The 51,018-nt window shown below is 33.9% G+C and overlaps 8 protein-coding genes and 3 non-coding genes across 17 annotated transcripts; 5 read left to right on the plus strand and 6 right to left on the minus strand.

Moving 5' to 3' along the window:
- Positions 1 to 6: 6 nt before the first annotated feature.
- On the minus strand, positions 7 to 566 carry LOC105177922 (non-specific lipid-transfer protein 2-like). The gene has a single exon (XM_088884569.1). The coding sequence runs from the start codon at positions 493 to 495 to the stop codon at positions 214 to 216; it is 282 nt and encodes a 93-aa protein (XP_088740695.1). The 5' UTR covers positions 496 to 566; the 3' UTR covers positions 7 to 213.
- Positions 567 to 4,118: 3,552 nt separating this feature from the next.
- On the minus strand, positions 4,119 to 13,704 carry LOC105177921 (HEAT repeat-containing protein). 5 transcript variants are annotated; one of them, XM_088885127.1, is made up of 21 exons: positions 13,335 to 13,704; positions 11,212 to 11,364; positions 10,754 to 10,932; positions 10,091 to 10,198; positions 9,141 to 9,311; positions 8,505 to 9,059; positions 8,328 to 8,402; positions 8,070 to 8,198; positions 7,916 to 7,990; positions 7,616 to 7,825; positions 7,261 to 7,413; positions 6,965 to 7,179; positions 6,724 to 6,841; positions 6,484 to 6,616; positions 6,137 to 6,332; positions 5,947 to 6,052; positions 5,713 to 5,853; positions 5,502 to 5,627; positions 5,206 to 5,320; positions 4,866 to 4,927; positions 4,521 to 4,711 (listed from the first exon to the last, which is right to left on the minus strand). In XM_088885127.1, exons 1-21 carry the CDS (start codon positions 13,531 to 13,533, stop codon positions 4,655 to 4,657), a joined length of 3,276 nt encoding a protein of 1,091 aa, XP_088741253.1. In that variant the 5' UTR covers positions 13,534 to 13,704; the 3' UTR covers positions 4,521 to 4,654. The 5 variants fall into 5 exon arrangements, with proteins under 5 accessions (XP_088741251.1, XP_088741253.1, XP_088741252.1 ...); XM_088885126.1 differs by having other exon boundaries at positions 4,866 to 4,930; XM_088885125.1 differs by lacking the exon at positions 4,866 to 4,927 and having other exon boundaries at positions 4,119 to 4,711; positions 13,335 to 13,702.
- A 1,500-nt stretch (positions 13,705 to 15,204) lies between these two features.
- Positions 15,205 to 17,809, plus strand: PMI2 (PLASTID MOVEMENT IMPAIRED protein (DUF827)). The gene is made up of 3 exons (XM_011101222.3): positions 15,205 to 15,558; positions 15,641 to 15,790; positions 15,879 to 17,809. Exons 2-3 carry the CDS (start codon positions 15,662 to 15,664, stop codon positions 17,616 to 17,618), a joined length of 1,869 nt encoding a protein of 622 aa, XP_011099524.2. The 5' UTR covers positions 15,205 to 15,558; positions 15,641 to 15,661; the 3' UTR covers positions 17,619 to 17,809.
- A 766-nt stretch (positions 17,810 to 18,575) lies between these two features.
- Positions 18,576 to 21,152, minus strand: LOC105177919 (protein PAL OF QUIRKY). The gene is made up of 2 exons (XM_011101221.3): positions 20,359 to 21,152; positions 18,576 to 19,815 (listed from the first exon to the last, which is right to left on the minus strand). The coding sequence occupies exons 1-2, from the start codon at positions 21,102 to 21,104 to the stop codon at positions 19,005 to 19,007; spliced, it is 1,557 nt and encodes a 518-aa protein (XP_011099523.1). The 5' UTR covers positions 21,105 to 21,152; the 3' UTR covers positions 18,576 to 19,004.
- A 6,638-nt stretch (positions 21,153 to 27,790) lies between these two features.
- On the plus strand, positions 27,791 to 28,528 carry LOC105177918 (large ribosomal subunit protein uL24z). The gene has a single exon (XM_011101219.3). The coding sequence runs from the start codon at positions 27,909 to 27,911 to the stop codon at positions 28,374 to 28,376; it is 468 nt and encodes a 155-aa protein (XP_011099521.1). The 5' UTR covers positions 27,791 to 27,908; the 3' UTR covers positions 28,377 to 28,528.
- A 3,156-nt stretch (positions 28,529 to 31,684) lies between these two features.
- TRNAW-CCA (transfer RNA tryptophan (anticodon CCA)) lies at positions 31,685 to 31,756 on the minus strand. The gene has a single exon. It is a non-coding gene; the product is annotated as a tRNA-Trp (tRNA).
- Positions 31,757 to 33,596: 1,840 nt separating this feature from the next.
- On the minus strand, positions 33,597 to 33,668 carry TRNAW-CCA (transfer RNA tryptophan (anticodon CCA)). The gene has a single exon. It is a non-coding gene; the product is annotated as a tRNA-Trp (tRNA).
- Positions 33,669 to 35,064: 1,396 nt separating this feature from the next.
- On the minus strand, positions 35,065 to 35,136 carry TRNAW-CCA (transfer RNA tryptophan (anticodon CCA)). The gene has a single exon. It is a non-coding gene; the product is annotated as a tRNA-Trp (tRNA).
- Positions 35,137 to 36,710: 1,574 nt separating this feature from the next.
- Positions 36,711 to 37,127, plus strand: LOC105178343 (uncharacterized). Its single transcript, XM_011101810.1, has one exon. It carries the CDS (start codon positions 36,711 to 36,713, stop codon positions 37,125 to 37,127), a length of 417 nt encoding a protein of 138 aa, XP_011100112.1.
- A 2,006-nt stretch (positions 37,128 to 39,133) lies between these two features.
- LOC105178342 (Zinc finger C-x8-C-x5-C-x3-H type family protein) lies at positions 39,134 to 40,980 on the plus strand. Its single transcript, XM_011101809.3, has 2 exons — positions 39,134 to 39,947; positions 40,469 to 40,980. The coding sequence occupies exons 1-2, from the start codon at positions 39,309 to 39,311 to the stop codon at positions 40,784 to 40,786; spliced, it is 957 nt and encodes a 318-aa protein (XP_011100111.1). The 5' UTR covers positions 39,134 to 39,308; the 3' UTR covers positions 40,787 to 40,980.
- A 3,872-nt stretch (positions 40,981 to 44,852) lies between these two features.
- On the plus strand, positions 44,853 to 48,075 carry LOC105177917 (nuclear transcription factor Y subunit C-3). 3 transcript variants are annotated; one of them, XM_011101217.3, is made up of 9 exons: positions 44,853 to 44,962; positions 45,039 to 45,172; positions 45,449 to 45,548; positions 46,276 to 46,346; positions 46,476 to 46,670; positions 46,812 to 46,922; positions 47,040 to 47,117; positions 47,257 to 47,370; positions 47,797 to 48,075. In XM_011101217.3, the coding sequence occupies exons 2-9, from the start codon at positions 45,041 to 45,043 to the stop codon at positions 47,809 to 47,811; spliced, it is 816 nt and encodes a 271-aa protein (XP_011099519.1). In that variant the 5' UTR covers positions 44,853 to 44,962; positions 45,039 to 45,040; the 3' UTR covers positions 47,812 to 48,075. The 3 variants fall into 3 exon arrangements, with proteins under 3 accessions (XP_011099519.1, XP_011099518.1, XP_011099520.1); XM_011101216.2 differs by lacking the exon at positions 44,853 to 44,962 and having other exon boundaries at positions 44,974 to 45,172; XM_011101218.3 differs by lacking the exon at positions 44,853 to 44,962 and having other exon boundaries at positions 44,974 to 45,172; positions 47,809 to 48,075.
- Positions 48,076 to 51,018: the final 2,943 nt, after the last annotated feature.

Below are 51,018 nucleotides of genomic sequence, written 5' to 3' on the forward strand. Positions count from 1 at the left end.
TAAGCATAGGAAACATCATTCTCATTCATTCATTATAACATATATGGTACGTAATGATACACCAAAATTCCAACATCACCCTGCACACTCATCCCATCAACTCCTGATTTTTATCATCACAAACACACAATCCTCTCCACATACATACAGCCTTATTTAATAATACTGATAGCTGAAGTTGGTGAGAGAATTCAGGAGGCATTAGAGTCAGGCTCAGCATTTCGGGTAGGGGACGCCACAGCTTTGCGCGACCTTCTCTGCGCCGGGGGAGTTGACGTACACCTTCAGATTCGGGTCCTTAAGGTACCCACACAGACACGGCTTCTGCTCCCTCAGCTTCGCGCAACACGTGCTCGACGGCGGCTGCGACCCGATCACCGCTCCCGCGCATGCACTCAGCTCCAGAGGGCTGCAGGTCACCGTCCCCGCCACGCCAACCTCCGCCCACAGCACAACCACCACCGCCACCACGCACCAGATTCCCACCTTCTTCATCTTTGGATTATTGATGAGCTGTGAGCTCCAGGAAGAATGCTCTAAATGGTTTTGGTGAATTTGGGGTGAGGATGTGGGGTCGAATTTATAGCCCTGGACCTGAATTTGGTGATGAGAGTAGGGGTCCCACTTTCAGTCGGTTTAATACGGCAAAATTCTAATCCAGACAAACTTTGGTCATGTCATAATCCAGCAACTTAGAATACATTTACAATAAATAAATTAATTATATGATAAATATTATATTTATTTTGTTTTTGGTCTTGTTCGATCATATTTGATTTAAGTGAAAAAAATCCGTTAAATACATGCTACATTCAGAGATAATTTTTATTTAAATTAAGTTTGATCAAATCAAACTAATTACAGAACAAATATAATTGATTTAGGTTCGATCAAATCCAATTTGAATTAAAATTTTCCCCACACTCAATATTTTATATATCGACAGAGCAAAGATTGACACGTATTTTAATTTATTTTTAAATAATAAAATATATTTATTTCTATACTATTAATTAAGTGTGAGACATTTATAGTAAATATCATTGGTTGATAAAATATGTAGGAACCAAAATACCCTCATGTACGTTTATTTTTCCATAATATTTTTAACCAATAATTCCTTATTCTTACATATTTAAGACAAATAAAAGAAATTAATTTACTCATATTTATAGGAGTAGTTTTATTCATATTATATTGATGCATAATTGATATGATCTTCTGTTGAAAAATATAAAATAAATTAAAATATAGTGTTTAAATGTGAGGCACATTTTGTTTGTTTCCGTGTATCACACGTTCAAATTCAGCAGCCAGGGAGACGGAGACGGAGACGGAGACTTGGACTGCGCAGACTTGGACTTGAGCACGCTTGCTCTTTGCTTAAATTTGTTTTAAATGTTTATATAAAATTATACATTTTCATAATATATTTTCAAATATATAAGGTGTTAAATTTTAGTTTAAAAATAAGATGTGGATTTAATAAGATGTTGGTAACGATAAAATTATAATTAATATGATTAGGATTGAAAAGATTTTGGTAATATCTTAAAAATAAGGGATAATTACATGCCATCCTCTAAAGTTTGGTGTAATTGTACGTAAATTCTTAATGGTTTGAAAAATTACATCTAGTACTGCTGAAATTTGCTTCCATCTAATAAGTTGGTTCGTTTGTTAGTAAAAATCACTGGGTTTATCGATTATTAATAAAAAAAAATTGATTAACAATTGATATTTAACATCAATCGATTTATTATTAACTTATTACAGGTTAAATAATTTTTTTTCATACCCATATGAACATGAATATAACCTACTCACATACATTAACGTGTTAAGATGTATAAAGGTATTTTGGTTATAAAAAAATTGGCCACGCAATAAATTAGTAATAAATCAGTTGGGGGTAAAATATGAATTTTTATCCATTTTTTTGTTAATATCAGAAAACTCGATATATTTTAACTAATGAAGGGACTTATTTATTAGACAGAAATAAATTTATAGGTACTAGATGTAATTTTTCAAATCAAATTTATATATAACTATACTAAATTTCAGTGGAGAGTAGTGTAATTATTGCATTGGAAAGCCCTTATTTTTTAAATGAGTTTATAAAGCATTATCGAAAAAGAACATTTAACTTTTTTTTACAAGTTAATAATAATAAATAAAATATAATAACTCATCTCGACAATGAGTAATACCTCAACTTTAGAAATAGCAATCGGGTAGGTTTGGAGGGGGGGAGGGGTTGCCAAAACCTAGGACCCACCCCACCAAGAAACTTTTGGATCTAGACCCAAACCCTGGACTCAGGATCCATCATGTTTGATCCGGCGAGTTCGATAGATCCAATCTGAAGGCCCGTTTAAAGATTCAAAACCCACCCTAGTTGTCCAGTTCAGATCCAACTCAAACTCATTCTTATTCCTATTCAATTCAACCAATACATTAATATAACTAACAATAATAAATAAATTGCAACAATTCATATAAAATGAAATAAATATTCACGCATTTAATAAGTATCGAATCAATAGTATTTAGGACATTAGCTATTCTAAATATAATAATATATGAAACAAATATGACCTAAGTCAAGAAATTAATAATATCATTCAAAAGAATGAGGTAACAACGGTCAATCCGGATTAGAAACTTTGTGCTGATTGGGAGTCACGAAGCACAAGACATGACTATACTAAGTTGCAGGTTGAAAAGTCACACTAGTGAAAATGTTCCATTTCTCACATCTATATTCTGTTTGGTAGAAATAACAAATTTAATAATAAAATATAGACACTTACCAATTATTTTTTAAGTCATAATAATACAATAAAATTGAAAATACAAGTATTATTGAATTTGCTATCTTATTAATTTATAATACATCAAGGTACATATATATTGAAAATTAACTAATTATATTTCTTGATTTCTTCTATCTATGTCAGTTAATTTAGGAAAATTAATTAGATAGTGGAGAGTCATGTGGATCATTCATTCCCAACAAGAATTCAACTGTCTTCCACTTATATCATTTCACATTTGAATCGAAATAGGAAAAGGCATTTATCATCAGTTTAGATTAATTTCTTTAAATTATGAAAAAAGAAGTTTAATCAAAAGAATAATTGTTATAGTCTTACATTACATAACAAATTTAGATAGACTGCGATAAATATCCTGATTTTCTATAAAAACTCGTAATAGTGTAAAACGAGAGTAAATACTAATTTAATTCCTTTAGAGAGAATTATGCTCCAAATCTTCTAAATAAAGGGTTTAATGCTACCCTTATGATATTATAAATTAGTAAATTATCTCTAATAAAAAAATATTGATTTTATTTTTATGTATTTTTTAAAATAGAGAAATTTTCCTTCTTATTAAAAAAAATTATTTTATTTTAAAAAATACGAAGTTGCAACAAACGATACAAAAAGTTACATTTGTACCTAAAGCACAGGTTTGACCTGTTCAATAAGACAATACATCACATTGCATAAGATTTTGTGTAGGCCTTCTTTTTCCCTTCCTTAAGACTACCTTATACATTCGGACCACTTTTTTTTAGTAAAGTTTCCCTAGAACCTCCAGAAACCTAAACTCCTATTCTCATTGAGTGTCGGGAGGGAATTCTTGCTATGCTTATCCTGCTGCTATTATAAAATAAATGCAGGAAAGGACTTAAGCTAGCGCGCCTCAGACGAAAGGCTCTGTTCGGTCCGAGAGGTGTAAGGCTCAGAACAAGAGGATAGATACCAGCGGGCACCACATCCAGTGGAGACCTTGGCCGGTTAAGTTAGCCTAACATCTAGCTTAAGAAACCAATAAGCCAAGGCGAGCTAATAATCATTGTGAAAATGGGAGATAAAAGGAGCAATTTTTGAGAAATTGTGACATAAATACAAGAAAAGTAGACGTTTAGGATGGAAATTATAGTGGAAAAAAAGGGATATTTTCTTCATCTTGTTCGTTGGTTTAGGAAACGAGTGATATGGACCGATTACAATAACATAAGATGGAGTTGAACTAATTGCAGTTACATGCTTCCTATAATTACTTCCGCATTCAGTATAGACCAAGTTGAAGGAACTCTACAAATGTACTCTTCACAAACCACGTCCTCCTTTCCAAAATATTGAAACTAATGATGGCGCTGTGGTGCTCAATATATTTGCAGTCTACATAAAAATATTATACGGGGCAAAAAAACAAAATAAATAGAACCTGTCGTGGCTTTTCAAGACAACAAATTTTCTCCTCTTTTCCTTAATATCTTCAATGAAAACACAAGTTGTAAGCAGTTATTCGCCTGGCTGACCTTCCTCGTTGCCCTTACTTCTCCCTCGGAGCATATCTGTGAAACCGCCCCTCATAATCCGTCTAAATCTCGTGTCCTCAGCCGGTGTGTAGGGAACAGCCTTAGGGGTCTCAATTGCCTCTGCTGATGGAGATCCTGGATCTCCACTTTCCCTTTTCCCAAGTAAGCCACTTTCACCAAAGAAACTGCTAACGGAAGAGGCAAGCCCGAGATGAGCACCCATCACCTTACTAATAGCATCAAAGGCTCCACTTGATCTTTCCTTCAATATTATTTCTAGAGCTTCCTTGTGAGCTGGATCAAGTGCATCTGGGTCTTTCAGTAGGTTCTGAATGGCAGGAAGGAGGAAATCCCTAACGGTGGAAGCTGAAAGATCTGCGCCAAAACAAGTTAATGGTAACAAACAATAAGATGCAGATACCATAGGAGGAACAAAACGGGCACTCCAATTTGTATACATTGACATGTTCAATAATGATTTTCAGGCATGCTAAAGAAGACTTAAAAAAGGGTATGTGTGAATAGTTACTTGGAAGCTGGTTTGTAATGCTGTTAAAGTTACCCCCCATATCCTCCCAAAGGGGCTCCAGGCTTCTAAGGACAAGCAGTGGTTATGAATCAATTTAACAATTTCGTAGGACCAACTACGCAGATGTGCTCGTGCAGCAGCAAAATAACTTCAATAGTTGAAATCCTGGAACATGCTAAACTAAAGCTAGTGATGCCTGTTTGACTATTTCCTGTTCCTATCATATGCAGCAGACACAAATAAACATGCCCTTGCTTTTCCTTTTCTTTTTTCCCCTACATTCTTACATGTTGAGAAATTTACCATACAGGGCATAAGAAAGGAACCTTAAGAAGCATACCAGTTGCATCAAGAGCACGAATTGATTCACAGAAGGCATTAGCTCTCTCTCGCCGGCGTATTATGTCACTTGAAGGGGACGGTGATGCCGTGAATTGAAAAATCTTGGACATGAGATGTGAACAAAGTTAAAGAAAAACCATGCATGTTGAGCTCTACTAAAGAAATAGAGTTCATAATCCTTGGAAAAGGAAAGTAGAACTAATATGCCAGAGAAAGCTAGCATTATAAAATAAAAAGTATTCATCATACTGAAAAGGAAAATAGAATGAATATGTCAAAGAGAGTGTTAAGGATATAATCTCGCAGCACATCTGTTGTATGAGGCACAGCCACCAATAATGCACGAACCACAGCAATGGTAGCTTCATGTGATCCATCTTCAAGAAAAGCATCCATCTGAATTCGTATCTTGTCAACAATCTAGAAAGAAACTTTGATCAGTCAATTGCATAAAAAGCAGCTCCATGAAGTCGGCCCAAACATAATGTGAATACAATTAATATACCATGTCATTCTTAAAATGCTGTGCTACAGCACCAAAAGCATTGATGCTTGCATATTTTACAGTCAGGTTTTGGTCAGAACCAAGAGTCACAAGAGCAGGTAAAACATGAGCTGAGGCAACCTTTGCATCAACATATGGTACCTGGAGAACAAAGATATCATACAACTCTTAGCACTATAACAAAATTTGGAGGAAATGTCATTTGATTCAGGAAAAGAAAAAACAGGGCCTCACAATGACTTTTAGAAGATTGGCAGCCCTGATTTTCAAATTAACATCAGAACTTGCAACCATTTCCCACAGGAGGTTAAATATTATACTGTGGTGGTCTTCAAAAGTACTGCACCACAAAAAATTCCATGAATCAGCAAATGAAGAATATATAATGGCTCAACAACCTGAAATGGTCTCCACGGGCACAAACCAGATAAAGCGGACAGAATTGACAATCTCATGATTTGCTGACTGACTATCTTGTACAGAACTTTGAATCAGCAGATTCCTCAAGTACTCTGTCAAGTGATCACGCTTGCTAGGGTGTCCTAGTATGCCTGCCAGGAGAAGTGGTATGACGCACATTCTAGCAAGTCTCTTCGCCATTGCAGATTGAGGCCTCAAATCTGTGAAGAGAAGACACAGATATTTATAGGAGAAACGGCAGCAATTACTTGTAAGGAAAGTAGAAAAGTTTAAAGATCCATTTCCATTTCCTCTTGCTATGAGGAATGGAGTGCTAAAAAATTAAAGTATAAAATTATGAAGATCAATTGCCTCTTAGTTCTGACTGGGCTTTGAATGGGAAGAATTTTAAATCAGCATCATCTCCAACAGATACTAAAAACACCGGCAATATGATGTGTGTTAAATAAGGTTCCCCAAATTGTTCAGCCACCGCTAGTAGAAACTGCATTTGGTTATAGAGAACTTCAAATATTTAAGAAAAGAAAATAGAGAAAAACTACCGACAAGAGGAATCATGCGCATTTAATGAAAAGCAAGCAAGCAAAGTACCTTTGTCACACGGTGTCTTAAATTATCTTCCTTCTGAGGCAACAAACAGGAAAATTGAATCAAAGTGGGAAAGCACTCAATATGCAACCACTCAAAGGTAGGCCACTCCACATGTCCCCTGACCATGTTAGTTCATAAATAGAAAAGCCAACATTCAACATTCTAGAACCATCAGATAATCATTTAATAGAAAAGCTAATAATGGGAGGAGTCACCGGAGAAGGCTGAGTTACAAGCTCACCCTGCATATAGTTCAAACAAGGACGGAGTAAATGATATTTCCGTAAAATCTGAAACTGAGGAAAATGGACAAGTCTCAACAGCTTTCTGGTGCACATATGGAAGCAGTTCGGCCAGCAGCCTCAACAGAACATCAATATTCCAACGTTCCCTTTCACCTAAAACACGAAGATGTGACTCAATCGAACCTTCAACCCCTGAAAGAGGTGGGCAACGCTGGAAGACGCAACATATCAGATAATCATAATAAGCATGACGTCAGTTAAATGGCAAATATTATGCAGAGTACAACTCTACCTGTGCAGACCCCAAGATATGAGAGAGCAAAACTTGTAGAATATGATCCAACTTGTTTCCCCAATTTATTAGAGCAGGAACTAAATCCTTTATTGTAGTTTCAACAACTATACCGGAGGGATCGCATACCAATTGAAACATCATCTCCTCAACCTATCAAAAACAAGAGAAAATATTGGAGAAAATCTTTCTTTCTTTTTCTGTTTCTTTTTTCTTTTTATTTTTTCTTTTAAGGCATCATATAATGACCAGGGGAAAAGCTCCAATCCCTAGATCACGGAGCTTACATTGTAGGCAACTGTCATGTCAGATATCTTCCCCATGATTGCCTCGAAGCAGATTTAGTGGGGCTGACCTTGAAATATTTGTCTGTATTTGGGAACAGTGCAAGCAACAAAGCCAGATTATGAGCAGCAGCCTCCCTGACAACTGTAGCAGAATCTTCAATGAGCTGTTGCACAATGGACAAGATGAGGGAATCACGTGTCTCTGGCGGCACAAATTCTGCAAGCTCACCACACGATTGAGCAACAAGCAGCCTACGCTCCTCGTGCATGTGATTAATCTACAAGCAACAAAGTCAGCAGTCAGACTAATTTCCAGCTCCATAAAACAAAGATGAAGAAGCCAATGCTAGATTTAAGATAGTTATTACTTGTTCCCAACACTGAGGCAGCAATTCTGTTTCTGTTCTCAACTCTCCTACATTCTTGGCCAGAGTAACACAAGCCTGAAAATGATGAACAGATTTATGAGTGCTGAAGTGTAAGACTTTGTAAACTGCAACTGCTTCAATTTCAGAATCTTACATCCATTATAATTCGTCTCTGCTTCTCATCTGGACGCTTTATTAGATTAAATAATGTGTGGGTCAAAGAATCTCGTGTGGCACTGTCTGGATGACGCTCAATTGCACACATGATTAGAGGAAGAAGCTCCTATAAAGGATGAACTCTCCAGTAAAATTCATGACAAGAAATAATTCTAGAAGAATATAACTGGTCTACTAACTTTTGGTCCAGTAAATAAAGCTCTTGAAATAAAATATTGCAATTATATTAGCATACCTCTCGATGGTTGATCAGAACATAAGGGACGATTTTAGGCAATGCATTTGAAAGTATCTGAATAGTTTCCAAACCCTGAGAGTAAACAATGAGTACTGGATGTTAGCCAGATGTAAATTCCTTTTTTACCCCTCAGACCATTAGATCAGCATGTTATAAAGAGGAAGACAAACTTACCATCCTCTCAGCATTTGATTCAGCGTCACGGTTGTCCACCTTTTTAATAAAGTTGTCAGTTTCTGGTGACGGTTTTCCATTGTCCATGCAAAAAGTTTCACTTCTTCCAGTAAACCCACTTTCACCTAAAGACATTAGTAATTGTTCTGGCACTTTCTCAGATATGCTAGTTGCTTCATCAGAACCATGTTTCCCCATCATGTCAGTTCCTGCATTTACTAAACCAGGCAATGAACCAACTGCAGATGATGCATTATCATTTACTTGTGGCTCTTCTACTTTGTCTAACTGCCTTACATTCCCATCCTCTCTCTTTATTGACTCAATAGGGTCCGCATACACAGAAGTGGGCATCAATATCTCTACTTCATTTTGAAGAAGTTCTACTTTGTCAATGTGGTTCTCTAGTAGAGATTGTGTCGGTGCAGAGCCGGTCACCAAAATGCTTTTTCCAGATTGAGCTCCTTCAATATGCATTTTTAGTGAAGTTATTTCAGCTCTACAATCATTTAGTTCTTTTCTTTGACTTTCCAAAATCGTCTTCAGATCTTGGACCTGACAGACATTCTTACATGTAATTTCATAAACATATAGAATAAGAAACAAAGGTCATAGAGATTCAGTTGAAAAAATTACCAGACTTTCTTTCTCCTTGATATCTTTCCGAAGCGACTCCAATGATTTTGTCAATGCCATTACTTGTGCATCTGACATTTCCTTGCTTTTCAACAACGACTGTCCATTACTTTTCAGCGTATCATTTTCTTTCCTCAAAGCCTCATTTTCCCGAAGCATTGCTATTTTCTCCTGCAGCATACAGAGAACTACCAGCATGAGAGATTCAGCGCATGAAAAATTACTGACATAGAAGTAAACATCATATATGAACAAACTGCTTCCAAATAATCCATTGACAAGTTAACAAAACCTCACCTATTACCAGTTTTTTTAGCTACTCCTAAAGGAAATAATCCTCAGAGGTACATCAAACACGTGTGACATATTAAGTGCTCCTATTTCATCAATTTGCTCAAAAATCAAATCTAAGTGAAACCATACCGTCTAGCAACTTTTAAACCCTTTCCCACTGCGATGTGATATTAAATCCAGTATAACCAACAATCCATTAAAACATGCAACTTATATCTTGAAAAAAAACTATATCCAGGATATGAGAGTAGCAGTGCAAACACAAAAGGATAAAAAATGTTTGTTTCATTTCAGAGTTTACTATCTGAAACTGCAACTTACATTTCAGCAGTAAAAGCTACCCAACTTCCATAAACATAACATAAGTGGAAGCAAAAAATCATTAACCAGATAAGGGGGAGTTTTGTGATGTGACTAATGGAAGTATGTTTATAAGCAAGACATTACATTATTTCTGTTTCTTGAAAATGAGAAGAGCGGGATCACAGACCAGCGAGTAGAGTAGATCTTGGCAGAAAATCAAGAAACCAGGACGGACATGTGATATCCAGTCCTGGGACCTGGATACTCAAATAGAAGTTGTTTATTTAGTTCTTTTTCTCTTCATCTTAAGCAAAGCATAATAAGTTCACTCTTCATGAATATTCGGGACGTACCTCAGCAGCCTCTGCAGTAGAACAAAGATACTGGTAATAATAATGTCGCAGTGCATCTGGTACACATGCAGATGAATTTTCCCATACATCCAAGTTTTGGTCAGTGACCTATTGTACAGGTAAACTAGTTTTTATTAGATATGTGTTAACACTCATGCATAAGTACCAGTAGCTAAATGAAAAGACATAAGAGACTATAATCAATGTACAATATTTTCTAAACCTTAATTACAAAGAGGTGGACGAATTAAGGTATGCTGATCTTCCTGCTTGGGGTGAGAAGTTTCTTCAGAAAACAAACTAAAGAAGTACCATGTCATCTACTTTAGGATATAAAACAGGATTGTGACAAAGTGCAGTGTCATGTCCTACTGAATGCTCATGCTTCATGACAAAAGTGAAGTTCAGTGATAACCTTCTCTTCTACTACTTAATAATGGGAAGGTTGAAGGAATTAATCAAAATTATGTTTGAGTTCATTTCTCCTAGAGGAAGAGAGGACTTGTTTTCATTGTTCATTAGCAACACTGATTCACCTTATCAAAATTCGACATGGACATTTAGAGAATCATACAAACCTCTAGAACAAACTGTAGATAGGAGTGATTACAAAGGCACAAAGCACCAATCACAAGGATTTAAACAAGTTTTCGATTAAAGTACCTCCTCATAAAATGTCATTGCCGTCAAACGGTATCCTGCTAATAGTAAATATTCCTTCACTGCACAGTTGAGATCCAATCGTTCATTGTCCTTTAGAGGACCCAAACCAGAGAAAGATATGTCCCGCATTATTGGTTGAACAATTGGTCCATTATTTGCAGTAGTATTAGCATGTGCCCCTGAAAAATAAACATATAATTCATGAGAAACAACAAGAATGCTGCCTGCATTTAACACAAACAAGCACATATTACTCAGATACAACAAAAATATAGGTGTAGGTAAAACCTAAAGGACCTTGACTAAACATCACCTCAGTAAACTAGAATATTGGCACCTCATCTAGCAGAAAAATGGGAAAATCATTTTCTTACGTGCATAAACAACATCAATGTAACATTACAAACAATTGAGAGTATATGTCAAAGACAAAAAAAGAATGCACTTGTAGGATTTACCTCTTGATTCATCCAAGTTCGACTCAGTTTTCTTCAGCACCTCAGCCTTAAGGCTAAGGATGTCTTCTTGAGCTAAACGGAGCTCATATTCACGGACAGCCAACTTTTCTTCCAGTGATTCTTTTTCTTCAAGTAGAGTCTGGGGGTCCAGTACTGTTCCCATAAACAATAGAGATGAGGAAATAAATTCATATCCCATACAGGTGAATTTCTGATAATACATGAATCCAGACCCTCAATGCAAAGTTAATAACAAAGTAAATATTGCAGATGAGCAGCATCAAGCAAACTATCTTAAGTTTTAAGACGTAAAATGGAGACAACGCTGGTTCAGGCTGCAAAATTTTCAGACTCTATTATTTATGTTATTATTTGTTTCACTGAACCAATTACTCTAGTATATTGTTCACAAGGTGCTGTAGCAGTATCCATAAATTAAATTGGCAGTCATTGTATGGAGCCCTTTTTCCTTTTACAATTCAATATTCTAGTTTGGAATTTCTCATGTTCATAGTTATTGAAAGGCCATGATTTTGGGGTTTTACACATTCAGAAGTCATTGCAGCCTCAAGAGAAAGGCTTTTCAGAAAATTTCTTGATATCTAGGTTCCCCTTCTAGGATTGAGGTATGGTAATCATTGCAATTACATAAATAAAATGGTGTTACTTGGTCTGTCTCTTCCCTTTTGGAAACTTACCCATTCAACTCATAATATTGTGCAAGTTTGTGGCACACAAACAAAAATAAGAACTACATGAACGCTGCTGAAATCACCCCATAATTTCACAAAATACGATTTAACTTCAGGTGATTGTCAACCCTCACGCTATGATCTTTCATTTTCATCATTCAAAATTGATGCCATTGGGGATTGCTGATATGTTTCCGTCAGTTTTGCATATCTTCCTCATTAACTTTACACACATGCCACTACTTTGAAAATCTGCTAGGTATAAAAGCTCCAGCGGGATAAAAAGTTGCTGTATAACTCTAGTATAACTCTGTCAGAGCTCATTCTAGGACAAAAGACAAATAATGCTATTTCCAAGATCGAAATTGACTTCTAGCTTATTTCACATGATAACAGAAACAACTAAGTGCTCAGAGGCCAACCGCGACCGGACCTGGGAGAAAGGTTTCCTCCACAGCTGTGTCACCAGAACTTAGAAAAACTTATAGATAATTCAAAGACAATTGCCTTTAAGGTTTACAATTACTTATTTATAGCTTTCTCCTATCATTGAGTAATCTCGACAGTGTGCCAGAATACTTAAGAGAGGTCATCATGTAATTAAAGGGACATTTTCCTCTTTTATCAAGTTTAACTGCTATTTGGAGAATCTGTTCGCAGATTTGTATATATGACAACAAATCCTTTTACATACAATGTGGCAACTGTGGAAATCCCTCAATATTAACTGAACTGAAAAAACAAGAGAATACTATTGGATTATCACGCACTCACAGCACCTTAAAATTGTCACTGCCAACTAGGGAAGACGCTTCAAGCCACAACTATCTCTAAAAATGCGGACAAGTCTCACTACAGATAGTATAAGTTTCATGATTAAATCAAGCATGTACATTCTTAATAATCTTTCAAGTTTTAACAAATAAAAGCTAGTCTAGTTCGCATCTCATCCCCTACGCCAATGATTGTGACACTTGGATATTTGATGGTGTTAAATTTAAACTGCCATCATTTATCACAATAATAGGAACCAAAATATAGTTCATAAGGCACCAAACAACTATTCTTCTGATTGCACGTTACGTGGGTTGTTGTACCACGAATTACAGCTAATAAAGAAAAGTAAAACACTTTTAGTATATTAAGCGAATTAATAAACAGCATGAGGTGGGATTCTGCTTCAAGTTCTTAGATCAATTACAAGTGACAAACTTGAAGAGAACCTCAATGTCACAGCCTAATTCAGAAAAAAAAAAAGAAAAATTGAGACAGCCTACATTAAGAATTCCGAATTAAACTGGAAGGTGATACTACCGTAACTTGTACAAAATCATCCACTAACTCACATAGAAAAGTGCACGCACCAGTTTACTGACAAAACAATCCATTAAACACTCCCACCAGCACAAGTTACGAATGGAAAAGGCGAACCTCGGAGAGAATTGAAGCGGGAGATCTGATCGGGAGGGAAATGAGCGGGATCGGAGAAGAATTGTTTGAGGCGAATAGCCTGATCGTCGCGGCCGTCGTCGAGGAGCTCGTGGAGAAGCTCGAACGCCGACAGCAAGTAATTCTCTTCCAGCAAGAAATTGACCACAGAGTTGCACAGCGACGATCGCTGCACATCCATTTTTCAATTCTGGACCTCAATTACCCTAAGCTGCTACGAAAGACGCCGCATTTTAGAGTTAAGCTCCGGGTGAGATCTACTGAGCGTGGAAATTTGGTGGCAAGAGTTTGAGAAATTTTCAATTTATTTTCTTGGGGAAGGTTTTTGGAGGAGGGGGAGAAGTGATCAGATGCTACGCAAACCGCGGGAGTAATGGGATTCCCGTGAAGACAACGGCATGTGCAGTCTATACATCAAATTAGGTGCATCACGTGATGCTCAACCTAAACGCTTCCATCAAAAAATAAAATAATTTATATAAATAGAAATATAACTAATCTTTTTATTTGTAAAAGCAAAAACAAGAGCTCGTAATTCAATCATATTTTTGCAGTTATCACTTATCACACACAACTCCCTAATGAAAACATCCCAACCCCTTTTTTTGGTAAATAAAGAATTATTATTTAGAAAATCTCATTTCACACTCACTAACTCTACAATGTGCTAAAGGGTATTTTTATTTATGATGGTCCGTATAAAATACAACTTTCACCTCCAATTAATAGTCGGTACGTTTTTTCATCATGGACAATTTAGTAATTTATGTGGTCTTCCTTTTATCTTCTTTCAGGAAGAAAAACCCCACTTTGCCCTTTCTCAACACACTATAAAATTAAATTATGCCCAACCCCCCCACCAATACATTGCCTATTGTAGGAAATTTTTTATTATTATTATTTTACCCTGATTTTATATATTAGTTACTAATGAAATGATTATTACATCACTTGTTCAACCACCGACAACCAACAATCCTTGTTTTCATTAATTTTTGTATTAAATGAAGAACTTGAGCTTCATTATTTTACAATACTGACTAAAGTGTTTGTGGAGTTAAACATGCATTCTAATCTATGTATTAATTTTCACGTAATTAAGCTGGCAACAGTAGGTCAGTTATAAAAACTATGACCAAAGCATGTAGCGCAAAAACAATCTTCCCCACAAATTTATGGGAGTTATCTCTATTTTTTTTAATTTTATAATGGAAAAAAAATTGCAACATGATTCATTTGATAATTCGAAATATAATCACATTAGATGTATTCAAATGCAACAATTTGTATAGGATTTTTTTTCTTTTTTTGAATTTGTAGAATTAATTATTCACACTTTAGAAAATGAATTAGTATTGAAATTGAATGATCAATCCCAAATATTGGGGGGAAAAGCTGATCCTCCCAAATGAAACGAATTTGTGTTGGGAAATGGTTAAGGATTGAGTAACGTGGCAGAGCATTCACCACTGAGTTTGTGGACAGTATGAACTGCAAGTGCAGGTGTCTGTCATTCTCATTTATCATCGGATAAGAGATTTTTCATTATTAATTTTTGGGTTGAAAGAAATATGCTCACTTGTATTTTTTTTTAAAAAAAATAATAAAATTGACTCGATAGTTGCATAATTAATTTTAAATTATTTATATAATATCTTAAAGAGCTTATCTGCCCACCCAATCAACCTCTTACTAAGGGAGTAAAATTGCGTCTTAACCCGACAAAGTATGGTATGTATATACGGAAATAAATTGCCAAAAATGATCAAAGTGATGATATCAAATATAAGACACAAACATAGCCACGTACCGGGAGTCAAATTGGCTGTTAGTATTACAACCTTAATCAGGATTCTGATACGCTAATAGGCGTCATGAGCGACGGGTGAAAGATCCTTAATTCTCAGTTAAGACAGACAGTAAAGATAAAAGCCGGTGATCAAAAAGATGGCGATGAACACTGAAATTCTCATTAGGATAGGTGGAAGGTAACTCTGTTTCCCCCTCCCCAGTACAGAGCATCGGGTTTTCTTGGGGTCCACGGAGGAAAATTCCAATGGCTGGTGATGCAACCAATAACAGCCAATCACCAGCGCTTTCTATCTCTCCCTTCCTGTCTTAAAATCACTTCTTCACATTCATGCTTCTTCCCTAGAGAGCTGGCTGGAATCCGGACAGGTTAAAGCAACATTGGAGGCATTTTCTGGTAATAATTCCAGGTATTTTGTGAGCTTTCTGCTTCTGTTCATGTTGTCAATCTCCTAATGTTTTCTGGGAAACATGGGCAGGGGGTGGGGAGTCTGGAAAAGATGGACGGAGGCGGAGGCTCGTTGCCTGAGAGGAGAACTGGCTCGGTGAGAGCAGCTGTTAGTTCTTACAGAGAGCGGATTGTTGAAAGCAGTCCTACGGTCAAGAAACTACAAACGAATTATACTGAGGTAGCGCGAAATGCTGAATGTTCTTTTGTTACTTCTCCTGCTTTCTAGTGTTATTAGACAATGATTTAGTTCGTCAACTATTGTTCAGAAGCCGTACATGAAAACAAGAGAGCTGCATCAGGCGAAGAGGGATACTAACCAGTTAAAGGTGAGCAGAAAGCTTGCAGAGTCGGTGACAGATGAAGCGATATCCGAGCTATCTGCTGCGAGGAAGACTGTGAAAGATCTGACTCTGAGGATTGAAGAGTCGAACTCAAGAGCTGAAACACAGATGCGGGACGTGGAGAAACTGAAGATGGGCGGAAGAAAGGAAGGAGAATATGAGTCTGGAAATTCTCAGTGCGAGAAAGTGATGAGGGAGTTGGAGAAGATAAAACGGGACTTGAGTAAGCTTAAGCTGGATATGGCTACCGTTTTGGAAGAAAAGAGAAGGGCAGAGAAAGAAACGGAGGCGTCCTTGTTGAAAAGCCAGAGTTACTCGAGTTCAATCGAAGCGCTTAACCAGGAAATCGAGGAAGTCAATGAGGAGCATGTTCTGGTTGAGTTGGCTCGAATTGAAGCCATTAAGGAATGTGAAGAGATTGAAGCTCGGAGGAGGGTAGAGTCTGAGGTGTACCATGCTGCAATAGAGGAAACTCGGAGGAAAAAGCAGAATATGGTTCACGAAATTGAGGATGTTAGAGAGTTAGAAACAAAGCTGGCTATTACAATATCGGATGTGAATATGTTAGATAGTGAACTTAAGCAAGTAAAGGAACTGGAGAAGGGACTAGGAAGAAATGAGTCTGAAGTCCAGGAGGAAGACGAGTCGGGTTCTGTGTCTTTGTTGGAGTCTGTATTGAAAGAGTTGGAGGATACGGCGAAGGAATTGGCTTCAGTTAAAGATGAAAGCTTCCAGTTTATGTCTTCTATGGACGTTGTACGGAATGAGCTCAGGCATGTTGCGGAGGAAACAGCTCGATTGAAGAAGAAAGAAGAGAAATCAGAGATGACTATTCAGAATCTCAATTCAAAGCTTTTGAGAGCTAAAGCCAAGCTGGAATCGACATCAACAGCTGAAGACAGAGCTAAATCAGTACTCTCAAATCTGTCGGCCACACTTGAACAGCTCAACTCGGAAGCTGAAACAGCTGAGAAAGAACGGTCCCTAATCAGTGAAGAAACTGCAGTGGTCAAGGCAGAAATTCAAAGAACAGAGACTGAGATAGACTTGGCTGAGGAAAGATTACAAGCTGCACTGGAAGATCTCAAAGCAGTTAAGTCAGCAGAAGCAATAGCCCTGGAGAATCTTAAAGTGCTTATTGAGAAGACAATGAGAAATAGAGCTTCAGCATCTCGGCCTAGCTCAACAATAACAATTTCAAAGTTTGAATATGAGTACCTGACAGGGCATGCAGCTGGGGCCGAGGAAATAGCAAACAAGAAAGTTGCGGCAGCTCAGGCATGGGTTGAAGCTCTAAAGGCAAGTGAGAAAGAAATCCAGATTAAATCAGAGCTCTTGCGAAGAGAAACTAGAGAGCTAAAAGTGGAGGAAGAAAGCGAGGTTCCCAAACCTGAAGGATCACCAAATGCAACGAAAATGGTTGAGGATGAGTTTGAGAGCTGGAGACAAAGTATGGAACCTGGAAATATGAAGCCCGAAAGTGCATTTCCAAGCAAAGCCACGAGCAGAAGCATTAAGATGACACCTTCAAGACGAGGAAAAGGTCGAAGATCTGCATCTACAATAGTTCGTGCTACTCCTAGATCGACATCTTTTACAGTCGGGAGGAGAAGAAAGGTGATGCCCAATCTAGCCAAAATCTTTACTGGAAAGAGCGTTGACTGAAATCTATAAGCTGTAGAAAAGAAATTCAAAACCAAAAGTTGACATTCATGCAAAACATAATGCTGTCATGTTTTGTTAATTCAGTTCATAAATTTTGCTGATTGTTATTCCGGGTTCGGATTTGTTAGCTCTGTAGCACTGGAATATTTGAACATACCTATTTGCTGGCAGAGTACTGCTATATTCACTCACAGTAAGGAAGTCACAACTACTACCATGCTTTGTTAGCATACCTCCCTCATCCAATAGCAAGACCTACACCATATGCTCTGACGCCCATCTTTAAAGCGATATCTTGGAGACAAATACTATAGTACAATTAAATATTATCATGCCTTTGTATATATGCACCTCATCCAATTGTAAGCTTGCAAGATACAGTTATATCAAACTTCAATTCGCCTGCCTTTGCAAGCAGTGGACTCATAACAACTACAACCATATAGGATTACAAAGAAAACATGCAGATAACTAAACAAAGAAATAGCACTTCTGAAGGTTATACCCACGGAAGTAAGAGAGAGACCATGAAACAAGCTAATCCACTTCCAGTTTCTTAACTTAAAACAGAGAGTAAAAGCATCTCTGCAATAACAAATGCATACAAGAATCAAAAGACTACATGAGAACATAGACTTCACTGAATGCAACGGGAAATTCAATTATATGGCTCAATTTTTCAGTCAGCTTAACCAGAATCTAATCAAATTTTAGTAATATAAGCCCACTTCATGAAGAAACTAGCATCTTCAACTAGCTTTTGGACAAAAGGCTTTTCGAATTTTTCTCTTGTTCGCCCCTTTTTTATTTCGACAACTGTAAACACAGGAGAAGTAAAATTATAACTGAGACAATATTTCTTGTCCAGATATTACTAGAGCTAAATGCAAAGATGCAGGTAGATGGCAGAAAGTTAGATCCATCTGCAGTAGCCAGAGAAACAAAAGTGACTCAGCATTGAGCAAGAATTCTTAACAAATCATTTATAGTTTGTTCTTTCACTTGATACAATATTTTTCCATAACTCAGTACATTCTCATGATAAAGTACATAAACAAATAATGTAGAGAAAAAAACAAACAAATGAACAAATTGTATAAAAAAATCCAGCTGACTTCTACGCCTCGAGTAGGTATGTCTTACCAAATCAAAACCTTTGAATACAAAGAAAATAGGGCTTAATGCTTCAGCAGCATACTCTAATTAACTGATCAAACAATCTCAAGTTCTTCATTACTCCACCATGAAGTGATATCACGCAAAAATACTCATCCACAATGTGATTAACACGACATTGACAGAATAGAGAGACGAGGCAGAGACAGAAAGATGACAACAACCCGGATAATGTTTTCTCTTCATTTGGTTGCACTATTGAGGATGCAATCATGCCTGCTGCTTTGCATGGTTTGGCTGCTGCTGGACAGTAGGTTCCGGAAGCATCATTGTTCCCTTTGTCATTGTTTGGTACTGAGAAGCCAATAGAGGTGCTGAAGGCTGAGTTTTATATATCGGATTGTATGCAATATCTTCATCAAATTCACCACCCTGAGTAGCAGATATCACTGGAGCAGTTGTAGCTTGTTCTGTGGCAATCTGGGCCTCATGAGCCCCAACAACTAGTTGACCTTGATTAGAAGGAATACTCACTACTTGTGTTGCAGCTGGAATACTGCAGTATATTTTTGTGGCTGATTCAGCTATTTGAGCTCCAAATACCTCTTTATGGGCCACAGGTTGAGCGATTGGTGCAGTTTGTGGATGCAATGGCGGTCGACTAGAAGAACTATTAGCATTGGCATCAAAGGTGTTGGACTGCATTGACATATTATGATACTGAGTTGGTCTTACAGGGACCAAATATACGGGATATGGCTGATTCGGTGGACAAGAAATATGCTGCGGATGCATTGGCATTTGATATACAGGATAGTAAGGCGAGAATGGCACTGGACCAGCATATTGAGGCACATATTGAAGACCTCCTTGAATTAACTGAGTTTCATGTGGCAGCTTCTTTCCATCTGGTTGCTGTGACAGAGGATATCCAAGTAGCTGAACTGTTTTTTGTGTTGTAATATTAATCGAAGGGTCATAAACAGGATTTTCTGATGATGCCACTGGACCCACCTGGATTAATGGCGCCTGGAAACTTTCAGCTTTTTGTGGAGCAGCTAAACTTCCGACACCATTTTCACTGTGAAAACCATAAACATCAACTCAGTCATCAGTTTCTTATTTTATTTACAATGCTATGTGGTTTAAGAATCTACTTTGCAACAACACAGAGGGCGAAGATAAGATCAATCTATACGCTATACTATCATACTAAACTGCATAAGGTACTACTCACCATCCAGCAAAATCAAAGGTAATCATTGTTGAGCTGATTAAGAGTATGATGATACTCTTTTCCTTTCTTCATAAATTCCGAAAGCAATAGTAAGTTAATAATTCTAGGTTCTTTAAGCGTCCTATAATCTACCATATCTATTGATATTAATAAGCTTGATTATGAAAGGTATAACCAAATATTTCAAATTTTCCAGATTCCACGGCTATCGAGTCTTCAGCAAGAAATTTTCCAAAGGCCAAGTAAATGTAAATTGTGCAAACAGATTCCAATGAATCACACCAGTATCAACCCCTTTTATTATTAACCACAACTTGCACCACAAATTTAGCAACAGAATTCTTGGAAGCACTTTCAATGTATAGGTATTTGAAATAGATTGATTACCTATCAACAGAGGCTGATGAGTGCAGCATGGTCTTTCTGTCAAGCAAATTCAGCCCCTTTTCATCGCAATTGACAATCCCAATAGAAGGCGAGTTAGACATCGAAAACGAAGAACTGGTCGACCCGAATGACGAACTTGTTTCCAAAACTAAAGACTCAGCCCCGAGCTTAGCTTCGCCGCCGCCACTGTTACTCCCATTCTCCACCGGAGCATCCAAATCCGATCCAATGCCCAACAACAACCCAGCATCCGCAGACTGCCCCTTCTGCAAAATATGCGTGCTCTTCAACGCGTCCGAAAACCAAGAATCTGATTTCGGGTCGACCAGGGCCGAACCCAGGGACTCAGGCTTGACAGGAAAGAGGAATAATCTGATGCGGGCGGGCGGAGAAATTCTGTCGTGCTCGTCGAGCATGTTGGAGAGATCCTCATCAGTGATAACGGAGATTAAGGAATCAAGGTCTTCGTTGGGAAGCTGGTACTTGAGGTGGAAAGGGCGGTTGTGGAAGAGGGTCCGGGAGAAGTGGGCGGAGAGGGCGGACAGAGATGCCGCAGTGGTGCGGCGGTCCACGGCAACGATGCGGGTTTCGCCGCCGGCGTAGAAGAGGGACTTGTCGTGGGGGCGTGGAACTATGTGACCGCCGTAGCTACACATGAGACGGAGTTTGGAGGGGGCTATGGGTGGGCGGGGCGAAGTGGCAGCGGCGGGAGAAGTGGAGGAGGGTGGCAGCTGTGGGGCTTCCATCAGGGCGGTTTAGAGAGAGAGAGAGAGGGAGGGAGGGAGGGAGGGAGAGTGAGGGGGGCAGAGTGAGGTTTAATAATACTCCACACTCCACCACAGTCATAGCTGGAGCGTCATGCGTGGCGCGGTAATTACGCTTACATCATGCCCTCACGCACACCTCAGATTGGGCCAAATAATCATATTCTACTTTTTATTGGGACAATTCTGTAATTATTCGCAACTTAAGAACTGGAAAAGGTAATTACTATATTATAATATTTTCTTGAAATAAACAGACTTATAATATTGATGCAGAAATAACGTAATAAATCTTTTTAGGCCACCTATTTTCTAATTCTACCTTTATTAATAAACATTCTGCTCATTTTGATTTAAATTCTATTTAATAACTAAAAATAACACTAAAATATTCTGAAAACTATTATACATTTGAGTAAATCACAATGGATTCCTCTAAAATTTATCATAATTACAAATATTATCTTATTATAAAAATTACAAATATTCCCTAAAATTAACTATCGTACGATAAATACCTTTACAATAGACTATCACGAAAATGTATGTATTAGACAATCGTCAATTTTATAAAATACTTATAATATTTCAAATAACGAATAAATATTTATAATCTAATTTAACACGGCCAGTTGTAATTTACCTATTAAATTACAGTGTTGCATTTAAGATATTACAAACTAAAATGAATTATATATATAAAATGGGCCAAAAAATAAAAAGGTAGTCACGTGGATAAATCATATCTATGTGCTTGCTTTTCTTTATAAAACCCTATGGATCGAATATTCCAACTCTATATAAACCCTATTTTGATTGTACTATAAAAGTTGTGTTCTTACTCTTCTAACATGCTGCAACTACCTCTACTAAATTTGAATGCACGAATTTAAATTTAAAAATAATAATAATAATTTTGAATTACCTAATATTAAAAAAGTTTAAAATTCATTAATATTTCACAAAATATAATTCTAAATTCGAGTAAGCACAAATTCTTCAAAAAGTAAAAGTCGTCAATATCCAAGCCAAATGCCCACGAATATGTGAGTATCGGTTTACTTTAATAGTAGTTGATTAGTCTAGTGTAATACTAATTATTGATTGATTGTATATATTTGATATTGATAATTGATCGTATCTTGATGATTATGATTAATAATGTAATTGTAACTGATTTACTTCAAAAAAACGAAAAATCAAAACCAATTATTTCTTACATAAAGAAAAGTCTTAATTTTACTTATTATGTAAATAATAAAATTATCTATACTAATTATATAATAAATATAATTTACTATTTATACCTAACCCTCTTTTATAAGTATAATTCAAAAAAAAATTGAGAAAAAATATAATATAGTATTTTTAGAGGATGTCTAAATATAATTAACTCTAAACATAAATAAATATATGACATGCATATTATTTACTCCATGTGTTATTAGAAAAAGTGCAAAAAGATCAAATGGGGTAAATTGCATCATTTTTTAAAATCAAAATCGGGTAAATTATATTTTATTTTTTTTTAAAGAGGCTTTTTTGCAATTTTTTCATTAACATCGTATTTGCCCTATTATTTACTATATCCTGAGTACCTCTGGCAACTTTGATTAGTTAAATATATAAAATAATTGAATTTTGCATCAAGAAACAAAAATGATTCGATATGCCCAATCCCGCCCACCAGAAGTAACATAAATAATTAATGCCAAACTTATTTTTCATATTGTATCAAATATTTTAATTAATATCAAATTAAGTTCAACAAATCACACAATCCAATTGAATTTTTTAAATAATCATACCCATTTATTGAATTTTCAACTTCAAGTTTATTATATTTTCTGTTCCATTAACATATATACTTATATATATATATATATATAAAAGTTACATAATCTATTTTATTTTAAAAAAGATTTTATACATGTTATATGTAATTTAAAATAAAAAACTTAATTATCAAATAATTTGATGTAGAAAAAGGTGAAATTCCGAATAGGCCATTAATATTTGTTATTATTATAAATATCTCACTATTTTTAAAAAATTATAAATATTTTTTTTAAATTAATTATTGTCTAACAAATACTCTTGGTAATAATCTTTTACAGAAGGGTAGTCGTCAAACAATTATCAATTTCAAAAATATTTAAATATTTTAAATAATTAAAAAATATTTATAACATTATAATAAATTTTAGAAGAATACATCGTTAATTTAATTTTTAACTGTATCTCAGGTTAGGACAAGAAAAGGGCATAAGAAATGGTGAAAGACGTGGGAAATGGAAGTTATGTATATACATCTGGACACAGCTAGTGCATCGGGTTGATCAGACGGTCATGAGGGATCGAGACTTAATTTTTAACAGTTGGTGTGGTGTACAGTGGTAATTGACTTCTACTACCGTACGAGTTGATTAATTTAAATTAATGAAATAAAATAAAATAGGGGGCCGAGTTAGACAGCTAAGGTGAGAGAGTGAGACGTACGTAATTGTGGTGAGAGAATTGGAGGTGTTTCTTTCTTGGGAAAAGCGCAAATCCAGTGAGCCTAAATATTGTATTTTTTAAAAATAAAAATTATTGTTTATTATCAAATTATATCTCTTTTATATTATATATAAAAAATAAAAAAACACACAGATAAAATATAAAAATACAAAAATAAATATTGAATATATTTTATCTTATTTTGAAAAAAAGCGAAAACACAATTCTTTCTTTCTTGGATTATGGAATTGCTCATATGACATCTCAGTTCACACCCCACCCTATGTATCAACCAATTCTTTTTTATTTTTAACCCTCCAATTACATTTTACTGTTGTTGTGTTCAAGCAGGTGTGTATTATTTGATTAATAGATAGAAATTGAAAATTCAGTACGTATTGAATATTGAATCAAAAGTTTGATTTGATATTCGGCAGTTGTTTTTTTTTATAGATTGATATTGGATATGATTTTTTTCTTTTTTATATATCAAATCATAGCAAATATCAAAATTTTTTAGTATATATAATATATATTATAATTGATTCGAATAGAAAATAATGGTTCGGTTTAATTAGGGTAAAGTAATGAAATACAATGTAAGAAAATAAATACACGTACAAATGAGAGGTTGACATTAAAATAAAACTTTTAAGTATGAAATCAAAGCTTTTCTTTCCACTGGAGTTCATTGTGGAGCTTTCAATTTATAAGTAACTATCAGTCGGTTGGAGAAGATTGAATTTCCCGTGGATTCAATGGAGGATTTTCATGGATTTGGTGGAACATGATCTCAAAGTAGTTTGGTAAGATTAAATTCCTCACAAATTCGGTGGAAAGTAATCTTCCAACAATTGGGAAATCCGCGATTCTCAATGACGGTTGGAGCGTGCTGCGGATAAGTGTATCTTGGGGGATAAGAATGCCTTATGAGATTTTAGGTGAGGTGTTTGAGGATACGTCTTCCCCCAAGTGGAGTCCAAACATTTAGGTTTAAAGGTTACTTCTGAGGTAGATGATACTTAACTAATTATGTGAGATGCGCCTTTAGCGATCCTACATTGATACACTTATGACGCCCATGAACACCATGGGATATGAACTTTAACTTTGATTAGAGGATGCTAAGTTCCTAAACTTCCTTTTCAACTGTGAGACCCTCTTGGATATGTGCTTTTTTAAATATATGTTGATTGTGCTTCTTTTCGCCAATTTATTTTTTGGCCAATCTCCTGTCTACTTCTCTTGGGCTCTATTCGGCTTAAGTTTCCTATGAGCACTTTGGGTCCTTACATGAATCGAGCCTCTTGGGAGGCACCTTGGGCCTTGCATTTTATTAGACTGTTGTGATCTTTTTCTTTTCTTTGGACCGCTTAAATCTCTTTGAATCATCCTATTTTTATGGGCATCAATAATATTTTCTTAGATGTATTTTATATAAATTACAATTAATTTAATAAAGAACACTTAAAAATGGATGAGCCTGGCGTTAAGTGATAATACAAGTAATATTTGTATTGAATTAATGAAATTTAAAAAAAACAATCTAATATAAAAATTCAAAATTTATCAATATTGTATAAAAACATAGTTATTATATTTATTATGTAATCAATATATATTCTGAATGGGATAATTTAATATTACTTGACATATATGTGATATTTTTTTCTCTTTTTATGTTTTCATAGCTTTTATATTTGGATTTATCAAGTTAAGGTATTTAGGGTGAATATAAGGATTTACTGTCCACAATGAGTAATATATGCATTAAATCTCTCAGCTATGTGACCTACAAAACAAATTACTACCAAAACAGCATTGTAAAGATTTCAAAATGTTAAAGCTAGAAGAAAAGTGTATAAGGTCATAAAAACATTAAGATAGCAAAAGATGTATTAGAAACACAGAGAGAGCTCACACAATTTCACGTGAGCCACATACATAAAAATAATCGAACTACCATGATGGATCTTTTCGTATTAGAGTTTCGAAAATACTGAAATTAGGTAATAAAGCCTAGATAATAAACAAAATGGATTAAGAAAACATATTATATATTTTTATATTTTTTAAAATGAAACAATTTACTTCTTTAGACAGGAAGGTAAATTGTTTCATTTAAAAAATATAGAGGGATAATTTTTATTTTTTTTTCTTCATGAGAAGATAATTTACTTATTTACAATATCACATGAGGTAAATTACTATTCACCGTATTTTTTAATAATTTGTTTGTATGTGTCGACGCTGTGTCTTCTTCTCTATGTGACACCAGCGACATTAAAATAAGAAAAGATTGAATAACACGATTTCCAATTTTATATTTTTGGTGGCACTTAACACGCTTCTTCGGTAAGTATTATGCAACAATATTCCACTTCTGAAACCGTCTTTTATACGACTTTTTAACCTACTTTTTCTTTTTTGCCTTTATCTTTGGGAGAAAGGCGGGAAATTCTTTACTCTTTTCAGGCCATGCAAGAATGAAATATATATATACATATATATATATATATTATAAACGGATAAATTGCAATTACCTACATATATTATCCTTTTATGTAAAATAAAAAAATAATTTATCCTTCTGTATTTCTTAAAATGCAGCAATTTACCTTCTTATATTTTTAAAATTGAATCAATTTACCTTGCTTCTTTTTCTTAAAACACAGGTAACATGCTATTTATTTTTTATAAGGGAGTAATTTGCTTATTTTTAATATCATATGAGAATAAATTACAATAAACCTATTTTTAAATTGGCAAAAAATTTATAAACGATTAACGATTGTTGATTGTGACGAAAATATGTATCCTAAATTGTTTAATGTGCTGCCCCCTTCTCTTACGTCTCAGGTCACGGTGGATAGCTCCGTTTTGCCCGCCAACAAGTGCTCGAAATTAATATATTTCTTAAAATTCATTCTCCATTTTCGAGTGTATCCCAATTCTATCTTCTAAAAACCCACCACTGCAGTAATTCAATACTTATTTTGTTAAATTTTCTTATTTAAATGGTACGAATTTCTAGTTTAGAAAAAAAATATAAATTTTCAGCATTTTTTATGGATGCACTATTGATTTGCGGTAGTCGATTTATAATATCTAGTTCGATGGGAACGAAACATAAGTTGTAGTAAAATTATAAAATGGATAGAAAAGTTGCATGTGATCCTCACATAAAAAGACATTTTGGGAGAGAAATCAAGGCTTAATTGATTTGAAGGCTATGACAAAAAAAGACATGGCCGACAACTTTGCTAATTAATTTGGATGACCAATGCATGTGGAGCTATAATTTCAAAATATTTATATACAAAATAGAAGTGTCATTTCAATGAAAATTGCTTGACCAAACAAAATCCCCACTACCCAAATAGTGTAAAGTGAAAATAAGGTGACTGAAAACACAACCAAACGGGTTCTGCTTTTTAATCCATTTTTTAACGTTCGTTTGTTAGGATGATTTAAAATATCATATATGTGCAATACCCCTATCTAATTGGACCAAATATGAAATTTTTGCCTTGTAATTTGTCTTGCTGCATAGTTGTTTTGGTTGTTGCTCGAATATGTTGATGTCTGTCCACTTCTTGTAATTTTGTGTTGAACATTTTTTTTCGTTTCTTGCATTTCTCTTAAGAGTAGGAGCTTGAATACGACATCGTCTTGATCAAAGATGAGCCCATCTTACGACGACTTTTTCCGTATATGGTTACATAGAACGTATTGTATTTAAATTTACATTGAAATAAAACACTTTATATTCTTTTAATAAAATAAGTTGGATGAATTTATTATAACAATATTATGATGTTACTTATATTCTTTTATTTAAATTTAAATAAGTATATAATTATTTGTACCTATCCAAAAAATTTACAATCTTTTGAATATAATTAATTTATATTTGATTCACCCGGTTCTCGCTTGTTATTTAATCATACATTATTATTAATATTTTATAAAAATTGCATTTTAAGTTATTTATCAATTACTCATTTTATTCTAATGTTAAATGACTTGTAACTTTTTAATTTGTTCTACTAAAAACATAATTTTCTTTTTACCTTGTCGTGAAAAAAGATAATATAGATTCATGAGGAGAAATGGAAAATGGAAAACGGAAAACCAAAAAGGGGCTAAAATTGTAATTAAAGCTGACTTTTCTCACATCTCCAAAGCCCTAATTTGGAATTCAATCCCTTTGTTCTTCCACACTCCGTCGCAACTTAGAGCAGCTCTCATCCCATTCCCATCTGTTGCACGCAAAATCTTCGACAAATGAAGTACAACCCGCGTGTCTCAAGCTCCCGGCGGAAGTCACGGAAGGCGCATTTCACGGCGCCATCCAGCGCCCGCCGCGTCATAATGAGCGCGCCTCTGGCGGCTGACCTCCGCAACAAGTACAGCGTCAGATCCATGCCGGTGCGCAAAGACGACGAGGTGCAGGTGGTGCGGGGCACCTACAAGGGCCGCGAGGGCAAAATCGTTCAGGTGTACCGCAAGAAATGGGTCATCCATGTTGAACGGATCACCCGCGAGAAGGTGAACGGGTCGACCGTCAACGTGGGCGTCCACCCCTCCAAAGTTGTAATCACTAAGCTGAAGCTTGATAAGGATCGCAAGGATTTGATCGATAGGAAGGCCAAGGGCAGGGCGCTGGACAAGGATAAGGGCAAATTCACGGTGGATGACGTGGCCGTGGCCGCGGCCGCTGCTGGTGCGCCCTCGCTGCAATCTATTGATTAGTTGGGCTTTTTATTCCTTCTGTTTTCCTTTTTTATTTGTTTTTGTTGTCGATATCACGTCTAATTTTGTAGATGTAGTGGTATCTTGAACTGAACAAACGAATATTTGTTAGAAGGAGATTTTGATTAATGATTGATGATTTCTCCTAGAAATTGCCCCTTTCTGGATTCTCCGTAGTTTGGTAAATGAGCTTGCGGTTGCTTATTTGTTGAAGGATAAGTGACCATTAGTCTCGATTATTGGGGGGAAGGAATTTTTTATGACAAATGAGATGAAAGGTATGGTTGTTACTCTGTTGTCCATTGAGATTCTACCTATACATTGGTTTCCGTTAATCTTACACTGTGCTGTATTTTTCGCAACAACTGTTCTTATTTCGATTAAGATCAAATTTGATGAGGACTATGCTAGGATAATTTCAGTTACTTGCTATTTTCATAAGTGCTAGTTTGTATCGAAGACAAGCCCTTGTGATCACAGTTGGTGTGAGAACTTCTATTTGGTGATTCCATCTTCATGGTATTTATGAGCCTGTTTTGTATAAGATCTTTATCAGCTAGATGAACATCAAACTTGTAGATAGTACGAGTTTGGGTCTCATCAATTCAGTTGTGGAAGACAATTTATATTGTCTTTTGAGGTCTGCAATGTTGATGTCGATTTTGGAGTGCTGATCCCAGTATCCGACATGATTCAACTCTTCTAGAAATACATTTTAACAAAATTATTCGTGTTGTCTAGTACTCGAGTGCTCTATTTTGCAGCTACATTTGGAGTAAAATATATGGATTTGAGGTGGATAAAGGATTTTAACGACTTTTTTGATGTAACAAAAGAATTTGAAAGGTTGAAGTATTTGAATTATTTACAATACAAATTATGCAAATCCAAGTTATCTAATTATCGTGATTTAAGATCTCTATCTCAAATCCATCAAATCAAACACATTACCTAGCCCATTTGATGTTTCCTTAACTGCACAGTTAAATTAAACATGGCAGGGGAACAGTTTGCTATATTCATACATATGGGTTCTTGGAAGTGTTGTCACAGATGCTATTTAGAAAAAAAGTTGAAGAGGATGTAGCAGCCAGAGATAAGTGCAATATGTCTCTGAACATACACAACTTATTTCTGGTAGATTTTTAATATGCACATCATTTGTGTAACTTCTAAATCCTAATTCTAAACATAGATATTACGGCATTTTGTTGAGATGTTTGTTAAATGACAAATTAGAATTTGATTAATGCAGATCAGCTACCTCTATATATACAGTGCAAATACAAAACCCGAGCTGAATCCATATTTACAGTCACAGCAACAAGCTGGATTCTTGTTCTAATGAGATTTGGGATATTACACTCTGGGCTGGTGATATTTTGAGATTCATTCTTAATTCGTGAATGGTGGTAGTAACCAAGTAACAAAATTTTACAAATTCGATTTATATGGTAAGCATGCCTTACCTAAAGCAACTTAACGTTTACCCCTCACTTCTAATAGGTCAACATTTCAGCCAACCATATATTTTTAATAAGTACCCTTTTAACATACCTAACCAATATTTGCCATTTATAATCGTAATATACCAATTCAGCCACTTCGAAGAGTGGGGAAGTTTTAACCAGAGTTGATATATTTATTGTATAATTGATACATAATTTATATATTTATTGCATAATTAATTTAGATCAATCAATTTTTTTTTTAATTAGAATTTTTCGTGAAAGTGGACCTATAGCATTGCAATCACTTGGAAAATCATAGAGAATTTGCAATTTACCTTTCCGAAAAAATAGAGAAAAGGCTGTGGCGTTGTCTAGTTGGGATCATTTACATAGTGTTTGAATTTGTATTTTGAGATAATTTAAAATATTTTAAAATAAGTAGTGTAGGTTTGACGTTGGGATTTGGAAGATAAAAATTACTTTTCATTGTCAAATCATATCGTTTTATATATAAATATGTAATATAAATATTGCATATTTAACATTGCATTTTTTGGAGATAAAATCACTATTTTTTTATTAAATTATATCTCTTTTATATTGTATATATGTATTATATATAGAAAGTTAAAAAATAAAATAAATACACAGATAAAATGTAAAAACACAAAAATAAATAATGAGTGTGTTTTATCTTATCTTGAAAAATATAAATACATCAAATCAAACCAAAAATAGTTTCCATTTTCCATTTTCATCAATCAGCAAAAAGCAAGGAGCAACGAAAATAAACATAAAAAATTTCAGATCTGAACCTTGACCCGCTTCTTCTTAGATTTGGGTTTGGGGTTGAAGAGATGAGATCTGAGAGACTCTAAGCTGAACCCACCCCCAACGCCCTGCCCGTACCCGACTCCAACACCTACGCCGCATCCAATTCCAATCCCAAACACCATACTCAGATGGTTCCACCCCCACCCGCCGAGCCCCGCTCCGCCCACTACTCCCAGCCCCAGGCCGACGCCGCAGCCGATTCCGGCGCCGACACCGGGACCCAAGACGGCCTCCTCTGTCCTCCGGCCGCTTTCGTAGAAGAATTCAGGCACGGCATAGAGCTTGTTCTCGGACTTGCTGGTTTGGAAATCGATTCCCTTCCATTTCCACAGGGAACTTGATTCAGCCTTGTGAAAACCATTGATGTAAATGGGTTTTTCTCTCATGTTTGGAATGTATAGGCAGGCTGATTTTTACTGTACACTCCGGCTTATGTTGGTGCAGTGTTTCTGGAATTTGCGCTGCTTATTTACTTGTGTAGTTCAACAAGAAGATGGTTTATCTTTATCTATTTAGACTCATTTTTTATTTTTATTCTCTCTCTCTCTCTCTCTCTCTTCAATTTCCACATCTCCTTCTCCTCTCTCTCACTCCCTTTCCAATAAATTTTCATATTTTTCTTCTGTTTTTTAAAATATTTTTATTTATCCAATTGTAATATTTTTTTTTAAATTTAAAATTAAGTACACACATTTGAGTATACCAACTAAATTGTATGAATTTACGTGGATTTGTTATAATTATTAGTATTCATAAGTGACAGGCAATTGAAATTTTAGGTTGAGAAAAAGGACATGATACTGCTAAATTGTTGTTGTTGAATAATATATATAATATCAATTCTGATAAAAAGAATAACGAAATATGGAAGTGAATGGGCCTTAAAGGTTGGAAATTATAAAAGTTTATGGTGGAAGAGAAATCCAAGTTCCAATAAATTGATTTTCAAATAGGGGATGAGAGGAAATTATGTTTACACTTCACACCGCAAAACAGATATGGAACCGTATGAATCGGGGAGTTTGAACCCGACGTGAATCGAACACGCAACCTTCTGATCTGGAGTCAGACGCGCTACCATTGCGCCACGGATCCTCTTGTTTCATCCTTCGAACGACAATGAAATTCAATATACGGGAATGAACTGCATCAACATTTTAGTAATTTCTTACACTTTTCTACGTAATAATATTTTAGTATAATTTCTATTCATATATTTTAATACCAATTCTTACTCTCTTGGTAATTTTTTGTTCCTACTTTTAATGAAGTTGCAAATAATGACCAGTCTGCAAAGTGCAAATTTTTTTGCCACACCCCAACTCAAGATCCTACTCATCATAGCTCGGAAACAAAGACATGACCTCATGAGTTATATGTCTTTGGATTGTTGTCGAGGCTCATATGCATGAAAATAAGAAAAAACACAAGCTCAAGCATCCATTGTAGTAGCTCCAGTGAAAAAACACTTTCCAAAGCAGTTTGATTTGGATCATATGTCATCAGCTACCTTGTATACTTAGAAAAATTTGAGATTTGAGAAAAGAAAGCAGGTCTTTAGACTTGTTGTGGGGTCCCCAACTAAGATCCTCCGATGCCTAAGTGAGTGAAGGAGTTCGAGATAGAATAAAATAACCATCTTAAAGTTTTTAATGCGGGTTTTTCTGTAATAAAATGACTTACCATAAATGAATTGTACATGAGGTGTTTTTAATATCTGAATGGGTCCATTTGCATTGTGCCACATATTTTGATCCTATCTTATAGGATGTTAAGTAAATCAACGGTCTTAAAAAGTTGGGTCCTTTGAGTCGGGTCAGGGCGCGAGTCTTTGGGTTGTCCTGTAATAAATGCCTATTTTAAGGACATCTATGTTATTTTATTGATAATTTTCTTAATTTCTGTCACAATTTATCTAGCAAACTGCCAAACAAATAGTACCCGATCAAGTCGCAAGGCTCGTGCGAGAACTTGAGATCATAAACGAGCTGGAAAATGATATAAAAACATACGCATAATGATCTATTTTTCAGAGAAGATATTCAACACTTGTCATCTTCTTATCAATGTACCTTTAATTAGATAGAACAAAAAAAAGTGTAATACATTGTTGTTATTAAGCATCAATGAAGTTTATACAATAGTATGCATAAACTTACATTAGTAAGACTTTGGAATATATGGTCATTTTACAATTACTAGAACAATTATAATTAGGGCTAAAAAGTGACCATGATAGTATAAGCATATGTGATGAGATGACCTCCTTGGCTAGCAAGTTGTAGCACATCTGTCCATTAACGTATAATAAAAATGTGTCATTAATCAATTGAACATATAATCAGATATTTCTATATAAGAATATTACCAAAAATTAAAAATTAACATATATTTTTCAATACCCAAAATAATGATATGCTCTTTATGGGGATAAGAAATGGATACGAAAACTCAATTTTAAAAAATATAACAACAAAGTCGTGGACAACCGTCTAAAGTCATAACGAACGAATATATTATAATAGAGTGCACTTTTATTGAAACATAACAAACTCATAAGTGAAAATTATCAACGCGAAGTTGGGTTGTCGGACTTACAAGATAGTCTGCCAAGAACCCTAACCTGAAATTTGATCGTGAAAGTAATCATATATGCTTTCATTCAAACAGATAATCCACCAAGAAGAGTGCAAAGTAATTAAATTTACACACTCTAAAAAAATATAAAATTATACGTTTTGATGGAAGAATAAGTGTAATTAACTCAAAAATATAATGGACTTTCATTTTCAAATAGGAGGTGGACTCAAACATTTAGGAAATAAAATGGGCTGGAAGGAAACGATGTTTGGGCAAAGCACACTCAAAAGGCTGAATGGGCGTGAGGGGCTACTACAGAGCCAAAAGAAATGGTGGACCGTTTGGATCGGGGGTTTGAACCCGACGTGAATCGAACACGCAACCTTCTGATCTGGAGTCAGACGCGCTACCATTGCGCCACGGATCCTGTTGTTATTCACGCTACATTTCACGGATTATAAATAGTTAATAAATGGAAGTAGTTTTTATATTTATTTTGTGAACACGCAAAATACATAAATATGTATTATATTTTTGTTTTACTACTTAAAATTGATACTAAATATCAATCTCATATAATTAATAAATGTTCTACAGAATAATAATTTCAAATATTAATTAGAATATTTTTTTTCATAAGCTTGAGCCAAAATATTCAGTTCATGAAGCTGGAGCCTTAAGACCTTTTTTTATTTTGTTTTCAAATGTTCATTGTCATTTTTACACTATTTCGAATTGTGCAATCATGTTTGGTTGGAATTTTTTCGATAGATTGGACCATAATTTTTGAAAATCTATTCTATAATGTCTTTTCATACACAAAAATTATTGCAAATATCATATTTTTTCATTTTAAAAATTAGGATAAAATACACTTTATATCGTCCTGAACTATACATCATCTAACAATTATCTTTCTAAATTAACAAATATAACATTTATCCCTTACAATTAAATTTTTAGACAATATTGCCCTTATATTATATATTTATTATGTATCTACTATATATACACTCCACTTGTAATTTAAATTCTTCATTTATTAAAAAAAATAGTTAAAAAATAATTTAGTGATGATTTAAAGTGCAAAATACTAAAATATATTAAAAATAATATAATTGTTCAAAACATGAGGGACATTTTTGTCCAACCAAAGGAATAAGTATTACATTTATTAATTTAAGAGAATAAATATCATATGACGAATAATCTACCGGACAAAGTGTATTTTACCTTAAAAGTTATTAGGAAAAATTATAATTCAACAATTTTCATTCTACCACATCTATTGGTAAGAAAATCTGTGATAAAACATCATGATCTAGAAATATTCTCATCACAAAACACAATACAAAGACAAAAGTCTCACTTAAAAATATTGAAAATTGACAAACAAAAAACATTTGTCCAAGATAATGGGGTGTACATGAAATTGGGGTGCTATAATTTCTTAGAAAATTCAGACAATGATAAGGCAAGTTGGAGCAACATCAAGTTTTAATATATACACATTAACAATCGCCACATCCAGTTTTTATTAATATATAAAAAATAATTATGATATGAGATGAAGAAAAAAAATATGAATAAAAAGATGAAAAAGAATTATAGAACAATGGATTAAGAGAGAAAATATGTAATTGGGATACTATTAAAAAAATTAAAATTATTTTGATCGAAATTAATTTAAATGATAAATTTTTATATTTAGAAATTGGGATATATATTTTTTTATATACGTACCTTTGTGATTGAAGCCCAAAGCCCGAAAGGGCGACAGACAGACCCAAAAAGTATTGGGGAACCGCTTGAATCGGGGAGTTTGAACCCGACGTGAATCGAACACGCAACCTTCTGATCTGGAGTCAGACGCGCTACCATTGCGCCACGGATCCTCTTGTTCTATTCCTAGAAGATGTTTCACAACTACCGAGATTAGTGAATGAATTAAAGCCTTTTGTTCCCTCGTGTAAATCTCATACAGTTCGTCACCTACGTGTCACGGTAAAAAGTGTACGACAGCCTTTAGCTCAAATCAAATTGATAAGTTAAGAACTAATTATACAGTAAGTATTACAATTATTTTTAATTTAAATTAAGTTTGATCAGATTCAAAATAATTACATAAAACTAAACGTGTAAATTGATTGAATTCGACTAAATCTGATATCTACATTTACTTCTTATATATATATGTAAATACATTTTTTCTATTCTAAAATGGGAAAAGAGAAAGTTCTATATATGCAACATATAACTTTTTATTTTAATTTATTTTGGTATAAGGTTTTAGTACTTGCAGTTTCAGGTGGCCTGAAAATTTTAATTTTTAGGAGTTGTAGATAATATACTTTAATTTAATGTAGAACCCATCAATTACATTATTATTACTCTTTGTCTGTTCAAACTTGGAGGAGCTGCAGATAGAGATGGGAAGAGTCCATATATATACATGACATGCCATGCCCATCATTTCACTACCATTTTCTTAACACCTCATAATCTTTTATTATATTTTAATTTACATACGTCGTCCTTTTCAAAATTAAAATATTATAGTATATGTAATGAAAACATGGGTATTACTTTGATCCAAAAACACATTTTACGTCCTACAAGTTAGACTTTTTTGAATTTTGATTTCATTATTTTTGGACTCGCTGTATTGCATTTCATAGCTCCAAGAAATTTGTAATTTTAATCCAATGCCTGAATTTTATAATTAAACTTTTGGGAGAAATATTACGTGCATGACACGAGCTTTGTTCAATCTTGAGGGCCGTTACTGATTTTTATAAGAAATTTAATGGAATCAATATATTGAACTAAAATTATAATTTTTTTCTAAAATTATGTTATGCAACGTGGTGAGTTAAAAAATAATAGAACCGAAATAGGGACTGGACTAACTTACGTGCAAAAATAATACACAACACTAAATTGTGATAGAAATATGTTAATTATTTTGTGATTGCACCTATCGTCTATCCACATCAATATGCATGTCAATCACATGACAAGTATATATTGCACTTGCTGTATAAAAAAAATTCTAGAATTTGACTGAGCGGCTTTTGAGCTAGAATTTTTCGAATGATTGAATAATTCTTTTCTTACATGTCTATTATTATTATTATTATTTTCGGAGAGGTACTTGTCTGATTATTCTCTACTTAGTAATTTGCTAAAAATCATACTCTTCAGCGTTTTATTTTTGACCAAAATAAAATAATAAATGTAGCTCAAAGTTGACCATTATATCATCATCAATAATTAAAATAAATACTCTCACTAATTTAATACTACGCAGTCAAGAAAATTGTCATACCGGCTTTCTTGACCTCAATAGTGTTCTTTTCCCCCTCCCCTTATAAAATCTGCCACAAATGTTGCCTCAAATTCCATCTCTCTCTCTCACAAACACACACAACACACACATACGCAATATATACAGATAGAATTGAGCAAAATGGAAATGAGCATCCCATTCAGTGCAAGTCTGAGGAGGCAGTGGAGAAGAAGAGGTTACAACAGATTGTCACCTACAAACAGAAGAAACCTCAAAGTAGCCAGGCTCGGAGCCGGCAGGAATCGCTCATGGCGCCTCAGGCTCGCTCCGAAGCTGCGCCTCATCAGGCTGGCTGCTTCGCCCTTCAAACTCTGGTACAAACTCAAAAACGCTTACATCAACATGATGCTGAGGTTCGCCGCCAGCGCCGGCTACTCCAACACCTCCAGTGTGTTCGGCGCGAAGAGGATCCCGAAAGCTCGCGGCGCGCCCATGGCCTATTCGAGGACTGAGTTTGAGAACAGGCTGGTTTTTGAGATATACAAGTCCGTGGTGGCTTCTCTCGAGCTGGGTTACAGCAGCCAACACTTGTCATGAATTTTTGGTTTTTTAGGAGAAATTGAAAATTCTTTATATTTTTTCATTTTGCAAATGTAAGTAATTTTTGAGTTGTGCTATTTTAGAGGGGAGTGCCAAACAAGTGTTGTCCCACAAAAATTGAACTGTATTTGGTATTCATCATGTAATGTACCTTTGGAGAATAATAAAGGGTGTTTCTTGCAGTTGAAGTTAAGTGCTCTTTAATTTTTTATTCTACCATAAGGAAACCATGGAAGACTGCAATTTTTGGTTTGATGTAACCTCTTAACAACACAGTACAAGAAACAATTAATAGTACAATGAGATGAAAATTTTGGATTTCTTTCTTTCTTTTCCTTTTCTTTTTCCTCCTAGAATGAAGCCCCCCAATTCAAATTTTGTCCATCACTACGCTTCTGATATAGTTTGTATTTGTTTTTACTTTTCAACTGTTCAAGTTTATAAGTTCATTTAAATAAAAAATTATGAATTTTTCCTGTCAATACCTTAGCGGTTCAACAGCCACGTAGGATGGCGAACGGAGTTATGTGCATTTGAAATTTTTGGAAAAATTTCTATCTAATATTTGGTTAGGTCGACAAATTAAATCAATCACATGACAAGTAATATACTTCTCATACAATTGGTTAATTTAATTAAAGTTTGAAAAAAGTAATCAATTCACGTGACAAATGTATTATATTGGTTCAATCTGACCAAACTAATTAATTTGAATAAGAATCTTGCAAAATGTTGATTGATTGCTCAAGCAAAAGTTATAAATAACAAGAGGCACATAATCATATATCGGCACCTAGCTCTGTAATATATGAAGACACGTAACGTTAAGAGTTAAATGTATTTTTAGTTTCGTAATTTATATTATTTAATTTTTATGATAGCATTTTGATTTGTATTTTTTTTTTAAATAGAGATTTAGTTGTGCAAAGAAGCAAAGTCTGTCCTAACTATTTGATGATTAGGAAGGTATGATGAGTTTGGTTAGGCAACCATTTCTATAACCAACTTATGATGATTCTCATTTTTTGGAACTAATAACCCTTCTGGTGCAGACCTCCTAGTCCTCCACCACCTTACTGTACGTGCATCCCACGTTAATTTACCACCACAACCCTCCCACTTGCCTTTTCTTCATGTTTTCTTGTTTAAGAAAGTAATAAGTGTATAAATCCTCTGTCATTCTTTATCTTTGATTCCATTACTAGCTAGTTATTGAAACATACTTGATGTATTAATTTGATTTTATAACCGTATAATGTTTGATACAATGTTTTTATTTAACAAAAAGAAGGTAAAATTATATTTTAAGTCCTATAAGATAGAGGATTAAACACTTTTAATTTTATGGGATTTTTAAAATGATCACAAAATTGAATAAATTTATATATTTAGTCCTGTTTTCAAGTTTTCGCCAAAAAATAAATGATAAGGACAAGTGCGATGTGCGTGTCCATCCATTGTGTGAGCAATCAAGCTAACAAACACGTGTATTGCACGCGTGATTGCTGTCTGTTTTTTGATGAAAACTTGAATGTAAGACTAAATGTGTTTAATTTTAAGACAATGTTAAAATTGTGTAAAATAGATGACTAAAGGTGTTGAACCCTTATCCTATGAGATTAAAATTGTAATTTTACCAAAAAAAAATTATAAGATCGAGTTTCATCTATTTATAACACTTTCGATCAATTTTTTTTATTTTATTTTTTAATACTAAGTTAAAAATATATTTCATTGATATTTAACATATTAATTTATAAAATGATTAATTTAATAGTTTTTAATTAAGAAAAGAAAGGGGAAAAGAAATTCTCTAGGACCAAAGAACTCCAACTAACTGCACAATGTCCCCTCATCATTCTGTTAGGCCTCTTCTCCAACGGTTTCGTGGTCCCACCAAGCATTTTCTTCGCCAAGCTTTCCCCGCCAAAAAATTTAAATGCTTTTATTCTAAGCAACTCACTCTCCTACACCAGCATTACTAATCTAACTGAGCCCCCTGTGATCAACCTCACGCTTTAACGTTCCGGCTACTGATTGTTCTGTAGTTTAAATCTTTCGTGCACCGGACACACCGGCGCTTTCTTCTCATGCTTTATATTCTCTCTCCTGTTGGTTTAATTCCCAATTATCTCACTCTCTCTTCTTTAGCAATAATTGTTTCTCTATCTGGAGAAAATGCAGAACGAGAATGTGTCATTTGACGCCCTCACCACCACCACCACCTCCGCCGCCGCTTCGGCTCCGCTGTACTTCTCTCGGAGCAATCCGTTTCTGTCCCCTACTTCGCCGTCTTACCTGAACTCCAGTGCCTCCTTTTACTCGTCGCTCTTTCAGAACTACTCGCCTAACTCTATCTCCGACACCGCCTCCTTCGACGGTGGTGACACCGAGCGCCGACTTCATGATGCCAGCTGCATCCTCGAGTACCAGCAGCTCTACAACCGTTACACACTTTGCCTCTCGCAGCTTCACGATTCCATCGAGGAGGTTGACGCTCTCCGCCGCGAAAATGACTCTCTCCGCGTCTCAAATGCCGACCTGTCGCACCGCGTGGCCTTGCTCTTCTCCCGCGATCGACTTCTCTCAGAATTCAACCGTCTTAATATCGCTTCTCCCTCCTCTGCCGTTCCGCTTCCCGTTCATGTGGCCTCTCCTCAACCTCTTATTGAACACAATCGCGTTGAGCGGATCAATACTGAGAGAGTCTCACTTCCAAAGAGCATTTCGGTGCGTTCAAGAGGTTATCTGAAGATGACTCGCCCTGGTCGGGACACATCTCGCCATAAAACAGTGAGTGAACCGTGTCCTGCATCGGTGAGTCAACTCGATCTCTGATGTATATCGTTGAACAGGAACGGTTTCTGAATTTTATTGACCTCATAAAGTTAACTTCTCGCTAGATTATATTATTAATTCCCGAATTTACATTGCCAATACGAGTCGATCAGTCATTTCTGCAACAAAAGCTGCGGAGAAAATGAAAAAGAAACGAAGGAAGGCTGTAATCTCTATTTACTTGGTGAAAAATTATGATTTCATTTACCTCTGTTCCTAATCTAAAATTCGTTCCCTTAATTCGATGATTGATTACATATGCATCTGATACTTGAGAAGCATATTAGTGAAAAGTGGTGATTAATGCTTCTTTTAATTAGATTCAATTATTTTGACATATTAAAGATATAAAATCGTACGTATACATCAGCCCCAGTTCTAGCTGCTCAGATAGTTACTATAAATGTTCTTTATTTATCATTACACATGCATCCTAATTCTAGTTCGTATTTCTTTCATTGCGGTTCTCTGCTTGGGTTGTTCATCCTAACTCGAAGCAGCAAAGAGTGTGTATACCCGGGGCCAAAAAGGAAGAAGAAGCGCTGGAATTCGACGTGTACAACCAAGGGATGTTTAAAACGGAGCTATGCAACAAGTGGCAAGAGACTGGTACATGTCCATACGGGGAGAACTGCCAGTTTGCACACGGAATCAAGGAGCTGCGACCGGTGATCAGGCATCCACGCTACAAGACCGAGGTGTGCCGCATGGTGCTCGCCGGAGACATCTGCCCATATGGTCACCGCTGCCACTTCCGCCACTCTCTCACTGAGCAGGAGCGGCTCCTGGCAGTCCCATCACCAGCACCACCAGGTTGATCAATATTGACGAAGTAATATGAGCTGTCGTTCGGGTTTTAGTTTTGGAATTAAACTGGAATGTGTATAGTGCTTGATCATTGTATGCTATTTTCTTGCATGATTTTTCACATGAATATTGGTTAGTTTAGTTTCTGAAGTGTAGATAATAAAAATCAATGGAATTGGGAAAATTTTTATTGATGAGAAAGTTACATTCACTGTTGTTGAAATCAATATTGATGTTGAATTTGGAGGCACAAAAAATCAATAAGGCAATATTACCAAATATTTGTGTGAGTGAGTATAAATTTGGGCATTTAACTTTTTTACATTTCAGGTTTATTGATAGAGATTAATGGTTTTTTCCGGGGGAGCGTTGACATTTTCCTTTTTTTCATTCTAGTTCTTGACATAGGAAGGAATCAAGAAAATTAGAGATAGAATCAAATAGCTGTGACTAATCCCTCCCCTCCCTTTTTTTTTTCTCTTTTTCCATAATAAACTAGATTTAATTTCAATTTCTTTTAACTTGGACATGTTAACGGCAAAATTAGTATTTGGCTTTTTCTCCGTATTTCTGAAAGTTAATTTAGTTGTTTTAGTTGATTTCGAGTTTCTTCCGCTATTCGTTTAATGAGCAACCAACGTAAGGTGAACGCAATTGGCCAACTAGATTCAATTAGTGCACGTGGTAATGGAAGCAGAAAGCCAAGTAGATTCAACTAGAAAAAACATCTCTGGACTATACAGACTCCATGAACTGCCGAAAATATTTCCTTTTCGAGTTTTTGTCTTTTAAGACTATAAAGCCAAGCCTCTTTCACCCTTCCTCCACCTTGACCCTCTTTCCCCCAACCGCATTTTCCAGACCCTGCTATGAACCCACTGCTGCAGCCTCTCTAACCAACAGTGGATGTAAAAGGAAATGAGTTTGGTGACGGCGGTGGTGGGACGAAAAGTGATTCGTAATTGGTTAAATGCATTTTTTGTTCTGTAATTTAGATTATTTGATATTTTCGTCTTTTAATATTTTAAATTAGTATTTTGGTCATACATCTATTTAATTTTTGTAATTTTGATTATTTTTTAGTAAAAATTCACCATTTTTATTGGAAAAATGCATGTGGTCTGTCATAATTTTTTAAAATTGAGGCTTTTGTTCCTATTGGTCTATTTCTGCAAGTATTTTTGTTATTTAACCTCTAAAAGAGAGTACTAGTAGTCATTCCAATTATCAATTCTAATTATTTTCTTTCTTTTATTCGTGTCTTAACGTACAAATTTAAATACATTTTACATCCTTGAAATATGCATATACTCGTATTTATTTTCTTAAAATATGAAAGGTAGCAAAATTCTTCTAATAAAATAATTTAGTATTGACACAACAAAATACCCTTTTCATTTGCTCTCTATACTTTTAATTTTACTCCATAAAATGTGTTTTATTAGAAAAAGGATAAATACTATATTTGATCCCTTAAGTTTTCATTTAGAATCACTTAGCATCCTTAAACTTTAATTTTTGTGTTAATTTGATCCTTTGACCATCTTTCAGCAAAAATATGACCGAATTCTTTACCCTTTAGAGAGTAAAATGGTCAATAAGTTTAATTTTGTTACTTTAGTTCCTTAATTTTATAAAATTGTTAAAGTAATCCTTTTTTATACAAACAAAAATAACTTTTTTATATTTTGATTCTGATATATTGTAATTATATTATGTGAATAATGAAAACTTTGAATTCTTGTGAATATAATAATAATATATTGCTTAAATTAAACCAAAATTATGAACAAATTTTATGAAACTTATCGAATATGAAAATGTGATAAAAAAAGCATAATTTTGAGTTAGTAATTTTTTTTATTTCAAGAGTAATAAATAAGTCTAAAAAAAATTAAACCTTAACAATATTTATTAAATATTTAGATTTTCGAGCAAAAAATTGGTAGACTATGTTTTTTAACTACATTCATTGGTGGATTTCATACACACACACACACACATATATATATATATAATTCATTTTAAAATATTTTCTAAACATTTAATCCCATCTTTAAAAAAAAAATCTATAAAAACCTCTTAAAATAAATTTTATATATATTTGAAATCTACCAATAATCTAATTAAAAGTACTTCCACCAACATCTTTTTTTCAAAATTGTCATTGACAAAACATTGCTAAGATTTAATTTATTAGACATATTTTTAAACCCTAAGATTAAAGGACCAACTCAGATTTTTTTATTATATATTTTAGATTAAGTAAGTTTGATAAATTTTTTTACAGTTTTGATATTTTTGTCACTTTCGGAACGAAAAAAAAGAGACTATTTTATTTTAAGTTAAGCAATATGTTAATATTATGCTCATAAGAGTTTAGAGTTTTTATTTTTCATATCATATAAAAATTTTATAGCTTTTTATAAATTGTGTTATACAAAATATATTTGAGAGCCTTTGCGAGAGTGAAAACCAGAGCGGATGTTATATCATCTTCACATTACAACTGTTGGCTAAAAAATAGCTGCAATCCCATGGTCAACAAAAACAGGATTTCGATTGCCCTAAATGTGATGACGCTTCGGCTCACTATTTTAGTAATTCACCTAAGCGTTTATGTTGTTTTTGGCCAATAAATTATGAAAAATTTCAGTTTATAAATACTGAGAAAATTTGGTAGCAATTAAGTCAGTTAACCATTTCTCAAAAGTTACACTAAAATTAGAATGTTCGACCTGATGAGGAAAATTATCAAATTACCTAAATACCCCTGCTATTTTAAAACATTTATATCCCCACAGTTGACTATTTTGACAATTTTGACCAATTTTGCCCAGAGAATAAATGAGGGTCCTAGAATTGTGATGACGTGGCATCATCTCAATGGGGACGCGTGTCGCTCTCCTAGATGGTACCGTACGGCTATAAATAGCCTCATTTATAATTATTCAAATTACGTTTTATCTCATCATCTTAATTTACCGCCATTTTGTGATCTAGTTCGATCTCATTTTTATCTTTTCGACCCCACTTTTCTAACTTAAGCGTTGGAGGGCCATCGTCGATGACTACTCGGCTAGTCTCATATTTGTTTTGTTCTCAGGATCCACTAACAGGTAGTTCGAAAGAAGGATTCAGCGACCCAACATTGCGATCCGATCCCGATTTCGCACGACCTACATCACGACCCATATAAATTATCAATAATTGAACCACACGTAATGACGTCCAATAAACCACATTCCAATTCTCCACAATATTGAAGCAAACATTAAGTTTGACTTTCGGGTACTCTCATTCAAAGCCCATTATATAAATAATATATTAGATAGTATTATATATATGTATGTATGTATCTGGAAGCATCTTTAGTTATAAGTACTTATGAATGAAAGGCGATGCATCTCATAACATAAGTACTTATGGATCATATGCAATTGCAACACAAACTAGACAAACAAGAGATGGTGAAAGTATACGCAAATCATAAAAAATACATTATTTCTCTTATACATTTTAAATATTTTCCTATTACAAAAAGATTTTTTCCTGCATTTCTCATTTTTGATGGGATAAATTTGCAATCAAGCTATTTATTTATGGATACGCATAATATTACAGGGATTAATATATGTATGTTGCAGGAATTCTAACTTAAATTGTAATAACCAATTAATAAGGCCTTCACAACTAGATTTTATAAGAATTTTATGTTAGAAATTGTTATATCACAGTCTTTTTCCTTTTAATTCGAAACACAAACATAAAACGAATAAATTTTATTCTTACGAGTTTAATTCCTTATAATCTATGAATTAATGTTACATGCCACCACATTATAATTTAAGGGTAAGTAGCAAAAACTCACAAAGTCAAAATAACAAAGAAACATAAATTTGAGATTCTAGTAAGTTGGTACATTAAAATCAAATTAACCAAAAAAAAAAAAAAAAACAAATGAAGAACAAGACAGAATGGTTGTTAGTATTGGTGACTCTGTAATAACTCTTTCATAATAGTCCGTAGAGGAGGTTACACACATTTACTACATATTTACCTACACCAAATGTATCCATTATTTTATGCTTTCTCACTCTAGTCCTACCTGTATGCTGACGGTAGACAGGTCGAAATTTATGAAAAAATGACGTAAAATCTATGTAAAGATTATGACAGACTTAATGGTAGTCTTTCTTTTTATAGTGTGAGAGTATTCATAAGTTTTTTCCATCGATTCTCACTTTAACATTCTCTTCTCAGACATGAACAACAGTAGCGAGAAAACCATCATGGACTTCAATCAATCAATGGAATTCTCGTCTACTTCCAATCCACCTCTGCAAATGCATAATTTTATGCCGATGCCAACACCTACACCGCATGGTAGCCATCAGGTAATCGATTAAAATCTTTCTCTAGAGTGTAGATCTGAAGTTTATGCAATCCCACCATCCAAATTAAGGGTGATTGTTTAATAAATTCAACGTTAATGTGAAATTTATGTTGTTTCCACTACAGAGGAATCATCAAATCTCTACATTTTTTTTTCTTACGTATCTCTAGAAGTATTTAGGATGAATTAATGAAAAATTTATTAGTAAAAAGAGAAAAGATTTCATTCCATGTTTTTACTATGTTTCTTGTTTGATAAGTCATAAATATTTGCACAGGTGGAAGAGGTCGTGAATTCATGTTTTATCAATCAATTGAAGCAAAACATACAAGGGTTTTGGAGAGAACGATTGGCTGAAATATGTGATGCTCCGACTGGTAATTTTTTCTACTTCTATAAATATTTTTTTTCTACTTAAGATCTAGAAGACATGACATTTTTTTGTAGGTTTATTTTTTAGTTGTTACCCAATGTTTTCTTTACAAATAGAAACATAAATCTATGCAAACACATTAACATTGTTCGTGGTGTTTTTTAGTATAGATCTGTCTGTTCTTGCCTAGTTAGTATCACACATTCACACACATAATTATTGCATAAAATTTTGAAATTTTAAGTTTGGGTCAACAAGTCAAATGAAAGAAAAAAGTAATTATACATATATATATATATATATGTGTGTGTAGAAACAAATTGGCTGATAAATAGTTTCAAGATTTGGTAGATGTCCTTTAAAAGTTAAATAAAAATAATTAGATTTATTGTTACAATTTAATTTTGAACAGAGTCAAAATAAAATAATGCTTAAGTTTTCTTATGGTCAATAGAATTATTACAGTTTTCTTAGTAAAATGGTTGCTTTAATTAGTGGTCAATGAGGAAATTTTTCTTTTTGGTGATAATTCACAAAAGTGAGATCTTAAATGTGTAAGAAAAAGTAGGAATCTTGTTTCCTGACGATAATATGTCGTGTTCATATTATTTGAACGAAAAACGACAATAATGTTATTTTTCATGATTGAACGAAAAAGTGAAATTTTATCGTCACGTTACAACTATTATTTATTGCTCTATACTATTCTAATCTTGCTATACATTTTGTAGACGTTCGTGCCCAACACACGCTGCCATTGGCTCGTATCAAGAAAGTAATGAAATCCGACGAACAAGTTAAGGTACGTACATATGTCCGTGTATGTATAGTGCAACCAGTCCATTATGTGATTAATTGACTGAATTAGTTCATTAGACTTCAAATTATTTAGGTAAAAACATTGAATAAAAGTGTATATGTATGGTTGCAGATGATAAGTGCTGATACACCAGTGGTGTTTGCTAAAGCTTGTGAAATGTTCATCATGGAACTAACGCTACGCGCATGGATGCACACACAAGAAAATAAGCGCAGAACTCTGCAACGCAACGATGTTGCTAATGCGATCCGGGATGAGGATCTCTTATCCTTCCTCAAGGACATCGTCCCGATGGAAATTCAGCAGGTTATCTCTTTTTGCCTTATTTTTTTTAATAATACGTATATTATAAATCCTAAAATTTCATATTCTACTATAACTATTATTAACTTTTTTACCTTCTTGGTGAATTTATGCCTATTAATTCCAAATCACAATTTTGTACAGGAGGATCCACTTTCACTGGCAAACCATCTTGGAGTGTACGTTCCTCAGCCATACCCCGGCATGCCTATTAATCCCGTCTATCCTATGAATGCGCAAAACATATATCGAGCGGTCAGTATAAATAATAATACTAAAACGTAGATGAAGATTTCGTGAAGTACTTAAATAATAAAACTTTTTCTTGATTATCAATCATATTGTTATATGATATACATGATGATATATTAGGTACCAACGGTGGGTCGTCCTGTAGCAATTGATCATCCCTTGGGCTTTGCAATGAATCTGCAGCATAACATAAATCCTGTAAGAAATAAGAACCTTATACATGACTAATATGTATACATTTATTATCGTTTTCGCTGTAGTCGTATTGAAACATAATATATATTTCCATACATGACAATAATTTTCCTACGGAATATTGATCTATCTTCTTTGACAGGCTTTCTTCATAAGAAATCAAGAAATGCAGCAGGGCACTACTACACCAGCACCAGCACCAGCACCACCACCGCCACCACCTGCAACTGGAGCTAATCCTTTCCATGATTTCAAGGTTAGCCGCATGCATAGTATGACAGACCTTAATTTATCAGTACCATAAATATGTCGAAATTATTTCATCAATTTTCCAATGAGGAATAAACAATCACTACAAAAGGAATGGATCACATGCGGTTTAAAAATCATGTTAAGTCAATAATATTATCCACCATGGTCAAATAAAACTAATGCGAAAACAACGACTAACTAGTTGTTGCGCAACTGTTGTTAATGAGTATTCGTCACGATTTCTTACCTTTGACCATAGTACATAATTAACAGTGACAAAAAAATATTTAATTCTTGTAGTGAATGGAATTATGAAATTTTAGATCTAGTTTCCTTTTCTTGAAATTTGCAGATAAAAAATTATTCATTTATATATAATATTATGTCTTTGGATGGTTTTGTTTTTACAATGCTAATTGTAAATGTTTAGCATTTTATGCAGTGAAAGAGGAGAGATGCAGTGAAAGGAATAGTAGAAGAGATCATGATGCTGATTCTATCAGTCTATCTTCCTCTCTCTACATATACATATATATTATGAAGTGTTTTATTATGTTGTTCCCTTTATTGTTGGGATAATGGATTAAGAGTGTAGTGAGGAAAAAGTACTTAATTTGCTATAGTTTTTAGTGTGTGGTTTGTCGTCTTCATCAACAATTACTGCAATGGGACTGTGTTTTATTATCATTATTATTTTCTGTTTTTTGAAGCTCTCTCCTTAAAAATTCTTGTTGAGTTTCACCTTTAGTTAAGGATTGGTTTAGTGGTAATTACTTGTAGGTAGGTGTAATTAAAGTTTGAACCTAAGCAAAAATAGAGGTGATAATGGAGATTATGTGGTCAATATTCTGATTATAACCTACTCGATTATTCGCTCTTCCTTAAGATAATATTTCGATTTGGGGGAAAGATTTTTGAGAAATAGATTTCAAATGGCTCCATACAAAAAGATTCAAAAAAATCCATCAATATCTACTAACATGTAATTTAAAGTTAGAGTTAAAGATTTAATTTTCGTCCTTTATTTAATGTATATATATATATATTGTACTTATAAAGGGATAAATATAATTAATATATATGGAATAAGGTCAATATCATTATATTTTTCTCTTATAAGTATAAAATTATTACATGAGAATGTTACATGAGGGGTAAAATTAAAAATTTCATTCTATTATTGTTTAATAACGTTAATATTTTTCGTCCAAATCCTAACGAATTAGGTGGTCAGATGTAAATAGTGAATTTTCGGAGGAGGCGTAAGTATGATTTTATAATTTCTTGAGGAGGTGTGATTTTACATTCTTAGAGGGAGTTTAAGTGTAATTAATTATATATTATTATTATTATTTCATGTGTTAGAATGACGTTTGGGCTCAAATTAAGAATTTTTGCTATGTAATTAATGATATAGACTGGGGAAAAAGTTATATAAAGTAAAGTGATTATGCTTTGACTGGCCGAGTTAATTAGGTATTTCACATCAAGTCGAATTTAATTAGGTTGAGAGAGTAATAAATTAGATAAATAATTTTTTTCCCTTTTTCATAATCAGCCAATTTGCCCGCTAAGAAATATTATAATAACCTTAAAAAAATCTTATAATAAAAAGAATAACATTAATTAGCAGTAAATGGAAATCTCAAAGTACTAATTATCAAAAAATATATATAGATAATATTAAATAATAATAAATATTTTTAATTTTCTCTTAGTATAATTTTAAAAAATTTAGTAAAAAGAATTATGTAAGTTGCCACACTCTTGGTAATTGAGGGACAATACAAATATACCGACAACTATTTGTTACTGATTGCAACATTATTTATAATTGTCTATCACTAATTATTCTAGGAACAATTTTTACACACAATAATCATTAATATTAGAATTATTATTATGATAAATTAATAAATATAGTGACTTTAATACGTACACTTTATTCAAAGTTCATATTGTTATTCGATGTTTTAATTTGCAAATCGATCGCTACTGTTCTCTTTATTTGTGGTGTAATAAAATATAGCCAATGTTTGTTTTTTTTAGCATTTTTTGAAACAAGACAAAACACACACAATGTTTGTTTTTATTTTTTTACATCTTATTTATGTGTTTTTTTGTTTTTCAACTTTCTATATATAATATATATATACACTTATATATATAAATATAATATAAAATAAACATGATTTGACAATAAATAGTATTTTTTGTCTCCCAAATCCCAACATCAAACTTACACCACTTATTTTAAATTACCTCAAAACACAAATCCAAGCATACCATCTATGTCTAACACACACTTATTTATCTCTCTCTCTCTCTCTCTATCTCCAGAACACTAAAAACAAACATTGAGTAATTTAAATAAGTGCTTTTGTATGATGACAAATATTGAGTATATTTTTGTATGTTGGCAAATATTGAGTATGTTTTGGAGATAAAGAGAGAGAGAGAGAAATAGAGATAAATAAGTGTATGTTGGAGATAGATAGTATGTCTTGGATTTATATTTTGAGATAATTTAAAATATTTTAAAATAAGTGGTATATGTTTGATATTGGGATTTAGGAGACAAAAATCACTGTTCATTGTCAAATCTTATCTATATTTTTATATATAAATATTGTATGTTTAATGTTGTACTTTTAAGAAACAAAAAGTATTGTTCATTGTCAAACCATGTCTCATTTATATTATTTATATATTATATAAAAAAATAAAAAATATATAAATAAGGTGTAAAAAACACAAAAATAAATATTAAGTGTGCGTTATCTTGTCTTAGAAATATCAAAACATGAAACTAAACATAGTGTATGTGTCTACACTTCAACCATCACAAAGAAACATAACATGTGAAAAGCTGCTTCTTCTTCTTCTATTCTTTCCGGGTCTCTAATTTTTGAAATTTAAAATTTATATTATTAATAAAAGAAAAAAAACCCTCTCATTTATTGATAAAGGAGTTATTATTGTTAATAGGATTGAATTTATTTTTGATGCAGTAATTTATGTCATTTAATATTTTCGTTCTTCAACTTTTTGAGATACCATTTTAGTTTTGCATCCTTTTAATTTTTCTCGATTTCAATCATTTTTCCCGCCGTAGTTCATCTCATCTGCAAGAATGGTGAACTCCTATGAAAAAAAGGATCGACATGACAAAAATAAAAAATATGAAGTGCCGATTTAGAAAGTTAGAAAACAAAAATACTAACAAAAATGAGATAATAGGAACAATAGCTCCAATTTTAAAAGGTCATATGAGATCAAAAGCAGTTTTTTAGTCACAAGAGTGAACTTCGAAAATTTTTAAAAATTAAGAAATGTAAGGCCAAAATACTCTAGAAAATTAAAGAATAAAAATATCAAATAACCTAAATAACGGGATCAAGATTAATTTAGTACTATTGATATAATTATCTTCTTAGTCAAAATTGATGCAACTTAATTGGAATAAAATGATAACACTAGACCTAAGGATATGTGAAGGAGGAGTGACGTGACGAATATTTCCATATCTACATATACTTTTAATATTAAATATTATTCGATAAGTTTGAAGTGGAAAGATATATATATATATAATATATATATAGGAAAGGATATTCCTAAGTATAGAGTAAGTGGGAAGTGAAAACTCAGG

This window comes from Sesamum indicum, linkage group LG9 (assembly GCF_026168435.1).
Source record: "Sesamum indicum cultivar Baizhima isolate 11 linkage group LG9, ASM2616843v1, whole genome shotgun sequence".
Classification (NCBI taxonomy): Eukaryota; Viridiplantae; Streptophyta; class Magnoliopsida; order Lamiales; family Pedaliaceae; genus Sesamum; species Sesamum indicum.

What these genes read in the sequence shown, in the direction of transcription:
- PMI2 (XM_011101222.3), top strand. Translation starts at nt 15,662, where the DNA reads ATGGACGGAGGCGGAGGCTCGTTGCCTGAGAGGAGAACTGGCTCGGTG. An exon ending in TACAAACGAATTATACTGAG is followed by an intron (nt 15,791 to 15,878) that starts GTAGCGCGAAAT and finishes ACTATTGTTCAG; the next exon opens with AAGCCGTACATGAAAACAAG.
- LOC105177921 (XM_088885125.1), bottom strand. Translation starts at nt 13,533, where the DNA reads ATGGATGTGCAGCGATCGTCGCTGTGCAACTCTGTGGTCAATTTCTTG. An exon ending in AGCATTTTAAGAATGACATG is followed by an intron (nt 5,628 to 5,712) that starts GTATATTAATTG and finishes GTTTCTTTCTAG; the next exon opens with ATTGTTGACAAGATACGAAT. An exon ending in TCGTGCTCTTGATGCAACTG is followed by an intron (nt 4,712 to 5,205) that starts GTATGCTTCTTA and finishes GTTTTGGCGCAG; the next exon opens with ATCTTTCAGCTTCCACCGTT.
- LOC105177922 (XM_088884569.1), bottom strand. Translation starts at nt 495, where the DNA reads ATGAAGAAGGTGGGAATCTGGTGCGTGGTGGCGGTGGTGGTTGTGCTG.
- LOC105178343 (XM_011101810.1), top strand. Translation starts at nt 36,711, where the DNA reads ATGGAAATGAGCATCCCATTCAGTGCAAGTCTGAGGAGGCAGTGGAGA.
- LOC105177918 (XM_011101219.3), top strand. Translation starts at nt 27,909, where the DNA reads ATGAAGTACAACCCGCGTGTCTCAAGCTCCCGGCGGAAGTCACGGAAG.
- LOC105177917 (XM_011101217.3), top strand. Translation starts at nt 45,041, where the DNA reads ATGAACAACAGTAGCGAGAAAACCATCATGGACTTCAATCAATCAATG. An exon ending in AATATGTGATGCTCCGACTG is followed by an intron (nt 45,549 to 46,275) that starts GTAATTTTTTCT and finishes TACATTTTGTAG; the next exon opens with ACGTTCGTGCCCAACACACG. An exon ending in TCCCGATGGAAATTCAGCAG is followed by an intron (nt 46,671 to 46,811) that starts GTTATCTCTTTT and finishes AATTTTGTACAG; the next exon opens with GAGGATCCACTTTCACTGGC.
- LOC105177919 (XM_011101221.3), bottom strand. Translation starts at nt 21,104, where the DNA reads ATGGAAGCCCCACAGCTGCCACCCTCCTCCACTTCTCCCGCCGCTGCC. An exon ending in TCATCAGCCTCTGTTGATAG is followed by an intron (nt 19,816 to 20,358) that starts GTAATCAATCTA and finishes TGGTTTTCACAG; the next exon opens with TGAAAATGGTGTCGGAAGTT.
- LOC105178342 (XM_011101809.3), top strand. Translation starts at nt 39,309, where the DNA reads ATGCAGAACGAGAATGTGTCATTTGACGCCCTCACCACCACCACCACC. An exon ending in GTGAACCGTGTCCTGCATCG is followed by an intron (nt 39,948 to 40,468) that starts GTGAGTCAACTC and finishes AACTCGAAGCAG; the next exon opens with CAAAGAGTGTGTATACCCGG.